Genomic DNA, 72,089 nt, shown 5'->3' on the forward strand with positions numbered 1-72,089 from the left:
AGGTATTGGCAAATGAAACGTTGAAGCAATGGACCAGGAGGTCCAGGCTGGAGGAGAAAGGCAGGATGGGTCCCAGGCCTGAGGTCTCTGTGGGGTCCAAGAATAGGTAGGCAGAAGGAACTGAGAGAAGGAGGAAGGAGACTGGGAAACGTGGTAGGGGTGTGAGGGGCAGAAAGGGGACATGGTGTCATAACATTTCAGAGGTTATGAGGTTATCCCTTTTGGATGTGGACAGATCTTGGAATTGGGAGTTGAGAAGGAGCAGAGATGAAGGTCCAACAAGCTTTGAGCTGTGACTGGAGGGAACAAATGCCTTCTCTTGAGATGAGCCTCAGGCAGTAAAGACCATGCTGTCCCTGGAAGGGGTTCAGCCTCAGTCTTCCTAGATGGTATATGGAGCTGGATTTTTCCCCAAACACAGTTGGCTTGTCCCATGGGACTGAGCTCCTTTATGCCCCCTCCCCTCCATCACAGCTCACTGCCATGCAGCAACAATGGGCAGAGGCTACCTTTGGTCACGTGGAAGACAAGATCACTTAGGGATGCCTCAGAGAAGAGGGTATCCAGTAGAAGGACATCTAGCTACTTTGATGAATCAGGGCAAAGGTGGCATCAGGAACCTAGAATAGGCTGGAACTCAGGAGGAGACCTCGGTTCTAGCTCTTCCTCTGCAGTAGACTGATTTGTGACCTTGTGCCAGTCCCTTCCTTTCTCTGGGCTTAATGTATCCATTAACATGAGGACGAGTTGGACTAAATGACTCTAAGTACCTTTCCAGCTCTAAATTCCTAGGCTCAAATCTAACAAGGGATCAGCTGTGTAAGGAATGGGACCTAATGTCTGGCAAGTTATGAAGGGATTTTAATGGGATCACACGGGGATTATTGAATTTATTTTTGAAGCTTTAAGGTGTGCTGCCGTTTACTCCTCTGCTTGGCTAGGGACAACTGCTGAGTTTCTTCATACCGAAGTTGATCAAGCTGGTTGCATAACAGAGTAGAGGCTGCTAAGAGCCCTAGGCTGGTTGAATACCTATCATATTATTGGGCTCTGAGGCAAAACTGAAACTGGGTTTTCTCCTTCCTTCCCTCCTCCAATCCTGAACTTAAGGAAGAGAATGAGTGTGTCTAAATTAACATTTAGAAGATGGACTAAATAGATACATCAGGAAACCTCATTAATCTTCCAGTAGTCACCCATCAGCTGGCACTGCAGCATAGACTTAGGTCCTCCCATCTCACTCAACACCTTCTCCATGCTGCGGTTGATCATGACCCATCCTGCAGAATGCTTTGGGGGAAATTAAAAAGGGAGTTTAGAAGGCTTCTAGAGTTGCCTACAGGAAACAATATGGATGTCTACTAGCATCTATCCCCCTGCCACTAATGGCCACAAAAGAGAGAGTCAGAGAGGGGAAGGGAAGCATTGAGAGATACCGGGCAATTCCAGCCAGAGCTGTACCACTGTTTGGCTTGGGCAGTGCTTAGCATGATGGGAGGCAGGACAGGGGAAGGGGAATGGAGCAAGTGTCTGATTACCATTTTCCTTATAAGACAGGGCCAGGACTGGGCCAGCTAGTCTAAAAAGTCTACCGACTGAGGTCAAAGTTGTATTCAGAGAGGCCACAACCAGAGCATAAGCCCCAAGACAGCATGCCAGTGGATGAGCTGAGGTTCCAGCATTGCTCAATCAACCCCAAACCCCAAGACCCAAGGAGGACCAAAGGTATAATCAAGGTCAAGAGCCAAGAGTGTGCATTGCAAAAGGATGAAATTGGAGCAAATGCAGGTCAGGAACAAGCAAGGGGGTGCCTCAGAGGCTTGTCATAAACAGCCTTGTGGCATTTATGAGGCATGGGGTACCTAGTTTGTGCATTTCTCCAGTTGGCTTAAATGGCCAGAGCAAAGATGGAGCACCCCTGTCTCCAACACATACATGCTATTCCCTGGTAAGGGTTGGCCCTGGACTTCACTTTATTGGTGAAGGAATCTAATGGGCTCATGGGCGTTCCTGAGGTGGAAGGTGGCTTTTCACAAGCTTTCGCCTGGCCCCGAACCCTTTACTGCACCAGAAACTGGGGCTGAATGTGGTGCTAGTGGAAGTTCAGACTTCCTCCATTCTGCTCTCCAGTTCTCCATCTCAACTAGCTGGGGCTGGACACAGGGCTAGAAGATGGGGAATGTGCTCTAGGCAGGCCAGGTGGAGCAGCGGCAGTAGCAGATAAGTGAATCTTCATAGACGTTGGCAGCTGGAAACAGAATGCCATGGGGTTTGTTTCCTTAGTAACTGTCTCTAGATTTTTGCAGGGGTAAGGGTGATAAAGATGGCCTCTGTATGGAGATTGTCTTCTCTGGTGCTCAGGGATGAGTGTTGGCTTCACATTATTCCTCTGTAAACTCCAGTGGGTCCTATAGAAATTTTTGAAGCTATGCTGCTCATTCAAGTGGCTGAGGGCTGCTGGTGGTGCGCTGAGGGGTGGGGTAGTAGCAGAAGTAAATGCCACCATTGGGGTAGAATGGAGAACAGCAGCCAGTTATACCCATAGATTCAGCAGTGGTGAATCTAAGCTTAGTGTCAGTAAGAAGTGTAACAGCTGAGGTACTCTCTTGCTAGGCTCTGATTATTCCTGGGTTGCGGATGATAGGCTAGAAAGACAGAGGTGGAGAGGGCACTGAACAATACTTTCCAATGTATCATCGCCCAGTCCTGCTGTGGCTTTAGGAGGACACTCACGTCAGTTATGAAGTTCATGGTGATTGTGTCCAGGAGCACTTCCATTGAAAATCAGATTGCGGATCTCTTTGGGAGACTGGTTATGCACTTGAGTTTTGGTGTCTGATTTCTTAGGTTTGAGTCCCAGCTCTGCAACTTACTGCACGACCTTGGGCAAGAAACCTAACACACTTGGTGCCTCCGATTTTTGTAAAATGGGGATAATAATCGCACATATCTTTTAGGACTTCTGTGAAGGTTAAATGTGAGCATTATGTGAAGCACACAGTTCAATGCCTAGACCATAGTAAATGCTCACTCAATAAAGAGAAGCTATTATACTGTGTCTCTTTCAGGTCTGTCTTCACCCCAATGCATGTGTCACAGAGGGACATATATTAGAAGGCATCGGACCAAAAGCAGAGCCATCAAGGGTCCTGGCAATCCATGTTTTTTTAAGGGATATGGTGCCCTGCCAGAGTAGCATTAGGCAGAAGGAGTGCACTTCTCTGTGCACTTTTCTCTTGGGAACCCATAAACAGCCATTTGTATTCTTGGGGACCCCTAGGCTGACTCTTCACTTTTTCCTGGTGCTGCCATGTATGGACATCTGTTCCTTGCTCCTTTTGGATGAATATAACCACCTGCCTGCTGTGGAGGCATCCCCTCTGCTTTCTGGATGGAACCCAGAGGCCTCCTGGTGGGCAATGTGGTTACTTGGTCAGGATGTGGAAGAATGTCTGGAGTCAGGGTTGGCAGGAGGACTCAGAGATCAAGGGCAGTGTCTCAGGCCCTTGGAGTTGTCAGGGTTATGGAATTTCAAGCTCAGACGGCTAGGACTAAGGTGATGTACAGAGGAGAACGGCGGAGGCATAACTGCCTCTGCACTGGGTGTGCACAGCAATGTGGTGGGAGGTTCCGTAACAGGTTCACCCCATCACCAGCAGGGGGCAGCATCTACCCAGATGGCAGGGTAAGTGGGTCAGGGCCAGATCTGAAACTGTCTGCCCAGAGCCCCTGAGCATGCTATGACATGGATTAGAAACAACAGGTGACAGCTGCCCTTAACACTACTAGAAAGAAAGAAGACTCACAGTACAGCTGGGCCTAGGACTGAGGGATTTCCCAGGATGTAGGGCTTTCAGTTTTAAAACCAGAGCAGTCCTGGGCAAACTGGGACAAGTTGGTCACCCTAAGTAGGAACGCAGAGCGGTCTCTCTCTCTCTCTCTCCATTATCATCTGTTCTACCCGGTGCTCTGCCAATTCCACATGGTGTGTGTGTGTGGGGGGGGGGGGTGGTCAGTGAGAGCTATGCTGATTATACAAGAGGTCAAATTATAAAGTGGGAATGCTGGGGAACAAACCAAGGCTTTTAGGCAGAGAAGTAACATTACCAGGTAGATGTTTTATGGCTCCGATATTTTATTATGAAAGAAATTACATATACAGCAAATTTTACAGGTAGCACCCATATGGCCACACCTAGATCCTACAATTAGCATTTTACTGGACTTCTTTTATCACATATCTATTCTTCTATCCATCCACCAATCCACCTAAGTTTTGATGCATTTCAAAATAAATTGTAGACATCACTACACTCTTCCAAGCATTTTTGAGGTTTAGTGGAGTCAGACAGACCCAAATTTGAAGGCACTTGCCTTCTACCAGCTTAAATTTTCTCATCTCTAAGTTGATGACACTGAGTGTTGGTAGGAAGATTTGATTTGTTTACTTTATGAAACACTCAGGTAATGCTTTCTATGTGCAACTCATAAATATTATCTCATTTAATCCTAGTAACAATCCAATGAGGTAAATTCTGTTATTACCCCCATTGTACAGATGAGGTTTCAAGAAGTTAATGAGCTCCCTGAAGGTCACACAGTCAGCAAGTGGCATTGCTGAGAGTTGAATCCAGACTCTCTGACTTTGGTATCCACGCTCTTAGCCACTACACTCTGCTGCCTCCCACAGCGCCCACTAAATTATGGACATCCAGTGAATGGTGACCCTCGCCTTCTTTGTTTTTAAATTTTTCACTGCAACCCCACACAGTAGGTATTATCTCCAGTTTACAGATGAGGAAACTGGAGGTTGGAAAAGTTTGATAACTTGCTCAAGAATGCACTGCTAATAAATAAAGGATTGGGGATTTGAACCCAGGAACGACTCGTTCCTGGGTCAGTGTCATTTCCCTGTACTGCACAGTACAGAAACCACTGAAGTGCACATGAGCCTAGACCACTTATGGGGGATTCTTGTTTAGGGATGGTCTTTCCTCAGCCATAGCAGAAAATAATGTGGCAAAAAGAGGGGCTTCTGCCTAGTTTCCATGAGGGGCCCGTGTCTTTTTACAACTATGAAACAGACTCAGTGGCAAGTGGCAGCAGAGCCTCGGGATCTCATCAAGCTCCAGGAAAGGAACCATGACTCTTAGCTATCAACTTTCCCTCTGAGGGAGGCCCTACATGGGGGCAATCCCTTCCCTATTGTACCCTGTCTCCTCTTTCCTTTTCTCCCCCTCCCTTCTCCTCCCCTTCCCTTCCCTTTCTCTTCCTCCTCCTCCTCCTCCTCCTCCTCCTCATCATCATCATCTTTGGCCTCTCAGGAAGCCAGTCATAATCATTATCATTTTCTTCCTCATAGCTATCATTTACTGAATGCTTCTCAAGTGCTGTTCTAGGCACTTTACATATATTATTAGCTCATTTAATCTTCACAACAATGCCATGAGGAGAGGACTACTACTATTCCTACCTCACATATGAGATATTGGAGCCCCAGAGGGGTTAAGTACCTAACCTAAGGGAACCTGGCCCTGAGCTAACAGCCTTCCCAGAGTTCACCTTGGGAGATGTTGATCATTGCAAAGATGCTGATAATCGCTATGGGAAAGCTGGGGGCATAATAGTAACAGGGAACTGGACTTTAAGAGCAGAATTGCTAAAATTGCCTGGCCTTCCCCTGTGGAGTGAGCACCTATCCTCAGTGTAAAAGCGACCCATCTGGCACAAAGCATGTATACAATTCATCCCCACTGTGTCAAACGTGTAAAGAGAGCCCCAAACCGGGTTATTCCCAGATTGGAAGACCTGGGTTCTAGTTGTGGCTTTGCTCTTAACCTGCTAAATGGCCTTGGGCAAGTCAGTTCCCCTCTCTGGGTCTCATTTATAAAATGTAGTACTACATGCTCTACTAAGGGTACAGGGCTATTAATGTGAGCATTAAATGAGAATGTTGAAGAAGGTGCTTTACAGCATCTTACCAGTATAACAAATAACTTCCCTTACTCTCCTCCTCCTCCTCCTTCATCTCTCTCTCCTTCACCTGCCTCGTCTTCGTCTTTTACTCTATTTTGTTCCTTCTCTTCCTTTCTTTAGTCTCCTCTAACCAGGTCTCAGACTTATCTGAAGAACTGCTCTTAGGCAAAAGAAACACAGGCTTTAAAGGCAGACAGACCTAGCTTTGCCTCCTGGCTTTGCCCCTTCCTAGTTGTCTGTTGGGCAACTATTTTACCCTTTTTGAGCCTCAGTTTTATCATCTGTGAAAATGGGCACGCATAATGCCTTCCTTGTAAGGTTGTTGTTGGATGATGTGGTAGGTTGTCTGCAAATACGACCAACAATTGCCCCCATCTCTGGCATACACGCAGCTCCTCCCATCAAGAGGCGGAGTCTCTTTTCCCCACTCCTTAAATCTGGGCTGGCTCTGTGACTTGCTTTGACCAATAGAGTACAGCAGCAGTTTTGCTGTATGACTTCTGGTCTTATGCCACAAAAGGCCTTGCAGCTTTTGTTTTCACCCTCTGGGAAGACTGCTGCCACATCAAAAAAATGTCTCACTACTCTACTTGGAGAGAGAGGCCCAATGGAGAAAGAAAGGCCCTGGAGAGTAAAATACTACAAAGGGAGGTGGGAGGCCCAGCCAGCCCACAGCTGTTTCAGCCACCACAGCTGAGGTATCAGATATGAGAGAGCACACACCTTGGGTCCTTCAGCCCCAGCCAAGCTGTCTGAGGCAACACCACATGGAATAGAAATAAGCCATTCACAGCAAGTCCTGCTCAAATTGCAGAATCACGAGCAAATAAATGGTGGCTGTTTTAAGCCACTAAGTTTTTGGGTGGTTTGTTTCACAACAGATAGCTGAACCAGAAAAATTAAATGAGATAGTAGCACCCCACCCAGTGGCTGGCAGGTATAGGTACTCAACATTTGATTGTTCCCTTCCCATTCGGAGGTGTTCCCTGGGAAACAGCTGACCTGGCTAGTTGTGCTGCAACTGAATTGACAGATCTGATTTCCAGTGTGCCAAAGCTGCAGAGCAATGACCACTTCTCCTATACTTTACAGGGACCTGCTGAGAGCTATACAGGTTAAGGTGTACTCCAAGTTACACAGCTGAGTGTCCTCCCTTTTTGCCCAGAGTGAGTGTAGGCCACCTTAAAAGCAGGCTTGTAGCTGAACAAAATCTGGGGTGGTAGAGTAATGTCAGCTAAGACAAATAGTGTTTCTTTTGACCGCTCATCCAATCTACCTGGTGCCAGAGGCACAAGGAGTAGAAGTACTTACTATATGCCTGGCATTGAGTGCTTACTATATGCCTGGCATTGCTCACAACAGTGCCAGAAGTAGGTACTGTTATTTTCCCCATTTTTCCAGATGAGGACACTGAAGCACAGAGAAGTTTCTGTCAACTGTTGGGTTTCTGGAAAGCATTGGGACAGTTTAATGTACAGGATATTAATTAGGGAGCCCTTGGGATCAACACTTGCAGAAGAAAAGGGAAGAGAAGGAGGCAGGATTGGACAGAGGGAGCTATTGAACTGCAACTCAGTCTTAATGGAAACCACAGTCCACCCACCCATGGGGAGCTCTGAAACTGGGATGACCCTTCGGAGTTGTTCCCAATTGTATCCTCATAGGGGAACAGGCCTTTACATTCCTGCATCAGTCACTGAATTCCCAGTCCCTGATTTCTAGTTCAGAGTTATTTCACCTACTCCTGTGATCAAGCCATCCCAAAAGGGAGAAAAGCTTAAAAAAGTGATCATGGAGAAAAAGTAGGAAAAAAAAAAAAAGGACTCTGGAACCAGACAAATCTGTGTTCAAATCCTGAAACTTCTCTTACTAGCTGTCTGTTTAACTCTGTACAAGTTATTTAACTTCTCTGAGCTTCAGTTTACATTTTTGGAAAATGGCAATAAGAATACTTAGCTTGAAAAGTTGTTTTGAAAATCAAATACAATCATCTATATAAAGCATCTTACATAGAGACTTGACACAGAGTAGGCACTGAATACATGGAAATTATTATAAAAATAGGGTAAATTATTATGCGGCGGTGTGCCTGGTTTTCTCACTTGTAGGGTGGAGTGAATAAGAGTAAAGAAGAGCTACCCAGAAGGGGAAAGGGCATTACATCTTTTCTGTTACCTGGTACTTGTAGGCACTGAGTCAACATTTACTCCAATGAACAAATGTTTATTTAAAAGGATTTGTACAGACATAACGCTCTTACTTTCAAAGAGCAGAGGAACCTTTTATATATTATGAACACACAGACACTGTGGCAACTTAAAACTACAGCTAAGAAAGTAAGGAAAAATATCCCCCCCTCCCCAGCCAGGAGCTAACACTTTTTCAGTCAGTCAGCCCCCATCCCTGTCCCTTAAGTTTGAGAGCGACTTGACTAGAGATGTGGCTTTGGAGGAGGGAAGAGCTGTAGGGCTTGGGGAGCCTGGTGCCTTTTCTTTTGAGAGGGAAATCCACCTGCACAATCCACAGGAAAAGGGGTGGCCAAAAGCTGACCTGAGCTGAGGCTGCCTTAGAGAAGAGAGACTGGAGTAGAAGTCCCACCTACCTGCATGTGTAAAGTGACTGGCATTCACTTGAATCTCAACCCACTACTCTGACCTCTAAGATATACCATTTGAGTAAGTGCCAGAGTAATGGTTTTGAACAAAAGGCAACACAAATGTCAGCCTGGGGCCTCTCCAGCCTAAGGCAGCCCCGATAGCAGAGCCCTCAGACCAATGACTTAGGCATCGAGTTAGGCAGGACTTGCGGAGTGGGTCTGGCTCCCTGATTTCACTGTGGGGAACATCTGCTACTGATTTTCAAAAGCTAGGTTTTATTATGGGAGAAAAGCCCACAGATTTTAGGATCCCCAGACACATAGCCTGGTACCTGAGAACTTTAGTATATCTGGGAAACTGCCAGGTGGTGGGGTGGTGAGCTCAATAATAACAGCCAGGCCTCCCAAATGAATATGAAAAGGAGAGCTTGTCCAAGCTACCTCCGGGCCTTGAGGAAGAGATGAGGTTGGGGGTGGGGGAGATAAATGCACCAAGCCTATTGAAAAGTCCAGCAAGAAGACTGTTGTCCCTTCAGAGCCTAAGGCAAAAGTACAGGGAGGGGGCACACTGGAGCCTTCACCTGAAACAAGATATGGGCCTCCCCAGGCCCTCAGGCCTTAGGCCCCAGGTCTCAGGCACAAGAGACAGAGAATCACATCTGGGACTTCCGCCCTTCCCTTAGCTCCAAACAAGGGCAGGGGTTGAAATGTGGGTGAGAGAGAAGGGATCTTCAGACACAACTGTCATTAGCACCTGAACCACATCTCTTCCTAAACCAGAAACTCCAAGAGCAAAAAGAAATAAGAGCAAAGTGAGAGAGGGGTTGTGCTTCCATCACATTAAATAGGAGACTTTGTAGAGGTGGGGAAGGGTTGTTTCACATGGAGACATCAATCACTCTGGCCAAGGGGAGGGGTTATGAGCAGCAGAGCTCTAAGTGTTCTCCCTCTTTTCATTCATCCTGCTTCCGTTTTGGCTTTTTGGGGTTCCTGGACCGACTCTTGGCTTTGCACAGAGGGCATATAGGTGCATTCCGGTGAATTTGTTGATGACATGACAAGCAGGCCTGGTGAGGGGCACAAGACAAAGCAAGTTAGTGGTCAGATTCTTCTAGGCCATGGTTCATCTTTCCCAGGGGCCCCCACAAGCAATTGCGATTTCCCAACAGGAAGAAGCAAGACCCAAGTAGCGAGTCCCAAGTAGCGAGATCTGTGCTGGATGTAAGGGATGCAAAGGATATAAGGGAGTGAGAGTCAAAGAGGGGTATTGAGGAAAAATATCCAAAATTTGGCAATAAGGCAAAATGTGAATTGCATATTCATTAAGCATTATACTGGAGCATGGTCTAACAGGCTCACTCAAGGATTATTTAATTCTCTAGGACAGGTATCAATAAACTTTTTCTGTAAAGGCCAAGATAGTAAACATTTTGGACTTTCTTTTCAGGTCATATGATTTTAGCTGCAACTACTCAGCTCTAACTGCCTTACATAAAAGAAGCTATAGACAATACATAAACAAGCAGGCATGTGTGTGGGCCAATAAAACTTTATTTACAAAAACGGGGAGCAGGTCACACTTGGCCTATGGGTTCTGGTTTGCTGACCCTTGCTCTAGGAGAATGTCTCTTTGTTTGACTATTTACTACTTATTTAAAAAATTGAAGTATAGTTGATTTAAAATGTTGTGGTAGCTTCTGGTATACAGCAAAACGGTATAGATGATAGATAGATAGATAGGTAGATAGATAGATATTCTTTTCTGTTATGGTTTATTACAGGATATTGAATATAGTTCCCTGTGCTATACAGTAGGACCTTGTTGTTTATCTATTTTATACACAGTAGTCTGTATCTGCTAATCCCAAAAGCCTAATTTACCCCTGTCCCACCCCCTTTCCCCTTTGGTAACCATAAGTTTGTTTTCTATGTCTGTGAGTCTGTTTCTGTTTTGTAAATAAGTTCATTTGTATCATATTTTATATTTCACATATAAATGATATCATATGGTATTTGTCTTTCTCGGTCTGACTTACTTCACTTAGTATGATAATCTCTAGGTCCATCCATGTTGCTGCAAATGGCATTATTTCATTCTTTTTTATGGCTGAGTAGTATTCCATTGTATATATGTACCACATCATCTTTATCCGTTCATCTGTCGATGGACATTTAGGTTGCTTCCATGTCTTGGCTATTGTAAATAGTACTGCTATGAACATTGGGGTGCATGTATCTTTTTGAATTAGAGTTTTCCCTGGATATATGCCTAGGAGTGGGATTGCAGGATCATATGGTAACTCAAATTTTAGTCTTTTAAGGAACTTCCATACTGTTCTCCATAGTGACTGCACCAATTTACGTTCCCGCTAACAGTGTAGGAGGGTTCCCTTTTCTCCACACCCTCTCCAGCATTTGTTATTTGTAGAATTTTTAATGATGGCCATTCTGATCGGTGTGAGGTGATACATCATTGTAGTTTTGATTTGCATTTCTCCAACAATTAGTGTTGCTGAGCATCTGTTCATGTGCCTATTGGCCATCTGTATGTCTTCTTTGGAGAAATGTCTATTGAGGTCCTCTGCCCATTCTTTGATGGGATTGTTTGTTTTTGTGTTATTGAGTTGTATGAGCTGTGTTTATATTTTGGGAATTAAGTCCTTGTTGGTCGCATCATTTGCAAATATTTCCTCCCATTCCGTAGGTTGGCTTTTCATTTTTGTTTATGGTTTCCTTTGCTGTGCAAAAGCTTATAAGTTTGAATAGGTCCCATTTGTTTACTTTTGCTTTTATTTCTATTGCCTTGGGAGACTGACCCAAGAAAACACTGGTACAATTTATGTCAGGGAATGTTTTGCCTGTGTTCTCTTCTAGGAGTTGTATGGTATCATGTCTTACATTTAAGTCTTTAAGCCGTTTTGAGCTTACTTTTGAGTATGGTGTGAGGGAGTGTTCTAACTTCATTGATTTACATGCAGCTGTCCAGCTTTCCCAATACCACTTGCTGAAGAGACTGTCTTGTCTCCATTGTATATTCTTGCCTCCTTTGTCGAAGATTAATTGAACGTAGGTGAGTGGGTTTATTTCTGGGCTCTCTATTCTGTTCCACTGACTATAAATACTTTTCCATTAAATAGTATACTATTTGACTATTTACTATTGATCAGGGCCCAGATGCTGTGACTTAATGTTGATAAGGCACAAATGGTTTTTGCCCAGTAGAGATGCAAATTATTTTTGTTCCAAAGAAAAGGTAATCACAAAGATTACAGTTTTATTTTCCTGTAGGACATTAACCAGTTCTGGATTTAACATTGCAAACTTATTTCGGCATTCCTTTCCTTTCCTGACCTGACTATATAATTATCTGTTCCTCTAATGCTTCTGGAACCAGCTTTGTAATGCTGCTGGCTCCCTCGTTAATGACACACGTTCACTATATATTTGTCCGAGTCACGTTTCTAACTTTCTGAAAATTATACTTTAGCAGAGCCTGCCAATCTCCCTGCATTCTAACCCCTCTGGGAATATGAGGCAACAAGACCAGTGGCTCTACTACAGCACACATACACACCACCCCTTCCTCTGTGTCCCAAGCGAAGGCTGTTTTAGGAAGACCCCAAATAAGTAAGGCCAAAGCCCCAGACCCAACCTTCCATGGGGCTGCTTGAGGATACCTTGCTTCCTCCACAGTCCATACCCAGCTCACTCACCTTCATAGGTGGGGGCTGCTGCCTGAAGGTGGCTGTCTGCCGAGTGTCCTGCTTCCTAGCCACTTGGAGTTGTTGGGCGGCAGCGGCTGCGGCGGCCAAGGATTCAGGGATTGGGGGCTCCTGAGGCTCCGTCTGCCACTCTGCTTTCTGCTTCTCAAAGTAACTTTGGAGATGAGAGACATTAGCTGGATCATTCTGAAAGCAAGGAGAACCTTGCCCCTCTTAAGGACTCCATGCTACAGAATGAAGGGGGTTGGGCTGTGGCTCACTGTAGGAAGTTCCTGCACCCTCTCCAGCACAAGGCTCTTCTCCCTGGGTGCAAGGCCCACTGTGTGTTGGGAAGGGTACTCCTCCTGCTCCTTGGCTCTGACAGGCCCAGAAAAATAAAAAAAGTCCCAAGGCTAGCCAAGTCCTCAAAGGGCATTTGTCTACCCTCCATCCCATGTTCCTCTGCAGTATTCCTATTAAGTGTCCTCAGGCCTCTGCTGGCATACCTCTAGGAATAAGAAGCTCACCACTTCCACAGGCAGCCTGCTCTACCTTAAGGAAGTATGTTCCCTTCTATTCCTTCTACTGAACTGAGCTCTGTGTCTCTGTAAAGTAAGCCTAGTTCCTAACTCTGGGTCTTGAGATAAAGTTCCAGGCTAGCCCCTGGAGGCCATGAAAGCTCACCCTTCTGTGTTTTCAAGGTTTCTGGACACCCTTTCTAGACCTTGACTTGGGAAGTGACCTCTTAAGAGTCACAGATGCATACACACACAATGAGTCATAGACATAGTCTTGTATTGTCAAAATTGCACAAAGAACTTTAAAAGCCATCTAGTAATTCTAGTCTAATCATCTAACAGCCCAACACAGAGACTTACCCAAGGTCATGCAATGAGTCAGCCACTGACAGGCCTGGGGCTAGGACTGGGTACCCTGACTTTCAGACCAGGCTTCATGTGTGTATATATACGTGTGTGTGTGTGTGTGTGTGTGTGTGTTTGGTGTATGTTGCAGGGACAGGAGGCAGGCAGCTTACTCCAAGGAGAGCTTCTCCTCCTCTTCACAGAGGTCAGGGAGCCTCTGCAGGCCCAGAGTCATGCGCAGGGCATCCACATGTTCCTTCAGCGGCTTATACTCATCATGTAGCCGCCGGGTAGACTCTAGCAGCTTGTTTAGGTCATTCTCAGACTGTTTGATGGTGTTTTCCATCTGGAACACAGAGTGAGGTAAGCACAGAGAAAAGACTCCAAGATTCTCAGCGAGGCTGTACAGCTGAGTGGATAATAGCACAGGCTCCAGAACCAAACCAATCTATGATCAAGTCCTCAATCCACTATGTATTCTATGTGACTCTTGTCAAGCCTCAGTTTTTTCATCTGTATAATGGTGATAACAATCATACCTACCTCATATAATCTTGGTGAAGATTCAACGATTGAATTCATATAAGCACTCAGTACAGGGGCTAACACAGAGTAAAGGCTCAATTAGTGGTAGTTATTATTCAAATATAGCATCTTAGAGCTGGAATGGCCCTTAGAGCTCATGTAGTGCACCCCACCACCATTTTACAGATCAGAGAATTGAGACTCAGAGAGAAGAAGTAACTTCCTCAGAGAAATGCTTCCTAGGAGCAAAGTCTACATAAAGACTCAGGGCTTCTGCCTCCCAGGCCAGTGGCTTTTCTCCTAGATCAGTGGTTCCCAAAATGCAGTTACCAGATCAGCAGCATCAGCATCAACTGGGAACTCATTAGGAATGTAAATTCTCAGGTACCACCCCAGATACAAGCAATCAGAAATTCTGGGGTGAAGTCCAACAACCTGTGTTTTAACAGGCCCTCTAGGTGACTCATGAGGCATGTTCAAGTTGGAGATCCACTGGCCCAGATTTTCAGCCCCTCTGTGACTAATACCTTGTTTATTTCTCTATCCTTAGTTAGCTGGCAGCAGAACTGCCAACTCCTCATGAGACCCTGATATCCTGTGATCTTGTGACACAGAAAATCCCAGGTAACTACTGTCCAAATTGCATTCATATTTCCTTTAAGACCCTAGGCCTGGCAATATCAGGAAGTATATATTGCCACAGAAATGAGTTTCCCAAGAATAGAAACTTAGCTCCTTCAAACGTGATTTAAAAAAAAAAAATCTCATTATCATAGGCTCTAAGGGTTGGAAAGGGCCTTACAGGTCAGCACCTCCAACCTCCCTCCTGGTGAAGGAATCACCAATACTGTAGCCCAGACAGGTGATCATTCAGACTCTGCTTTAATAACTCTAAAAAGTGGGGGACTTATCACCATAGCAGGCAGTTCATTCCCCACATTCCAAGGGTCTCCAAAAGAGAGACTGTAATGAGGGAGCCCCAGTTTGGTAGGCTGGCAGAGATGGTTTGTTTGGCTTAGTTGGAAGCTTTGGAGCCCTAAATTTAAGTTAGATCCCCAAGGCATCTGCCTGCTCTGTTTTTCCCCAAGGCTAGCTCTCAACTCCTAGACTCCCAGAATGAGAGCACATCAGTGCTGAATGAGACCTCAGAGGTGACTGAATCCCTCTCATGGCACAGAGAAGGAAAATGAGGCCCCGAGAGAAGAAGGAACTTGTCCAGTGATATACAGTCGATCAGTGACAGAGCCAGGGCTGGATCTCAGAACTCCTGGATTCTTCCATTTCACCATAGCCTGATGCCTACTCCCCCAAGTTGGCCACAGCCACGTCTCAAGGAGACTCCACAGCACTCACTACTGCCTATTCCTCCTCAAAGGGCCCAGAAATAGGCTTCAGGCAGCCATCCACATACCACATTGATATCAGCGTGGATCAGTCGGAGTTCCTCCACATGGGCCATCTTCTCCTGTAGCAGGAGGTCCATCTCCTGCTTGTATTCCTTCAGGTGCCTCTCCTCTGATTCAAGGGCCTCAAACTCAGCCTTCAAACGGGTCTTGATCTTTTCCATCTGCAGGGTCTTGTTCCTGCCATTCCCCAAAATGAGGAAACAGACCAGCAGGAGAAGGCAGGAAAAGGGAAATGGAGTACAGAGTTAGAGAAATGGAGTACAGAGTTAGGCCCTGAGCCAGGGCTATCTTGTTAAGCCATCTTTCTAAGCTTCCCTCTCTTCAGGCAGAGGCAGCCTGAAGCCATCCCCACAAAGGCAGGAGATTCTTTCTTCTAAGATAAAAGCTCAGTGGGTCTCGAATGGGGATGATTTTGTTCCTTGATGGAGCATTTGCAAACGTGGGGCAGGTTTTAGCTGTTAGATTGATTCAAGGGAGAGCACTACTGGCATTTAGTGGATATGGGCCAGAAATGCTAAACAGCCTCTCAATGCACAGGAAAGTCCCACATCACAAATAACTCCCACCCAAGATGCCAACCATGACCTCTTGAGAAACTCTAGAGCCGCACTATCCAATAAATTTTCTACAATGATGGAAATTTTCTGTATCTATGCTTTCTAATACAGTAGCCACTAGGCACATGAAGCTACTGAGCATTCAAAATATGGCTAGTGCAACCGAGGAACTGAATTTTGAATTTTATTTAATTTTAATCAATTGATTAAAATTAAGTTTAAACAGCCACATGGGGATAATGGCTCTCATATTGGACCGCACAGCTCTATAGGGTCCCCTCATCAGTTCCAGAAGAGGTAGGAGACGGGAAGAACTGCAGCTCATTTCTTTTCCTAGAAAAAATAAAACCTATTTCTGGTTGTTAAATCCCAATTGCATACCCTCTGGCTCAGTAATCCCACACCTAGCAATTTATTCTAAAGAAATAAGTCAGGGAAGCAAAAAGTTAATACACAGGGATATGCTTTCTGGTCTATGGGCAAAATTGGAATATTTGGCAGCCGCTAAAAGGAATCATTATGAAGACTTGTGACATGGAAAATGTTGAAGATACTCCATGAAAAGGTATATACACTAGGATTGCAATTTCAAAATACACATGCATGTGACTAAACAAAAGGAATTGGCAAGAGTACAGTTTCAAGGATCTTTGAGACCACTGAAGCCTGCCTAAGTGAAAGAGCCACAAAACTTTGGAAGGAAGCCCCTCTAGGGCACACTGTTGCCCTCCCACTCACTCTCTACTCTCTGGTTCTCAGGTTCTGTCTAGCCATCATCCGTTACTCAGATTAGGCATCTCCTTTATTCTGCCTCAGTAGCTGGCTTTCTCCTCTGCCCCAGCCCATCCCATGGTTACTCTTGCTCCACACCCTGGCCTCTGGCCCCTGACCTCAGCCTGCTTCTGTGTTCATTCTCTCTCCTTTCTTCAGCATTGCCTGTGGCTCCTGCCTCAAGAGGTGGCCCTCAATGGCACAGAACCACAGAAAGAATTATGTTAGGTGGGTAGGATGACAGGAGAAATTTTTCTTTCAATATTCAAAAATTTCTTTTCAAGTTATTATATTGCTTTTACCTTAGAAAAGGTTAAAAGGATGGGTGTTATTATCCCATCTGTAAAGAAGGAAATTGGGAGTTCAGGATGGTAAGTTGCAGTAAATGGGATGCTGGGATTTGAACCCAGGGCTCTCTAACACCACCCACTACTCCACACTGCCTGACTGGGGTTACCCAGGCTAAGGGGCATAAACATATTGAGGGTTCTCGGTATACCTGTTCAACTGCCTTGCAGAGGGATGATAGTGATTTGTACTGGTCAGTTAATCCACTACTTAGAGCCCCCTCCCATCTAGACTTCTATTCTCTTCCTCTAGATTGCATACAGAGCAGTCTAGACTTCACCTATCCCTACCCCAATTTACAGATGGGAAAACTGAGATTCAGAGTGATATAGTGTCTCACCCTGATTCATACAGCCAGATTGTGGCAGTGCTAGGCCTAGAACCCATTTCTGCAGGCAGAGCCATAATTTGAAAGGAACATGGGCTTTAGATTCAGACGTGGGTATAATTCCTGGTTCTGCCCCTGACTAGCTATTTGCCCTTGGACAATAAGAATAACAACTATATTTATAGTTTAATTATATTCATTGAGCACCGATTATGCACCAATTATAGAAGGCTTAAAGATACATTCATTCAACAAATACTTATGGAACATCTATCATGTGCCAGCCACTGTACTAGGTGCTAGAGATAGAGCAGAGAACAGGACAGCCTGTGGACAGGAATCTTCATCTAATGAGGAAAATAGACCCTGAACACATGTAAAACTAAGTGATAAGTAATATGGATGAAATGCAGAATGCAATGGAAAGACACACCAAAGGGTTCTAACATAGTCTGAGGGACACTGTAGTCAAGGGGGCTGTCACAGGAAGCTCCCCTGAGAAACTGAGAATGTGACATCTAAGCTAAGACCTGGAGAATGGGTCGGAGGTAGATGGTGGGTAGCAGATAGACATAGAGGAGAGCAGTCCAGGCAGAGAGAATACTATTTGCAATGGCCCTAGAACAGAAAAGAATATTGCACATTAGAGGAACTGAAAAAAGGTCAGTGTGGCTGGAACATCTACTGCAAGAGGTGTGTGTGTGTGTGCGTGTGCGTGTGCGTGTGCGTGTGCGTGTGTGTGTGTGTGTGTGTGTGTGTGTGTGTGTGTGTGTGGTGTGGTGGGGGCTGTCTGAGATGAAACTAGGGAAGTTGCCAGAACACAGCCTGGAGATTGAGACGAGGAGCGAGTACTTTTATCTTCAGGAGAAGGGGGAATCATTGTAGAACTTTAAGCAGCAGGAGAGTGACATAATCTGATTATCTCTTTTCACTTTTCTCAGCCCTGGTCTCCTCATCAGTAACACAGGAATAATAATAGCACTTACCTTACAGGTTCTTTGCTGAGGGCTAAATGAGCTAAGACATGTAAAGTCCCCAAGCAGAGTATGTGGCACGTGGTGAGCAGTCAACAAATGATAGTACCTATCCCTCCCCACACTGCCCAACTCTTCTGCTATGGTTATCTCCTTTACCACAGTGGTTTAAACTTTGTTATAAAGAGCCTACAATGGGTAGGATGTGTGTATAATGTGTGTGTGTGTGTGTGTGTGCACATGCATGTGTGCACATGTACTAGCTTGAGTAGCAAGGTATATTACCACTTATTAAGACTATAATAATAATCATTAACATAAGTCACCTCGTAATGTCAGTATGAATAATGGCATTTTATAGGGCTGGCCCAAGCCTTCCTAATTTGTAATCAATTCAGTTAAGATGCTAGCGACTACTACTAAATGAAATCAGGGGTGAGAGATCTCTCTCACTGACACTTCATAGAAATCAACATAGTACATCTTTCCCTGCTTGGATGAGTGCCTTTTATCTAATGCTCCGTCCTCCATCCATGTCCAATTCTGCTTATAGACAACCCCATGTTGTCAGGCAGGGGACACTGCAATCCCAGATTAAATCAAAATAAACCAAAGGTTTTCACCTGGTGGGGTCACAGTTAAAGTGCTGCCTGGAACTGGAAAATCAAAGGCACAAAGGCTTCCTCAAAAGCACCGTGGTATTTCCTCTCCTTCGGGAGGAGGACTGTCACCAGCAAAATGGCAGCTTTATCCTTTGGGTATGAGGGCCAGGGTAGCCACAATCCAAGGTGTTTTGGAGCCTTTTTCTATTGTCCACTGTGGCAAGAAATGGCAAGGACTAGGGACCCTGACTAAGGGGCAGAAGGGCTAAGACTCCTCGTTATGAGAGGGAAGCGGAGTTATGAAGATGGAGTCCAGAAATAGCCTCTATTTACTGCTATTTCTAAAGTCAGCTTCTCGGGGGCTGGCGGGGAGCCCGGCCCATGCTTTAGTGGAGGGACAGCGGTGTCACTGCAGCCTTTGATGGTACCACTGTTACCTCTCAGCAGTGGTTTACCAAGGGCCGGGCAGTGAGAGCAGTCCACCCCAGGTGCGGAAAATAAAGAGGTGCATTGTGTGCAGAGAATTAAAAAAAATTAATAGAACCAACTAAAGTTGGTCTGCTCTTTATTATCACCATGCACTGACAATTCTAAACAATGTCCACTGAAGGACATCTGGGCTGATTCCAGTTTTCGGCGATTATGAATAAAGCTGCTATGAATATCCAACTACGAGTTTTAGTGTGACCGTAAGTTTTCATTTCTCTAGGATAAATGACCAAGACTGCAATTGCTGGTTTGTATGGTAATTGCATGCTTAGTTTTTTGAGAAACTGCCAAACTGTTTTCCAGAGCGGCTGTACCATTTCACATGCCCGCCAACAATGTATGAGTGATCTAGTTCCTCTATGTGGCCAGCCATTTTGCTTGAACTGTTTTAAAAGGTATATGGAGATACCTCAAAGTGATCTTAATTTGCACTTCCCTAGTGGCTAGTGATACTGAACATCTTCTCATGTACTTATCCTTTTCCAAAAAATGTCTGTGCATGTCTTTGGCCCATTGGACTGTTTGTTTTCTCAGGGTTGAGTTTTGAGAATTCTTTATGTGTCCTAGATATGAGTGCTTTGTCAGATATGAGGTTTGCAAATATTTTCTCCCATTTATTAGCTTGTCTTTTCATCCTCTTAACCAGGTCCTTAGCAGAACATTTAAAACTTTTTTTTTTATGAAGTCCAATCTATATATATATTTTATGGATAATGCTCTGGTGTCATGTCTAAGAGTCTTCACTAAGCTCTAGGGTCTGCAAATTTTCTCCTATGTTATCTTCAGAAAGTTTTATAGTTACATTTATGTCTACAATCCACTCTGAGTTAACTTTGGTACAAAGTTCGAGGTTTAGGTTGAGATTCTTTTTTTTTTTTTTTTTTTTTTTTTTTTTTTTTTTTGCTTATGGATATGCAATTGCTTCAGTACCGTTTGTTATAAAGACTGTCCTTCCTTTGTTGGATTACTTTTGCACCTCTGTCAAAAATCAGTTGGCCATACTTGTGTGGGTCAATTTCTGGATTCTCAATTTTGTTCCAATTACCTATGTGTCTGTCCCTTTGTCAATATCACGCAATCTTAATCACTGTAGCTATATAATAAGTTTTGAAATCAGGAAGAGCGATTTCTCCCATTTATTTTTATATCTCAAAATTCTTTTGGCCATTCTAGTTCTTTTGCCTTGCCATATAAATTTTAGAATAATTTTGTCTATATCTACCAAAAATCTTTCTGGCATTTTGATGGGAATTTTATTAAATTTGTACATCAATTTGGGAGGATTGGCATCTTTACTATATTGACTCATCTTCCAAACCCTGGATACAGTGTCTCTCTCTATTTAGATCTCCTTTGATTTGTTTTATTAGCATTGTGTAGTTTTCAGCATAAAAGTCCTATACATCTTTTGTTAAATCTTTGTTACACTTAGGTATTTCATGTTTCTGAGTGCTTGTAAGTGGTTTCATGTTTTGTAATTGTAGTTTCCACATGCATATTGCTATTTTTTTTTAATGCTGATCTTACATTCTGCAATCTTGCTGACCCACGTATTAGATGTAGGAGTTTTCTGGTTTTTTGTTTTGTTTTTGACTTATCAGGATTTCCTACATAGACAAATCATGTTATCTGCAAACAAAAACAATTTTATTTCTTCCTTTCCATCTTGTACGCCTTTTATTTACTTTCTTGCCTAATTGTCCTGCCTAAAACCTCTAGTGCTATATGGACTAGCAGTGCTGAGAGTGGACATCCTTGCCTTGTTTGTGATCTACGTAGGACAGCATTCATTCTTTGACAAGTAAGTGTATTGTTAGCTAGCTGAAGGGTATTTGTAGATGTACTTTATCAAGTTGAGAAAGTCCCCCCACCCCCATTCCTAGTTTTTTAAAGAGATTTTATCATAAATATGTGCTGACTTTTGTCAAGTGCTTTATCTGTATTGATTGACATAATCATGAGATTTCTCTTCTTTAGCCTTTTGATATGATAAATAACATTAATTGATTTTTGAATAACAAACTAACCTTGCATCTCTGGAATAAACCCCTCTTGGTCATGGTGTCAATTTTTTTTTAATATATTGCTGAATTCTATTTGCTAATACTTTGATCACGATTTTTACATCTATAATCATGAAGGATATTAATTTATAATTTTCTTGTATTGTCTTTGCCTGAAATTGTTTCAGGGTATTAAGGGCTTCATAAAATAAATGGAGATGTGTTCTTTCCACTTCTGCTTTTTGGAGAGACTGTTAAGAAATGGGGTTAATTCTCTTTAACCATTTGGTAAAATTCTCCAGTGAAACCAAATGGGCATGGAGGTTCTGGTTTTGGGGGTTGCTACTTTACAAGTTTAATTTTCTAAATAGTTTCAGGGTTATTCAAATTATCTATTTTATATCGGGTGAGTTGTGGTAGTGTTTTTTGAGAATCGGCCCATTTCATGTAACTTGTAATGAGTAGAATTGTTCGTAGTATTCCTTTGCTATTCTTTTGAAGTCTGTGGGGTTGGTAGTGACATTTTCTGTTTCATTCCTGATGTCTGTAATTTGTGTCTTCTCTCTTTTTTCTTTGGTAGTGTTGCTAGAGGTTTTTCAATTTTATATATTTTTTCAAATATTCAGCTTTCTGTTTCATTGATTTCTCTACTTTTCTTTCTGTTTTTAATCGTCAATATCTGCTCTTATCTGTATTATTTCCTGTTTTCTGCTTGCCTCGGTTTTATTTTGCTCTTCTTTTCTAGTTTCTTGAGGTAGGAGCTTAGATTATTAATTAGAGGCATTTCCTCTGTTCTAAAGTAGGCATTGGTGCTACAAATTTCCCTCTCACCACTGCTTTTGCGTCATCCCATTTTGATATGTTCAATTTTCATTTTGATATGTTTCATTTTCATTTTCACTCAGTTCAATGTATTTTTATTTCCCTTGAGACTTCATCTTTGAAACATGCGTTATTTTAGAATTTTTTTATTATTATTATCCTTTTTCCTGGTATTTTTTTCTGACTTCTTGATTTCTAGTTTGACTTTATTAATGTCAGAGAACACACTGTATTTCCTGTCTTTTAAATTTGTTAAGAATTTTTTTTTTTTGTATCCCAGAATATGGTCTATCTATATTGGTATATGTTCCATGGACACTTGAAAAGTATGTGTATCCTGTTGTTGGGTGGAATGTTCTATAAATGTTAATTAGATCCTGTCATTGGTGGTGTTGTGGAGCTCTATACCCTTGCTGATTTTCTGTCTAGTTCTATCAAATGATAGACGTATGTTAAAGACCCCAGCTATAATTGTGGCTTTGTCTATTTCTTCCTTTGGTTCTGTCAGATTTGCCTCTCATATTTTACAGTTCTGTTGTTGGTGTATACCCATTTAGGACTGCCAGGTCTTCTTGGCAGACTGACACTTTTGTCATTATCTAATGTACCTCTCTGTACCTAGTAATTTTCTTTGTTCTGAAGTCTACTTTGTCTGATATTAATATATCCATTCCTGCTTTCCTTGGATTAATGTTTCCATGGTATATCTTCTTTCATTCTTTCAACATACCTATATCTTTATATTTGAAGTGAGATTCTTGTAGACAGCACATAGACAGGTCATATTTTTTAATCATCTTGGCTGATCAGTATTTGGATTGCAGTATTTAGGCCATTTATATCCAGTGTACTTATTGACAAGTTAGGACTTAAGTGTATCATTTAATTTTTGTTTACTATTTGATCTCTCTCTTATTTGATTCTCTGTTGTTTCCTTTTTGCTGCCTTCCTATCTTTAATTGAATGTTTTTTGGAATTACATTTTACCTATACTGTTTTTAAGTGTATCTCTTTCTATAGTTTTTTCAGTGGTTGCTCTAGGTATTATATTTCATAATTTATCATAGTCTTCTCTGTCATCTTTTTATTAGGGTGAGTGAAGAGTAGAAACATTACCTCCCTTTATGCCCCCTTTACCCTCCACCATTTATAATATAACTATCTGAAATATTTCTCCTACGTAAGAGTTATGTTTGTAGAGAACCATAGTACTGCTTCCACCATCAGAAATGATTTAGAAAACTAAACAGGAGAAGGAAAATGTACTGTATTTTAATTATATTTTTACTCTTTCTCTTGGTTTTTCTTCCTTCCTGATATTCCATGTTGTCTTCTTTTAGGAAAGATTCCTTTAGCTATTATTATTTTAGGGTAGATCTGCTGGTGACAGATTCTCTTAGTTTTCTTCATCTGAGAATGTCTTAATTTATTCCTCATTCTTGATGGATATTTTTGCTACATGTAGTATTTGCAGTTGATAGTTCTCTTCTTTCAGGACTTGAAAAATCTTGTGCCACTTCCTTCTGGCTTCTATATTTTCTGATGAGAAATTCACTGTCATTCAAACTATTTTCACCTATAGGTAAGGTGTAATTTCTCTTTGACTAGTTTAAGACATTCTTTGTCCCTAGTTTTCAGACATTAACCATGATGTGTCTTGGTGTGGATTTCTATGAGTCTATCCTCTTTGAATCAGTTGGTGTATATCTCTTGACAAATCTGGGGAGTCTTCAGCCATTATTTCAAATATTTTTTAGTTTCACCCTCTTTTTTCTCTGTAGACAAGGCCTCTCTGTTGTGTAATTCCTCCTCCTTCCTTTCTTATGCCTTCCTTCCCTTTTATCCCCATTTCCTACACCATTTACGCCCCACACAGGCAACCATTCAAAACTACTAAATGTCTATTTATTGTGTTGCATGTGTTCTTCTAAACGGTAAATTATTGATGTATATCAAGGAGAGAAAAGGAGAGGAAGAAGGAGAGGGAGAGGGAAAGAGAATGAGAGAGAGAGAGAGAGAGAGAGAGTGTTATGGACTGAATCATGTCCCTCCAAAATTCATATGTTGAAGCCCTAATCCCCAATGTGAGTGTGTTTAGAGGGGGGCCTTTAGAGAGGTAATTAAGGTTAAATGAGGTCATAAATGTGGGACCCTAATCCAGTTGGACTGGTGCCCTTTGAAGAAGAAGAAGACACACCAGAGGTTGCCTTCTCTCTGTCTCTACAGGTACAGAGGAAAGGCCATGTGAAGACATAGCAAGAAGGCAGCTGACTATAAGCCAGGAAGAGAGCCCTCACAAGGAAGCAAATTTTCTTGCACTTTGACCATGGACTTCTAGCCTCCAGAACTGTGAGAAAATAAATGTCTGTTGTTTAAGCCACCCAGTCTGTGGTATTTTGTTGTGGAAGACTGAGCAGATTAACACAGATTTTGGTACCATGAAGTGGGGTACTACTTTAATAAAAACCTAAAAATGTGGAAGTGGATTTGGAACTAGATGAGGAGTAGAGGCTGGGAGAGTTTTCAGGCGCATGCTAGAAAAAGCCTATATTGCATTGAAGTGACTGTTGGTAGAAACATGGACACTAACGATGCTTCCGGTGAGGTCTCAAAGAGAAAAGAGGAACATGTCATTAGAAACTGGAGAACAGGTGATCCTTATTATAAAGTGGCAAAGAATTTGGCTGAATTTTGTTCTAGTGTTCTGTGGAAGGTAGAGCCCGTGAGCAACGAAATTAGATATTTAGCTGAGGAGATTTTTAAGCAAAGTGTTGAATGTGAAGCTCAGCTGCTTATAGTAAAATGCAAGAGGAGAGAGAGAAATCAAAAGAATCATTAAGCAAGATGAACCAGAACTTGAAGATTGGAAAAATTCTCGTTCTATCCATATTGCAAAAAATATAAAGCATCTTCCGGAGAGAACACCAAGGATGTGGCTAGAAAACCACTCCTTGAGGAGATTACTCATGATTTTAATTAGGTATCTCAGCAGAAGTCAGGAACAGAGATGGGATTATACAAGCACAGTCACTGTCAGCATGGACCAAGGGGAGCAGATAGAGGATGAAATAAAGGAAAGTTTTTGGAATCTACAAGGCAGGACAATAGAGTTACTTAGCTGCAAACATGCTTCATCCTTCAAGTAAAGGAAAGAATGACACCAAAGGTGATTAAGAGATCATCAGGGCTGCCATTCCCACCATTGGGTCTAGACCTAACCGGCTCTGGGGGCAAGGCTGTTGCCTCCTCAGTTTCAGTGGGCCAGGCTGCCTCTGACTAGTGCCTCAGGAGAAAGGCAACAGCAAAGGGCTGTGAGGGAGGGGGTGATACTGCCCAAAGCATCCAGCCAAAGATTATTCTCCAGCCTGAAAAATCTAATGAAACTTGCCTTGCTACGTTTTGCACTTTCTTGGGATCGATCATCCCTCTCTTCTTTCTGATTTCTCCCTTTTCAAAAGGGAACGTCTATCCTATGCTTGTCCTACTATTATACTTGGGAAGCAGATCATTTGTCTGGTTTCACAGCTGGAGAGGAATTTTGCCCTTTGGATGAATCATACCTTAAGTCTCATCCAAACCTAAATTAGGTGATATTTAGACGAGACTTTTGACTGGGCATAGGTTCTGGAGTGCATTAAGACATTTGGGGCTGTTGGGAAGGGATGAATGAATTTTGCATGTGAGAAAGACATGCATTTGGTGGGAGGCATAGGGAGGAATGTTATGGAATGCATTGAGTCCCTTAATATACATATGTTCAAGCCCTAACCCCCAAAGTACTTCCAAGTACTTTGAGGGAACTTTTAGGGAGGTATAAGGTTAATCTCCAAAATATTTGGAGAGAGAATTTTAGGGAGGTGTAAGGTTAAATGAGGTCATCACAGTAGAGCCTTAATCTGGTTGTATTGACGTCCTTATAAGTAGAGGAAGGGACGCATGAGCTCTTTCTGTCTCCACACAAGACCAGAGGAATGGCCAAATGAGGACACAGGGAGGAAGCAGCCATCTACAAGACAGGAAGAGAGCCCTTACCAGAAATCAAAATTTCTGGTATCTATATCATGAATCTCCAGCCTCCAGAACTGTGAGAAAGTAAATGTCTGTTATTTAAGCCACCCAGAATGTGTTATTGCTTTGTGGCAGACTAAGCTGACTAATATGCGCGCGCCTGGGCGCGCGCGCCTGGGCGCACGCGTGCGTGCACACACACACACACACACACACACGCACACACACGGTATAGACTAATGATAACATATAGTTTTCATATGGCACTCTGATGTTAAGATCCAGGATTCCTTGCTTCTAAGTGTGGTCATCCACCACAGTTTACCTGTCCACCCTTCCAAGGATAAACTCTCACTTTGCTTCTATCTCCCCCCTCCACAAACAATACTTTGATGAATATTCTTGTGTCTGTCTGAGTAAATTTAGGGGGCTATATCCCAGGAGTGGGAAATCTGGCGCACAGGTAACGTGTATTCTTATTTCAAGTAAGAAGTGCCAATTTGCTGTGCAGGATGGCTACACCAGTTCACACTCCCACCAGTAGTGCATGAGGGCACCTGTTCTCTGTGCTTGTACTCAGAAAGGAGGAGCAATGGGGAAGCTTAGGGGATGCCCCAACTGGAGACCTGTAACAGAATGCACCCTGAGCTGGTCTCATTTCTCTCTTAAACAACCTCTGCCTGACTCACCTAGCAGCTCTATCTTACCACCATCAAGATCTGATTAAGAGCTTTGCCTCGTTATTGCTGCTCTGCCCACCCCCATGACCCATCCCTGATCTCTGGGGGTTAAATAGAATTTTATCTGAAGGTCTCTGTATGTATTTGGGCATTTTCAGTGAAGCCAAACCCTTGGCACAGACAGCAGCCAACTGATTCACATACAGCAAGTGGTACTCACAGACCAATGTGGGTAGGACCTGAGCACATGTGACTCTCCAGGCTGGGAGGGACCTTCGAAGGCATCTATCATCCCTTTGCCAACCACTGCTTAAGTGCTTTCTATAATATCACTTCCAAGTGTTCAATTAGGCCTTCCGTGAACAACTTAGTCACAGAGCTCTCACTATTTCTCTAGACAAACCGTTCCTTCTATAGGCAGCTCCAACAATTTGAAAACCCTAGGGTCACAGAGAACACAGATCAGATGCTCCTTGTCCCCGCCCCAAATTCATTCTCCTCCCCCTCCATAATAATAGAACCTCTGATTTTCATCTGGGCATGTGACACCTGGACTAAGGGCTGTATTTCCCTCTCTCCTTTGCAGCTGTTTGTGGCCACGTGGCAATGTTCTGGCCAGTGGGATGAAAACACATGTGATATGTGCAACGTCTAGGCTGTGACCCTAAATGGAAGGAGTGTGCCATTCACTTCTACTTTGCCCTCTTCCCACTGCCTAACATGTATACACAACATCAAGCCATCTTCAACCCTGTAGATGAAGGCTACACCCTGCACATGGTGAAGCAACAATATAAAAAGAGCCTGAGTCCCCAACATGGAATAACCACACAAACCACAGGTCGCTTGTTCCCAGACTGATAATGTGAGAGAGAAATGAACTTCTGTCTTGTTTTAACCACTGTTAATTTGGAACAAAGTTGGATTAGCTTTACCAATAAACATCCCAGTTAACTGGCTACTGTATTTACTTGAATCTAAAATGCCATTGGACATAGGGTACACATTATCTTATGGGCTACTAAGAGAAAAATACTACCTATTATATTATGACAAAATGTTTTCTTTTAATTTAAATGTTCATTTAATAGTTGTTGAAAGAGCTCTGGTAGACTGATTTAAGACACTATTTTAATCAGACTTTTCTAGTCTGAGTCATTTCTCATACACAATAACTTTTTATTTCAAGGGAAAACCATGATGAAATATTTTTGAAGATACTTTAAGTGGCAATTAAAGTCAACACATACAGTGATAATCATGCACATAATTCAATTGAAGGGATGATAATATGAACAGCCATGGCCAAGTTCGCATGTGCTCATGCATGAACAATAACACAATTCCCTCTTGGCCAATGGCAGTTGTAAGGTAGAATTGTATTTAAGACACATCCTGACTTTAGATTTTTAAAATATAAAATATGTGTGTATTAAATGGTGAAATCTGGTCCTTTAAAACCAAATTTGGGGAATAACCTTCACTTCCACTCTAGTCAAAATAGAGTAACGGGGACCAGATTTACCCACCTGTGCAAAATAACTAAAAGCAAAACAAACAAAAACACCAAGACAAAATATATGAAAAAAACGGTGCCCAAATCATTGGACTTCAGGCAAGTAAGGTCAGTGATCTCTGAGAGATGGAAAAGCTTAGATGAGCCTGAAGATTGCCCCATCCTACTGCCTAGAGAAATATTCTAGACTGCAAGACAGGGACGGGGAACTCAGACAGAGGCTGGTCATCTCCCTCAATTGAGGAAATGGAACTATGAGTCTGGAGAAGCCAAGGAACCTGGAGTTCACAGGAAAGAGTTTTGGAGAGAGGAGACCTGTGTAGAGAGAGAATGCTTACAATTTTCAGAGGCTCCCCCTCAAGTACTCACTGAAATATTGATCAGCACATGTGTGTAAGGAAACTAACTACCTGAAGCCAAGGAAAGAACCACCTCAAAGGATTAGAGGAAACAGTGATCAGAGCCCACAAAGGGCTGAGAATAGTGACTGTTCCAAACAACCAAGGTAGAAAATATTCACAATTTGTATAGCATTAGAGTACAAAGACAAGTTCTGCATCACTAATGAGGAAAATGAGCTCTACACTAAATGCTGCTATGGTCCCACTTAGCTAAGCTGAAAAGCAAGGCCCAGAAGGATAAAACAGATTCCAAGTGTCTTAATGACATGCCATAAGAAAGCTCAAGGATATTTATAGGAATGCAAAAATCTGCAGTCAACAAGGTAAATTTGAAAATGTCTGGCATCCAACCATATCTTGCCAGGTGTGCAATTTGAAGCAGGAAAAATGCAATCCACAATGTTGAGAATAAAAATCAAAACTGACCAAGAAATGACACAGTTGATAGAATTAGTAGCCAAGGATACAAATAGTTATTATAAATGCATTTCATATGTTCAGAAAGCTTGTGGAAATACTGGCCACATTAAGTACAGTTGTGGGAGAAATGAAAAATACCCAAATAAAATATCTAGAGATGAAAACTACAATGTCTGAGGTGAAAACTACATTAGTCAATTTAGACAATAAAGGAGAAAAGATTAATGAACATGAAGACATACCAATAGAAATTTCCCAAATGAAATATACAGAGAAAAATGGTCAAAAAAATAAACAGCATCAGCAAACTGTGGGACAACTTCAAGTGGCTAAAAGTACATGTAACTGGAGATGAGGAAGGAGGGAGAAAAGAAAAATATTTGAAAAATTAATAACTGAAAATGTTTCAAATTTGATGAAAACTATACATGCACTGATCCAAAATGTTCAACAAATCTCAAGCATGGGAAGCAGGAAGAAAACTACACCAAGTCATATCACAATGAAATTGCTCAAAACCAATGATAAAGAGAAAATCTTAACAGCAGCCCAAGGAAAAAAGGCATGCTACCCATGAGGAACGAAGTAGGATAGAATCAAGATGACAGTGGCATATTATTTTTAAAGTACTGGGAAAAAGAAAAAAAGAAAAAAACCTCTGCCAATATAGAATTCTTTACACATTGAAAATAACTTTTAAAAACAAAGGTGAAATAAAGACTTTCTGAGACATAGAAAAGTTGGGATGCTATATCACCAGCAAACCTGCTCTATGATAAATGTTAAAGTATGCTCTTCAAGCAGAAGGAAAATAATAGCAGAGGAATACAGAGCATTGAACATGGAAAAATATAATGACTTTTTCTTGTTATTTAATTTCATTAAAAAGATAACCAACGGTTTAAACCAAGAAGTGCATCAATGTAATAGCACAGAGCGCAGAAAGGGAGAAATAAAAATACAGTGCTGTAAGTTTCTTATACTATATCTGCAGTAGTATGAGATCACTTGAAGATAAACTGTGACAAGTAAAGATGTATATCATAGACTCTAAAGCAACTACTAAAATAATAAAAAACCAGAATAATAGCTAATAAGTCAGAAAAACAGATCAAATGGGACCATAAAATATACTTAATCCAAAAGAAGGCATAAAGGGAGGGGAAAGGGAACAAAAAACCAGATGAGATAAATGGAAAACAACAAGGTGGTAGATCTCAACCTAACCATATCAACAAGCACATTAAATATAAATGGTCTAAACACCCTCAATTAAAAAGCAGATTGCCAGATTGGAAAAAACAAGCAAACAAACAAACAAACCAAACTGTGGACTGCCTATAAGAATCCCACTTTAAATATAAGGGAACAAGTAAAGGTGAGAAGATACACCATGCTAACACTATTCAAAAGAAAGCTGTCTAAATGCAGTTTGGTATCTTGGAAATCCTATCAAAATCTCAGCAGGCACTTTTGTAGAAATTGATAAGTGAAACCTAAAATTCATATAGAACTGCAAAGGGCCTAGAGTAGCCAAAACAACTCTCAAGAAGAATAGCAAAGTTGGAGAACTTACATTGCCTGTTTTCAAGAATTATTTTAAAGCTGCAGTAATCAAAATAGTGAAGTATAGGCATAAAGATACACAAATAGACCTATGGAGCAGAACAGAGAGTCCCGTAATAAACCCACAAATATATGGAAAGCTGATTTTTTACGGTGATACAAAGGCAATGCTGTGGAGAAAGAATGGCTTTTTCACCAAAAGATCCTGAAACAACTGGATATCTACGTGCAAAAACAAACAAACAAGAAAAAGGCTTCAACCTATACTTTGCATCATACACAGAAATTAGGTGAAAATGGATTATAGGCCTACATGTAAAACCTAAAATTTCTGGAAGAAAATCTTTGTGACTTTGGCTTAGGCAAGGTTTTTCCTTATGTTATACAAAAATCACAATCCATATAAAAAAGAATACTGATGAGTAAGACTTCTTTATCAACATTAAAAACTTCTGCAATTTAAAAGACACTCTTAAGAGAATGAAAAGACAAATTGCAAACTGGGAGAACATCTTTGCAAAGCATGTATCTGATGAAGGCCTTGTATCCTGAATACATAAGGAACACTCAAAATTCACAATAAGTAAATATATAACCCAACTGAAAAATGAGCAAAAGGTTTGAATAGACACTTCACCAAAGAAGATAGATGGGTGGCAAATAAATGCATGAAGAAGATGTTCAACAGGATTAGAAATTGAAACCTTCATACTCTGCTTCTGGGGATGGAAATTGGCACAACCAATTTGGAGAACAGTTTTGCATTATTTTTAAAAGTTATACACATGCTTGTCATATGACCCAGAAATTTCACTCTAGGAATCTAACCAGGAGAAATGAAAACATATTTCCACACAAAGACTTATATGTAAATGTTCAGAGCAGCATTTATAAGAGCCAAAAGGTGGAAACAACCCCAATGTTCATGTGGTGAGTGAATAAACAAAATGCAGTATATCCATACAATGGAATACTGTTTGCCAATAAAAAGGAAAGAAATACTGATATATGGTACAATGTGTATGAGCCTAAAAACAATGTGCTAAGTTATGTGCAATGTCCTGAAAAGGCAAATCTAGAGAGACAGAAAGTATATTACTGGTTGCCTAGGCCTGTGTGTGGGAACAGAGATGGACTGATACTGGGCATAAGGGCTCTTTTGGGGATGCTGGGGATGCTCTAAAATTGTATTGTGGTGATAGTTGCACAACTCTGTACATTTACTAAGAGTCATTGAATTGTACAGTAAGTCCCCTACATATGAAAAAGTTCCATTTCAAGAGCACGTTCGTAAGTTCAATCTGTTCGTAAGTCCAACAAAGTTAGCCTAGGTACCCACCTAACACAATTGGCTATATAGTAAAGTACTGTAATAGGTTTATAATACTGTTCACACAAATAATACATAGAAAACAGACACAAAAAATAAACATTTTAAATCTTACAGTACAGTACCTTGAAAAGTACAGTAGTACAGTACAATGTTTGGTGCTTCTTAGCAGTATCAGCTGCATCACTGCTGCTTTTATGCTTCTGGACATCCTGGGCTTGAAATAAAGATACTTACTACTGTGCTCTATACAGTACTGTACAGTAAAGTACACAAAAGTACAACCACTTGTAGAAGATGCACCCACATAACAATGCACGCCAGACACATGAACTAATGTACATGATTGGACATGTGAACACAGGTTTGCATCTTTGAAAGTTCGCAACGTGTAGGGAACTTACTGTATACCTAAAATGGATGGTTTCTATGGTATGTAAATCACAACTCAATAAAGCTGTTAAAAATATATCCTCCATTGTCTTCTTACTGTACCCAGAATTAAATCTAAACACACAAATTCTAAGCTCTTTGTACCCCTCTGCTCCTGTTTTCCCAGGAAAATGAGTGATTCGTCAAAAGGCTTGTGTAGAAAAAACAGATTTTAAATGGATTTGGACAAATGAGGTACCCGGGAGGAATGGGAAGTGGGTTAATGTACCCTTGTGGTTGATTGCCTACACCATGCTGTTCAAGCTTAGGATCTAATGCCCAGCCTTCCATGCTCTATCCAGCAGCTGGGTAGTTTGGGCTAAGATTAAATGTAAGTAAAAGGTCGTTCCTTTCACAGATCTACAGAGTGGGCATTATGCCAGCCACTGCTTAAATGCACACACACATAATAGCTTCCTTCTCTTTTCATTTTCTATCAATCATGCAGACAAAAATAAATGTATTAAGCAAGTGCCACTTACCCAACAGTGTGCTGGATCCTGGGGGTGACTGAAGAGAAGACCCCTTCCTTCAAGTAAAATTATTGATTGTGGTCCAATATAGAAAATAGATCAAATCATAACTATTATGGTTCAAGTGGAAGTGGGTACCAGAGTCTTTATTCTCTCCTCAAATGCAACCCTGCCTGACTCTACCAGAATAGCCCTTGATACACCTCCCTGCAACTCCCAGGGCTCCTCAGAACATTACTTCAAAGCCACCAATAAAATCTATCCTCTTCATTTCAGAGATGAAGAAACAAATGTCCAGAATGGGAAAGGAACTAGCCCAAGAGCATGCAGCTATGGTCCTCTGGGTCCTCTACATGTACAGACTTTCACATGAAGCAATTTGAAATCTGGATAATTATATATATATAAGAGCCTTCTAGAAACTGACACTATACCATATTTCTGTCTGTAAACACCATGTCATCTATCACACCGCTTTGGCTCAACAATTACATTTGGAGTGACAATTATGAATGCAAATAAGTGGTAAGTCCAGGGTACTGACTGTAATCTCAGTAGTCTCAGAGAAAGAAAGATATTATCATGGGTGGGGGGCTTTAATTCATTCAGTTAAGATTTACTAAAAGTGTATAAGTTCCAGGAACTGGGAAGGAATTGGGTGTTAAGAAAGGATTTATTTAATAAAAATAGCTATCTATCTATCTATCTATCTATCTATCTATCTATCTATCTATCTATCTATCTATTTTTGGTGTCTACTATGTTCCAGCAACTGTGCTAGGCTCCTGATATGCTATCTAATTTAATCTTCATCATGACCACATAAATAGGTATGTTTAGCTTCATTTTTACAGATGAAGAATTTGAGGCTGTGAGAAAAAAAGTGACCTGCCCAACATCACAAAGCCAGGAAGTGCAGAATCCAGTGTGCTGAACCTGATGACCTTTCCACCATACCAAGGAACTTTCCTCATATATGATGTATTTCAAGCCATGGAAAACAAGCCAATGGGGTGAATCTTGCCCTGGATCAGTCAGTCACCAATTTTAAGGGTGAAATAGGGCACATCATGGAACCTCTTGGAAGCTTGGAAATTCTATCTACCTGAGAAGTAAGACTCAGTGTAGCCCTGCACAGAGTTGTTGGATGACTCCATAATATGGAATCTGTGGAATGTTTGGCCCTACAAGTGAGGAAAGCATCCAAGTCATTAAAGACCTGATTTTATATGGAAAATTTCCTAATGAAATCCTCCCAAGAGGCTAAGGCGCAGCTGGTATGGCCACGGAATCCCAGGAAATCCACAGAATACTTCCTTAGGATTTCCCACAATCACTGGGGCTACAGTCTTACTTAAATCTTGAATGAAGATTCCTGACCTCCCTAGGCCACAGCCTCTCCAGACAGAGTCCTGGGCCAAGACAAAAATATTCAGCTGGCTAACTTCTTTCCAATGGCTCTTTGCTGACTAATGTGGAGAAGGAAGGGTAGAGAGCAGGAGAAGTTCTAGGGCAATGGATCATCTATTCCTGGGACAAACTTGGCAGGCTCATCTGTCACCCAGCTTAAGGGGTGACTTAGCCCCAACACTCACTCAACAAGCAGAGTAGGAAAGCTGGGACCTGTAGGACTTGAGGATGGGCAGACCAAGTGAAGACACTGGCTAGCAGAGATGGATGGAAAACTGCCCAGATTTGTTGATGAGCTAAGGGAATGGTGGGAAGTGGACCGATCCAGAATATATTATATAGGCATAATCCGCCAGGTCTTACTAATGCAGTGGTTTTTCCAAGTGTGTTCCCTGGACCGGCAGCAACAGCATTGCCTGGGAACTTGTTAGAAATGCAAATTCTCAGGCCTTCCGAATAAGAGACTCTGGAGATGGGACCCAGCAATCTAGGTTTCAACCGCCCACCAGGTGGAGCCTAATGCACGCCCAAGTTTGACAACCACTGTGCTAGTGTTTTGGATACATGGAGTCATAGAGGGAAGAATGAAGAATGATTCCAGATTTGGGGATGAGGGTGGCATTTACTACTGATGCGGGAGACTAGGAAAGGAGACTGGGGGTGGGGATGTGGGTAAAGTTGAGAGTTCTGTTGGGGTCTGTTTAAGATGCCAGTGATATATCCAGTGGGGTTGGTTAAGTGGGAAGTTGGATATGTGAGTACAGAACTCAGGGGAGAGATCAGAGCTATTCACCTTGATTCTAAGATCCTTGAGAACAGATCTAATTCATCTTAGACTCTGAGAATATCCCAGCCCTGTGTATGGCCCAGAACAGGTGTTTGGTAAATGTAACTGAATGAAAAAAATAGGAGCCGGCTTTTCCTTCCTACTCTAGTCTGATGAGAACACTGCCTAAGTACCAAGTGTTCTTCCATTTAATATCTATTTGTGCATCTGGAAAAGCAGCTACTGTTGGAAAAGAAGTTTTCTTTGAACAGTTCACCTTGAAGACTTTCTTATAGCTTAGCATCAAATGTCAACTCCCTTGCATTCTCTCTCCTGTAGTCAGAATTGGCTTGACTTGCCCATCCCTAAGTCCCAGAGTTGCCAGTTGTTCTGTGACTTGTTGTTGAGTGAGCATTGGGGCCAAAACTGACTTAGTTTTCAAGCGAGGTGATAGTGGAGCCTGCTGAAGCTGCTACAACAATGACAGAGGGAAGGAAGGAAGGAAGGAAGGAAGGAAGGAAGGAAGGAAGGAAGGAAGGAAGGAAGGAAGGAAGGCAGACTCATGTCAATTCAAAACTTTACCGTAAGGCAGAATAACTTCAGTGCTATAATAAATCTCCCTGTGGGATCCCAAAGGGGTAAGTGATTCATTTGGACTAGGGAATTTGAGGTTTTGAACAAGAGGTGGTGTTTGCTCTGGGTCTTCCTTGAAGAATAAGTAGGATTTACAGGCTTGGAATAAGGGAAGGGCATTAAGAATGAGGGATCTGCCAGCTACATGTAAAAGAATCAAATTAGAACACTCCTTAACACCATACACATAAATAAACTCAAAATGGATTAAAGACCTAAATATAAGACCCGACAGTATAAAACTCCTAGAGGAAAACATAGGAAGAACACTCTCTGACATAAATCACAGCAAGATCTTTTTTGCCCACCTCCTAGAGTAATGAAAATAAAAACAAACATTAAAAAATGGGACCTAATGAAACTTAAAAGCCTTTGCACAGCAAAGGAAACCATAAACATAACAAAAAGACAACCTTCAGAATGGGAGAAAATATTTGCAAATTAAGCAACGGACAAGGGATTAATCTCCCAAATATACAAACAGCTCATGTAGCTCAATACCAGAAAAACAAACAACCCAATCAAAAAATGGGTGGAAGACCTAAATAGGCATTTCTCCAAAGAATACATACAGATGGCCAAGAGGCACATGAAAAGATGCTCAACATCACTAATTATTAGAGAAATGCAAATCAAAACTACAGTGAGGTATCACCTCATGCCGGTCAGAATGGCCATCATCAAAAAATCTACAAACAATAAATGCTGGAGAGGGTGTGGAGAAAAGGGAACCCTCTTGCACTGTTGGTGGGAATGTAAATTGATACAGCCACTATGGAGAACAGTATGGAGGTTCCTTAAAAAACTAAAAATAGAATTACCATATGACACAGCAATCCCACTACTGGGCTTATACCCTGAGAAAATCATAATTCAAAAAGACACATGCACCCCAATGTTCATTGCAATACTATTTACAATAGCCAGGTCATGGAAGCAACCTAAATGTCCATTGATAGATGAATGGATAAAGAAAATGTGGTACATATATACAATGGAATATTACTCAGACATAAAAAGGAATGAAATGGGGTCATTTGTAGAGATGTGGATGGACCTAGAGACTGTCATACAGAGTGAAGTATTGTTTTGGCCAAAAAGTTCGTTTGGGTTTTTCCATAACATCTTACAGAAAAACCTGAATGAACTTTTTGGCTAACCCAATAAGTCAGAAAGAGAAAAACAAATATCGTATATTAATGCATATATGTGGAATCTACAAAAATGGTACCGATGAACCTGTTTGCAAGGAAGCAATAGAGACACAGACGTAGAGAACAAATGTATGAACACCAAGGGGGGAAAGAGGACGTGGGATGAATTGGGAGATTGGGATTGACATATACACTAATATGTATAAAATAGATAACTAATGAGAACTATTGTATAGCACAGGGAACTTTACTCAGTGCTCTGTGGTGACCTAAATGGGAAGGAAACCCAAAAAAGAGGAGATATATGTATATTTATAGCTGATTCACTTTGCTGTACAGCAGAAACTGATGCAACATTGTAAAGCAACTATACCCCAATTAAAAAAAAAAAAAGAATGAAGGACCCACATTAGCAAAGGCCTGGAAGAATGGAAATATATAAAACAGTGAGGAACTTCTGTGTGGATAAAGAATAAGGTGAATGAAAATGAGAGGTAGTAGATAAGATTGGAAAGTCTGTCTGGGACAGAGTTGTGGGGGAGAGGGGCATGAATGCCATGGCAACAATTATAGGCAAATGTCTATGGACATACAGTAGGAAATGACTTACAATGAGAAATGAATCTTATATTGTGACCCAATACACACAAACACAGATAGAAAACTGAAACAAAAGTTCCCACAGAGAATACCTACCATTTCTTATGCAACGTATGCTGATATTTTCTATCTTATTTTGTATAAATTTTTTTTTTTTACAAATCCTACTAGCAGCTAATTCATTTCATGACCTACTAATGGTTCACGATCTGTGTTTTGAAAAATACTGCTACAGGCAATGGGAAGTCAGTGAATGTGTTTGAGGAATAACATAGTAACCCCAGTGCTTTAGGAAGGTAGTTCTCATAGCAGTGTGGATGGAATTAAAAATAGGGGGCAGACTGAAAATAGGAAAGCAATTCTATAGGTAGAAAGTGATACAATATTATAATTATCCAGGTTGGTCATGATGAAGGCCTAAAACAGGACAGTGAGTGTGGAGGTTGAGAGTGGGGCATGAATATGAGCCAGATGTTGAAGGTGGGACTTGTTAACTGATCAAAGGTGAGTTATAAAAAAGCAAGGGTAATCAGCATCAATATCCAGGTTTCAATCTGAGGTAACTGTGCAGAGAATGATGGCATTAAACAAGTGGTTTAGTGGGAGGAGCTGGATTGGGGCAGGAAGAGACAAAGTCTTAAGAGTTGATTGACTTCAGCTGTGTCTGTGGAACAACCAGGCAGACAAGCCCAGTAGACTGTGGGATATATCAGGCTGAAGCTTGGAAGGAAGTTAGGGGGTAGAGACTGGAGATATGAAGATAATATTTGAAGCTGTAGGAGTATAAGAGGTAACTCAGGAGAATGTGTAGAGAGGGAAAAAGAGAAGACTTAAGAAAAAGACTTAAGAGGATCTACTTAATGCTACAATATTTACTTCCAAAATGAGTTTTTCCTTTCTTAAGTGAGTAAAGTTTATTGTGTATGGATATGTGTGCACCGGGGCATGGATGAGTGCAATGTGTATGTATGAATGGCATGTGCATGTTAAGGAAATATTAGTATGCATTTGGGGAGCTGGTGAAGGGCTCTGGTTGCTCTAGCAGTGGCTACACTCACTTTCTTTGCCTCATGGCTTCTTCTCCTTTCCTTCCCTCTTTTCCATCTCTCCTCTTTTGTTCCATTCTTTCCTTCCCCTTTCCACATATCCACATGCTCCTTCATCACCACTTGAAAGCCCAAGAAATTGATGGGCAAAATAGACCAGTGTGGGACTTGGGGCCCAAGGTCTGCAGCATAGTGTTGGAGTGTGGTTGGGGTTAGGAGGAAAGACAGGGCTGTGAGCATGTGGTCAGAGTCAGAAGTGGGGAATGGTTTGTGGTGGGAGAATCCATTCCTGAGACATTTTCCACTTCAAATTCTGCCATCAGTGTGTATGTACATGAATGTGTGTGACTATGAATGTGTATATTTCTGTGCCTGTGCCTGGGGGTGTGTCTGACTCTTAGCTTGACTTAATCAGGTTTTCGGGTGATATTATCCTCATCACTGCTACTTCAGTGCAGAAGTAAAATTATTTTTTTAACAGAAATAGGCTGCTTTGTTTATACCTTTGAGGGATTTAGGATTAGAGCAGTTGAAGAACTGTGAATAATGGTTAATTAGATTATCAGCATTTGTTGAAATGCATATGCCATGTGAATAGGAGGATACATTCTCTCTTCCTTTCCTAGCTGTGTGACCATAGATAGGTTACCTAACCTCCCTGAGCCTTAGTAGCCTTTTCTGTAAAATGGGGATAATAATTCCTACCACAGATTTCCATTAGCAAGAGTTGAATATTAAATGAGCTAAGAGCTTTGAAATCAGTAGGTGTTCAACCAATGTTAGTTCCTTTCTCCAGTTCCTTCTACCCCTTCCTTCTCTCCACCTCTCATACATGTTTTACTGGTCCACATGTGAAAATCGAGTTGTATTTGTAATACTTTCCCTATTTTCAGTTCTTAAACCAAGTGATATAACCTTTGCATATTACTGTAAAATTATCAAAAGAAGGCTAATTTAAATCACTTTTGGTGCATACACATCTAGAATTATGTCTTCTTCGTGGATTGACCCTTTCTCATATAGTTCAGTCATGTTTTTAAATCGACTGTCATTTCATTGGTGTATTTAGACCATTTATATTCAACATAATTATTGATATGTTAAGGCTAAGTGTGTCATTTTATTTTTTGTTACCTGTTTTTTCTCTCTGATTAGTTTTTCTCTTTTCTTTGCCCTGCCTTCCTGTGGGTGACTTGAACATTTTTTTCAAATTTCATTTTGATGTATCTATAATTTTTTTAAACTAAAGCATAGTTGATATGCAATATTATATTAGGTTCAAATGTACAGCATAGTGATTCAATATTTTTATAGATTATACTCCATTTGAAGTTATTATAAAATATTGGCACTATTTCCCTGTGTTTTATAATCCTTGTATCTTATTTATTTTATATATAGTATTTTGTTTCTCTTAATCCCCTACCCCTTATCTTGCCCCTCACCCACTTTCCTCTCCCTGCTGGTAACCACTAGTTTGTTCTCTATATCTGTGAGTCTGTTTCTGTATTTTGCTATGTTCATTCATTTGTTTTATTTTTTAGATTCCACATATAAATGACAACATACAGAATTTATCTCCTCAAAAAACTAAAAATAGAACTACCATATGATCCAGTAATTCTACTCCTGTGCATATAATCCAAAGAAAATGAAAACACTAATTCAAAAAGTTACATGAACCCCAGTGTTCATAGCAGCATAATTTACAATAGCCAAGATATGGAAGAATCCTTAGTGTCCATCAACAGATAAATGGATAAGTAAGATGGAAATTTACCTCCCTTTTACATTCTTTTATACTCCCTGTTTATGATATAAATGTCTTAACTATTTCCTCTACATACATTCAGAACCACATGAGACAGTGTAATAAATTTTGATCCAATCATCAAACAGGATTCATACAACTCAAGAGGAAAAGAAATTCTGTTGTATGTACCCATGTTTTTGCCTACTGTGCTCTTTCTTCCAAGGTTCCTCCTTTTATTGTTTCTTTTCTGTTTTAAGACTTACTTTTTTCATTCTTATAGGGTAGACCTTCTACTGATAAATTCCCTGTTTCCTTTCATCTGAGAATGTCTTGATTATCCCTTTATTCCTGAAGGATATTACCACTGCACATAGGATTCTGGGTTGACGATTCTTTTCCTTCAGCACTTGAAAAATGTTGTGCTACTTCCTGCTAGGGCCTCATCAGTTTCTGATGAGGAATCTGCTGACTTTCTATTTTTTTTTCCCTGAAGGTACAGGTAAGATGTTGTTCCTCTTTGGCTGTTTCCTACATCTTTTCTCTGCTTCTGTTTTCAGAAGGTTGACTCTGATGTGTCTTGGTATGAATTTCTTTGGGTCTTTTTTGATGGTGTTTGCTTAGCTACTTGGATCTGGAAGTTTATGCCCTTTGCTCAGTTTGGGAAGTTTTAAGCCACTACTTCTTCAGGTACTTCCGGTCCTGCCTTATTTCTCCTCTCTTTCTGAGATTCTGTTGACATGACTGTTAGATCTTTTGTTATAGTCTCACAAGTCTGGAGGCTCTGGCTCTGCTCAATTCCTTCTTTTCTTTTCTTTTCTTTCTTTTTTTTTCTTTTTACATTTAATTTCCCTCTGTTGTTTACACTGGGTTATTTCTATTGTTTTATGTTTAAGTTGTCTGATTCTTTCCTCTGTCTTCTCCATCTTGCTGTTGATCCCATCCATTGAGTTTTTAGATATTTTTTTCCAGTTTTCAAACTTCCATTTGGTTCTTCTTTGTGTTTTATATTTCTTTTTGAGACTTTCTATTTAAATGCTGAGATTTTCTATTGTATCATTTGTTGCAAGTGTGTTGTGGTTGCTCCCTGAAGCATTTTTATGATGGCTGCTTTAAAATCCTTGTCAGATAATTCCAACCTCTGTGCCCTCTCAACCCTGGCATCTGTTTACTTCCTCTTGCCACTGAAACTGATAATCTTGGTATGGCAAGTAATTTTTTTCAATTAAATTTGGACACTCTGGATCTCTCTTAACACTTTTGTCTTTGCAGGCCTCCTCTGATGTGCTACTTTTGCAGGGAAGGGGGGCAGTATAAGTCCAGGTTCTCCACTGGGTCTCTGATTGACATCCAGATTGGGGAGAGGCTCTTTGTTATTGCTGGTTGAGGGTGAGAGTTCTGGCCTCTCTTAGGCCTCTTAGGATCCCATCCCAGCTAGTAGTGGTAGGAATGCCAGGTTTACCACTGGTGAGGGTCGAAGTCATGGCCCCCCATTTGGTCTCTACTAGAAAGGGTCACTTTTCCTTGTTCCCAACTGTTCCTTCCTTTGGGGTTGGGTAGGGATTCCTTTAAAGTCTGGTAAAAATAAGTCTAGGCTCTTCACTTGCAGGCATGTTTCTTATTAGCTGCACTGTTATTATGACAGCTGACTTTTTCCTGCACCAAGATGTCTCACTCCCTATATCCTGATTCTTTTGCAGAAAATAAATTGCAATATACACCCTGTCTACCCTTTCCTAGGCCCTGAAGGGATAGAATGGGAAGACCAGAGCCTCTGCACACAAATTGACTGGGTTCTTGTCAAAATCTGGCATTTTCAAACTGTTTGGCTCTGGAAAAATTACTTAAATTTTCTGAGCCTCTATTTTCCCAGTTGTAAAGGAAGTGTAGGAAGTTCTCAGGATTGCCGAATGCGCAATAGTAGGTCAAGCGGCTTGGCACAGCAGGGGCTCAATAAATAATAGTTCCTTCCTTTTACTCTCCAGCAGAAGTAGAAATATAACCCCTGCAAAGGACAAAAAAGCCAAGGTGCTTCCCCACCACCACCGTCATGTGTGAGTCTCACCAAAGGCATTCACTCCAAGAGTTAAATCTCTTGGTCAAAGTCTTATTTCTTAAAGGGACTTGATATCCTCCCCCATTTTTCTTCAGGTTCCTGGAAAATACTAAAGGGAACGGCCCAACCCAGGGCACCCTCAGAAGGAGGGTGGAAGCCGAGGCAGAGGCGGGTCGGTGGGGGGCAGGGGGTCCTGGCAGAGAAGAGCGGGTGAAGGAAGGCCTGGTATTGGCCCAGGCAGTCCACTCAACTGGCGTTATTGTGCTCTGAGCAAGGACAGTATCATCGCCTAGCCAATGCCACTCCTGGAGAAAAGGGGTAGGGGATGCAGGCAACACGCACTTTGCGTCCCGCCCATTAGCCCATCACCTCTGGGGCCTGAGAGCAATTGTTGCAGGCGGCAACTGCCTCCCCAGTCTCCATCACTCCCATCCCCCTTCCCAAGCACCGGGTAGAAGAGGAAGAAAGTGGTGAGTGAAAGCAAAAAATACATAAGAGCGAGTGCTCTCTGTCCTCCCTGTCCTGGCCTGCAGGGATTCCTCCGCATCCCCAGTCTGCAGCCCCGGGCAGCCGCCACCAGCCCCGATGTGTTAGACTCTGCTCTCAAAAGGCTCGCCCGAGCTCGAGGTCCTGAAGTTGAACAGAAGACTGAAAAAAAAAAATCTAGACACCTAAAGAGCAAGGAGCCAAATACACCTTGGAGCCTACAAACACTTTGAAAAATAATGGGTCCAAGAATGCCATTCCCCCAACTCCCACACAAGAAGCATAAAGCTGTCTTGGGACCAACACCCACACCCCCCGCCCCCCCCAACACAAACACACTTACACCGTGTGTCTGCATCTGGCTTTCTCAGACACATCTGGCAAAAGATCCCTCTCGGTCGGTCTGTTTCTCTGTCTGCCTCTCTCTCTCTCTCTGCTAGTCTCAGTTCCGATTCTCCCCTGCCTCATTCCCATCCTTGAATTCCGTGGTGAATGGGATCCTTTTCAGTCCCCCTCCGCAAGTAGCCCAACAATAGACACTTTCCGTAGCTAGCAGCCCTCTCCCGCAGTGAGGGATTTGGGTAGCTTCGGAGGGGACTGGGAGGGCGCTGCAAAGTTCCACTTACCTGATCTCTTTAATGCTTTCCAATTTGCACATGATTTCTTGTTCATCTGCCATGCTTTTCACTCTCACTTTCACGTCCTGAGAAAGGTACAAACACACAAGCCCAGGGATACAATAGACACAATGTAACCACCTCCTCCCGGCATGGGGCTCTGAGCCTGTGCGGTAGGGACATGGAGAAGGCATGGGAGCTGTAGTCCGCAGCTCTAGGACCAGCCAGGCAGCCCGGAGGCCTGCAGGACTACAACTCCCAGAAGGCCAAGCGAGACATTCCTGTTTCTCTTCCTGCAGCTGCACTTTAAGTCAATTTGTCACAGATAATTGTGTCAAAGGTTGTGAGGAGTACAAGGGAATAGTGATATTCGTTTGGCCCGTGAGAGCGAGAGGTTGAGTGTTCTGGCAGCTGTCTGGGAACTCGTGGCTTTGGCATTCAGATGGGGTGGAGAAGAGGTGGAAGGGCGGAGGGAGCAGCTGCTAAGGCTGAAGGATGGGGAGGGGTTGACCACGTTCCTTCCAGCCCTCCATCCATTCTAGTTACCGAGTTCAAACTTTGACAGTCAACGAAGGAGGTACTGGGGGAGGCACTGGGTGAAACAAAGATAAATAAAAGCAAGTCCTTGCCTTTGAGGAGCAGGAGAGAATGAAAAGTAACCCATTAATTACAGTGCATTGTGCTGTCATAATACAGAAATGGATAAAGTGTAATCTGAGCAGAGAAGATGTAAATAGGTCTCAAAATATAACTGAGAATTTTCCAGTCCACTGGGGAGGACTGACTTTCCAGGACAGGGCACAACACATATAGAAAGGAAAGGACAAGTGGGCCAAGGTGTCTGGAACATAAGGTTCATATATGGAGTGGGGAGGTGGGAAAGAGAAATGGGAGGTGTACCTAGAAAAGCTAGGCTGGAACCAGATTGTGAAAGACCTTTAACTTAATCCAAAATAGAGTTTGGATTTAATAGTATAGGCACACATTCATCCAATACACATTTATTAAGTGTGCTAAATAATGCCAAGTTATTTTATGTTTCAAAGCACGGGAGTGATAAGGTTGGAAGGATGTCTTAGGGAGGTGACTCTAGAGGCAAAGTGGAGAATGACTGGGAGGAGATGAGAGCATGTAAGAAGAGGTAATTGCTCAGAGAGAATGGAGAGGCCCAGAGAGCTGGGTTTTGGACACATGGAGGACTTTGACTCACTCCCAACTAAAAGTAAGCTGGAGCTCTCTCTGATTGATCTTGCCCTTTCTTTTTCTAGGCCTCAGTTTCCTAATCTGAAAAATAGACCTACTTAGCCCCACCTCAAAGGCCCATTGTAAGTACACAGTGAGATCGTTCCCAGATATTGCTAAATACAGGGCTTGATATTTTGGGGAGTGGGACAATAGTAGAACATGAGTCTCATGACATTCTGGATATCCACACTGATTTTAAGAGTTTTCTAGGGAAGGAACGGAAACCCTTCTCTTCTTTGGATCCCAGACATAATAACTTTCACAACCAGGAATTTCTCCATGGTGTCCAGCCTAACAGTTTCCTTGTGGTCTTGAAGATCCTTGTCTTGTAGTGTCACTAGCAGGCATTTGAATACTATTGAGTTGGTTGGTCAGAAAGACTGTGGGTCTGAGCTACTCTACCTTAGAGTCCAGAGCCAAGAATTTGCTGCAGCCCTACTCTATAAGAGGAGGGGGAAGGGAACAAATCCATGTAAGTGCCTGGCATGTATCAGCTACTGTGCTGAGAGCTGTATGTACAGTCCCTCATTTCATTCTCTCAATCTCTGTGAAGGGGATAAGTAGATTTATCTGTTTCTACAGGGAAGAAAACTGACTCTGGAAAACTGGCTTGGCCAAGGCCACAAAGTAAGTTACAAAGCTAGAGCCTGGGCTCAGATTGGACCAAGGGACTTGGGAATATCTATGAAAAAATATGAAGAACAAAAGTAAAATGGCATCTTAAATGTATATATTTATGTCAAAATATCACTTTATAAGTTAACTCTTGTTTGAAGAGAAATGGAAGGTGTGCATGGGGATGTGGAGGGAAAAATTTAGGAATGGCCTCTGAGGTTTTAAAACTAATTTCTCTTCTTCTGCCATTCACTTCCTCTTAGAATCTTTACCTCATGCTGTGTTCACACGTCTGGTAAGGGTCTAGAGATAGCTTTGTATCTGTTTCAATTAAATGTGTTAATAGATTTACAATATGATTTTCAAAGTAATTTGGCAAATGTCTTTCAAGCCTCACCAAAACCCTATTTCACAGATGAGGAACCAGGCCAAGAGAGTCAATGGACTTATCCAAGGTAACCCAGCCTGTCTGATGCAGAAATAGAACCCTTCACTCAGAGACTTGTGCTCTTCCCATAACCCCACACTACCTGTATCAAGCTGCTGCTACCCCAATGGAATCCAAACTCCTCTGTTACTTGAGCCAGACATTACACCCAATAAAGGGAGCCTGCAGAGGGCCAAGTGCGTTCCATGCTCCCAATTCAAGGACATTAAAGGGAGATGACAGTTAATCTAGGTGAAGGGGACCTGGAAGCATCTGGAACTTGGAATAAGTTTTGTGCTATTTGTAACAGTTAAAGTATCCAATTAAGAAAAGGGTCCATAAGCCTTGTAGCTTTCATGGATTTGTCTTGGCTTCTTGACATCTTTAATAACAGGTGTCTCACCTGCACCTTGCTGAGTTGTAAGAAATCAGGCTAGCAGTGAGAGGAAGGTAAATGTTACAGGTAAAGAGAGGGGAATAGAAAGAAACCATACCTTCTGCTCTTGCTCCTGAAGCAGTACTTCAAACAGTATCTTCAAGCCAAGCTGGTAGCCATATAGTAAGAAGTGTTCAATGAATCTCGATTGATCGGAAAGCTGTAACAGATGAGAGAATATTTTGGAGTTGTGCTAGCACTGAGTTATAATGTGTTATTTTATTAGAAAAAGTTCATTGATTTGAGGTGGGTGGTGGGAATAAAATAGCTCAGTCCTATCAGGATCAATATTCTCCTTATTACTAAGAAACAGGTAAGGAGGCAGGATATGTTGGGATGAATACAATTAAAGTGTAAAGAGTTAGCAAAGGGAAAGTGAGCCAGTTTCTTCTTAACTTGATACTTTCAGGGAACAGACCAAGATTTAAAGAGTGGAGGCCAGAATGTTTGAATTCATACATCTTTCCCTCTGTTTCAATAAAGAACTGAACTAAGATAGGAGGCAGAGATGCAACAACAGCTTTCAATCTGAAGTGCCTTTCAAAAAGTGATGACAAAAAAAAAATTGCAGAGGGAGGAATACACCCAAGCTCATTTTATAAGGCCACCATCACGCTGACACCAAAACCAGACAAAGATGTCACAAAAAAAAGAAAATTACAGGCCAATATCAGTGATAAACATAGACACAAAAATCTTCAACAACATACTAGCAAACAGAATCCAACAACACATTAAAAGGATAATACACCATGATCAAGTGGGATTTATCTCATGGATGCAAGGATTCTTCAATATACGCAAATCAATCAATGTGACACACCATATTAAGAAACTGAAGGATAAAAGCCATATGAAAATCTCAATAGATGCAGAAAAAGCTTTCAAAAAAATTCAACACCCATTTATGATAAAAACTCTCCAGAGAATGGACATAGAGGAAACCTACCTCAACATAATAAAGGCCATATATGACAAACCCACAGAAAACGTCATTCTCAATGGTGAAAAACTGAAACCATTTCCTCTAAGATCAGGAACAAGACAAGGATGTCCACTCTTGCCACTATTATTCAACATAGTTTTGGAAGTCCTAGCCATGGCAATCAGAGAAGAAAAAGAAATAAAAGGAATCTAAATTGGAATAGAAGACATAAAACTGTCACTGTTTGCAGATGATATGATACTATATATAGAAAATCCTAAGGTGCCACCAGGAAACTACTAGAGCTAATCAATGAATTTAGTAAAGTTGCAGGACACAAAATTAATACACAGAAATCTCTTGCATTCCTATACAATAACAATGAAAGATCTGAAAGAAAAATTAAGGAAACAATCCCATTTACCATCACAACAAAAAGAATAAAATACCTAGGAATAAACCTACCTAAGGAGACAAGAGACCTGTATGCAGAAAATTATAAGACACTGATGAAAGAAATTAAAGATGATACCAGCAGGTGGAGAGATATACCATGTTCTTGGATTGGAAGAATCAATGTTGTGAAAATGAGTATACTACCCAAAGCAATCTACAGATTCAATGCAATCCCTATCAAATTACCAATGGCATTTTTCACAGAATTAGAACAAGAAAATTTACAATTTATATGGAAACACAAAAGACCCTGAATAACCAAAGCAATCTTGAGAAAGAAAAACAGAGCAGGAGGAATCAGGCTCCCTGAATTCAGAGTATACTACAAAGCTACAGTAATCAAGACAGTATGGTACTGGCACAAAAACAGAAATATAGATCAATGGAACAACAGGATCAAAAGCGCAGAGATAAACCCACGCACCTATGGTCACCTAACCTATGACAAAGGAGGCAAGAATATACAATGGAGAAAAGACAGCCTCTTCAATAAGAGGTGCTGGGAAAACTGTACAGCTACATGTAAAAGAATGAAATTAGAACACTCCCTAACACCATACACAAAAATAAACTCAAAATGGATTTGAGACCTAAATGTAAGGCTGGATACTATACAACTCTTACAGGAAAACATAGGCAGAACACTCTATGACATAAATCACAGCAAGATCCTTTTTGACCCACTTCCTAAAGTAATGAAAATAAAAATAAACAAATGGGACCTAATTAAACTTAAAAGCTGTTGCACAGCAAAGGAAACCATAAAGAAAAGGAAAAGACAACCGTCAGAATGGGAGAAAATATTTGAAAATGAAACAATGGGCAAGGGATTAATCTCCAAAATATACAAACAGCTCATTCAACTCAATATCAAAAAAACAAACAACCCAATCCAAAAATGGGCAGAAGACCTAAATAGACATTTTTCCAAGGAAGACATACAGATAGCCAACAAATACATGAAAAGATGCTCAACATCACTAATTATTGGAGAAATGCAAATCAAAACTACAATGAGGTATCACCTCACACCGGTCAGAATGGCCATCAACAAACAATCTACAAAGAATAAATGCTGGAGAGGGTGTGGAGAAAAGGGAACCCTCTTGCACTGTTGGTGGGAATGTAAATTGATACAGCCACTATGGAGAACAGTATGGAAGTTCCTCAAAAAACTAAAAATGGATCTACCATATGACCCAGCAATCCCACTCCTGGGCATATACCCAGAGGAAACCATAATTCAAAAAGACACATGCACCCCAATATTAATTGCAGTACTATTTACAATAGCCAGGACATGGAAGCAACTGAAATGTCCATCAACAGAGAAATGGATACAGAAGATGTGGTACATATATACAATGGAATCTTACTCAGCCATAAAAAAGGAACGAAATAGTCCCATTTGCAGAGACATGGAGGGACCTAGAGACTGTCACACAAAGTGAAGTAAGTCAGAAAGAGAAAAGCAAATATTGTATAATATCGCTTATATGTGGAATCTAGAAAAATGGTACAGATGAACTCATTTGCAAAGCAGAAATAGAAACACAGTTGTAGAGAACAAACTTATGGTTACCAAGGGGTAAGGGGGGAGGTGGGATGAATTGGGAGATCGGGATTGACATATATACATTATTATATATAAAATAGGTAACTAGTGAGAACCTAATGTACAGCACTGGAACTCTACTCAATGTTCTGTCGTGACCTAAATGGGAAGGAAATCTAAAAAAGAGGGAATATATATATATACATATAATTGATTCACTTTGCAGAACAGCAGAAAGTAAGACAACATTGTAAAGCAGCTATACTCCAATAAAAATTAATTTAAAAAATGCTGCAAAATACTAAATTTCTCAAGTCATGTTTCTTAATCAGCATTTCTAAGAGAAAAATGAGCCAAAGTTTTTGAGTCATTCAGCCAAGAAATATTTATTGTGTACCTTTTGTGTCAGGCACTATGCTAGGCAGCAGAGATCCCATAGTAGATATGACAGACATAGGCCCTTCCCTCACCAAGTTTGTAGTTAAAGAGACCAGTTATTACAAAGATCACACACACATAAATATACAACTATACCCAGCAATTAAGGATTGCAAGAAGTCTGGGTTCTGTGAGCACACAAAATAGGAGAACCAACTTAGTCCTAGCAAGTAGGGAACAGTCAGGGCAAGCTTCCTGAAGGAAGAGTCGTGAGGGGAAACTAGACAGGAAAGGAGGGAAGGAGCAGGAGGCATCAGGATTCATTCATTCAGTCAGCCATTAAATACTTCTTAGGCACCTGCTACATGCCAGACACTCTTCTAGGCACTAGAGATATAGTGCTTTGCATGTATTAATTCAGTTTAATCCTTGCAACGACCCTATGAAGTGTTACTATTACTGTCCCCATGTTACAGAAGAGGAAGCTGAGACATAGAAAATTTAAGTAACTTTCCCAGGGTCACTCAGCTAATAAGTGGCAGAACTGGGATTTGAATTTAGACAGTCCGACTCCAGAAGCCATGTTCTTAACCACTATGTTCTATTGCTCCCCTCATGAAGTTTAGTTTCTAGTGGGAGATGCCAGACAATAATCATGGAAAAGAAAAAAAAACAAATAAATATAATTTTAGGTAGAGATAAGGCCAATAAATAAACTAAAAGAAGATAATGGAGACAAGGGCACCCTCTTACACTGTTGGTGGGAATGCAAACTGGTACAGCCACTATGGAGAACAGCATGGAGGTTCCTTAAAAAACTGAAAATAGAGCTACCATATGATCCTGCAATCCCACTCGTGGCCATATATCTAGAGAGAACCGTAATTTGAAAAGATACATGCACCCCAATGTTCATTGCAGCACTATTTACAATAGCCAAGACATGGAAGCAACCCAAATAACCATCAACAGAGGAATGGATAAAGAAGATGTAGTACATATATACAGTGGAATATTACTCCAGCAGCAACATGGATGGACCTAGAGATTCTCATACTGAGTGAAGTAAGTCAGACACAGAAAGACAAATATATGGTATCACTTATATGTGGAATCTAAAAGTAGGCACAAATGAACTTATCTACAAAGCCAAAATTGAGTTGCAGATGTATAAAATAAACTTATGGTTACCAGGGGGTAAGGGAAGGGGGAGGGATAAATTGGAAGATTGGAATTGACACATACACACTGCTATATATAAAAGAGATAACTAGTAAGGACCTACTGTATAGCACAGGGAACTCTATTCAATACTCTGTAATGGCCTATATGGGAAAAGAATCTAAAAAAGAGTGGATATATGTATTTGTATAACAGATTCACTTTGCTGTACACCTGAAACTAACACGACATTGTAAATGAATTACACCCCATAATAATTTTAAAAAATAAATAAAATTTTAAAAAGGAAGATAATGGAATACAGTGGTGGCAGAAGAAGAAATTTTTAAGTTAGGATGTCAGAGAAGGATTTTCTTCAGGGATGACATTAGATTAGAGACCTGAGAAGGAGTCAGCCATGCAATGATCTGGAGAAAGAGTATTCCAGACAGAGGGAATAGCCCGTGCAATGGTCCTAAAGCAAGAAGATACTTAGCCTGTGAAAGAAAGTAGGCAGAGCTCTGGCTGATTGAGGGGAACAGTAGTAGACTGAAGAAGGCAGAGACAAACAGTATCTTGTAAATCATGGTGAGGAGTTTGGATTTTATTCTATTTATAATAGGCAGCCATTGAGTGTTTTAAGTAAGGGAGTAACATCATCTAGTTTTTAAAGATCACTCTGACTGCTCTGAAAATAGATTGTATTGGGACAATAATGGCAGCAGGAAAACCAGCCAGGAGATTATTGCAGTTATCCAGGAAATAGATGATGGTGACTTGGATTGGAGTATAACTGTGGATATAAAGAAAAATAGACTGATGGGAAACATATTATTGGATGCATAACTGATATGATTAGCTCACGGATGGGATGAGGAAGTACGGAGAGAAAGATAGGGGCATCTAAAATGACTTCTGGATTTTTAGCCTGGGTAATAGGGTAGTGCCATTCACTGAGACAGGAAAGACTGGAAGATAACCATAGGATGTTAGAATTGGAGGGGCCCCACATGTGGCACATGGAAAAACTGAAGAGCAGAAATTGTAATTGACCTGCCTCGGGCCAACCAGTGAGTTAGGGGCAGAGATAGGTAATCCCATTTTCACTCTTCCAGAAACTTGCACGTCCTTCATCCCTTCAATTAATCTGGCCTATTAATTCATATAATGGGGGGGGGGAGTAATTGAAGCCTTAACCAAGATTCCCCTAGTAGATGGGAATCGTGGGTAATTAGCATATAATTTGCATCTGCCTACATGGATTGTGCTAGGTATTTTCAGGCAATGTTTCAGCTGAGATTTTTGCTATTTTTGATGGCTTTGTGTCACTGAACTTTCTCACTCCTCTATCCTTTCTCAACTACCCAAAGTCACTGACCTAGATCCTCCACATGTAAAGCGCAAGGTATAAAGAAGAGCTGGTAGAGTAGGGGAGCCCCACTCCAAGTCTGTAAACCCTACTGTGAAAAACCCTATTAGAAAAGTAGCCTAGTATACATCTACTGAATTTTCTTAATAAACATTACCAGCTTCCTCTAGAACGCAAGGGAGGAGAAGAAACACTGGCTGCAAAGTCCAGGACCTTGGATTCACATCCCAACTCTGACACTGCCTTAGTCTTACCATCTTTACAACAATAAGATAGAAGTCTCTAATGTCCCCTGGAACTTAAAATAAAATACCTAAAACAGAGGATACATGCTTAAAGCCTCATTTTCTAAGCCCAACAAGATGTAAGCCTAAGGCCCTCTCTGGTTTATTTCACTATGTCATCCATCCTCCCAACCCCCAGTAGATGTGAGTCATTTAGCCCATCTACCCTTGTCCTTTCCTATTTATCCTCTTCTAAATGATGTAGTCATTCTCTCATTTCCTTGAACTTTATTCCTTATATGTTTGTCCCCACAGCACTTGCATTCTGATCAGGAGAGGTGAGAAATCATGTGAACAACTACTTTTGTTGTATTTGTTTCTTAAATAAATTTATGCAGGTTTTCTAAATCTGTGCTGATCAGCTTCCATGAAGAGGTAGACTAAGAAAGCAGGAGAGCTATGTTGAGGGACTGGCTGCACCACTAAACAGCTAAGCCTTCTCTGGGTCTGTTCCTCATTTATAAAATAACATCACACTAAATGATGAACTCTAGGGACTTCTGTAGTGCTGACATTCTTGAGATTCTATTTTTTACCAGATATGCTTTTAAAAATTCATCAACTTACTGGAAACATTTGCCACCAATCCTTTCCTCATTCATTTCTCATTTACTCAGAATCACTCAAATGGGAGGAAGAGGAGGCAGGTGACCTGGATCCTCTGTCCAGCTTTGCCATTAACTCCCTGTGTGGCCGTGTGCAGGTCTGTTCCTTTCTCTGGGCTTTTGTTCCCACATTTCTAACACAAAGGGATTGGACTAGTTGGTCTGGTACTCTAGCTCAGTCATTTTGGGATTCTATGATGCTGTAAATAGTATCCTTTAGGACTGCTGGGCAGCAAAAGGAGCTGGTTAATTATCTTTGTAATTTTTCTGACTCCTTGGATAATTCCCTTCCACCAAAAAATAAGCTGGTAATGGTCAGAAGGATTTGCCAAGACATGTGTTCACCTGTGTGTGAGTATGTTTACTGTTCACCAAATGCTTTCATCTGTGTTTCATTTTTGTTGCAATCTGTCCTAGTTCTCATTGGCATCTATGGTAGCAGAGCAGCAGGCTAGCTACTGGGCTCTGTCTGTATTGTTGCCAGAGGAGATGGTCACAGCCATGTTTCCAGAGTGATGTCATGATGAAATGGGGTTTCCTCCCTTGACTATCAAGCCACAGCACTGCCCTTATCGCCTTCTTCTCTGAGTGCGCTTTTCCTTCTTTAGTTCCTTTTCTTTCTCCTGACTTCAAAATAGAAGTAATCACCAAGGTACTGACATCAAAACTTTTTTTCTTCTGCTTTCTCCCTCAGGGAACTGACAGTACCCCTTCCATCATCCTTCAACTCTTACCTCTTTGAGGATGACCAAACTGTATGTCTTGCTTCCAATAATCTTCAGATCCTCATTTTAACTGCTTTCTTTATATTGCCAGGACTGGGTATGCATCTGGGTTTCCAGAAGGGCTGAATCCTGCCAGGGTCCCCTCATACCTTTCCCAGTCTGGAACACCCTGAAACCACCTATAGGTCCCTACTCCCCCTCATAGAGATGTTTAAGTATTAGATGAAAAGAGATAACGTGTGAAAAAGCACCTAGCACAAGGGCTGAAATATAGTAGGAATTCATGTTAATACCTTTCACCTTCCTCTCCACTCCCCCTAATTCTCAGTCATTTTGTGCCCCCAAATTTGGAAAGAATTCAGTGAACAGAAACAGGATCAGAGCATGAAAAATGATAAGTTGTTTAGATTTATGCTCAAGAAGACAATGATAGAGGTTTTATTTAGATATCTCAAAGTGGACATTGCAACTTATGATGTGAAGTTTGGAGTTTGTCTCCCCTGAGTCCACGGCAAAAACAGCTTTAATTATAGTAGAGGTTTAGAGGGATGATAAGTTGTAAAGCCACAGTGACATATGGAAAATATGGAGAGATTCAACTATATAAAGATCAAAACTGTACAATGAAAAGTGACACTCATAAAATAAAAATGAAAACAGACTGGGAAAATAAAAATAACTCCTAGGTCTTGGTGTTACCTCACCTAGGGGTTGGTTGCATTATAAACAGTGGGCCAAATCTTAAGTCAAATAAATGAATCACAATAAATGAAACATCAGGCATCAGCAAGTAAATAGTTAGGGAGGTGAGTGGGAAGGCAAATGTCCCTTCCCTGAGCCTTCAAAATCCCCTTGCATAGACTCCATATAATTGCCTAGCTTGGCTGCCCCAGATATTCCTTCATTTCTTAGCACTGGTGGAAGTATGCAGAATAGCGAGGCACCCAGACTCCGCAGTCAAGCTGCCTGGGTTCATGTCTGGGCTCTGATATTTTTAGCGGTTTGACAGATGGACAAATCATTTCCCTTCTCTGAGTTTTAGTCTTCTCATCTGGAAAATGGAGATGGTGATAATTATAACTACCTCTTAGGGTTGCAATGAGAATTAGATTGAATTAATATTTGGAACTGGCTTAAAATTAGATCCAGTTCCTGGCATAATAAGCACTATAGAAATACTTGCTATTATTATTAAGATGGATATTCTTCAATAAACTTTCTTGTCACCTCCTTGTTTTCCACTATTAGCAGCCTAGCGCTCCCCACCAGGCAGGTTCCAGTATCCTCTAAAACTTAAGAATTAAAAGAAAAAATTGGCTTATCTGCTTAGGAATGGAAATACCAATTAAGTGTGCTGTTGATATGGTCACCAGTCTGTCATAAAATTGAGGATACAAAAAATTTAAACCTCGGTATTATTTAGAAATGGGAAAATAATATTCCCATTCCTATAAAATTGTCATAATTTTACTATACACATTGATTACTGGATCTACTATTCATATTAATTAATTTCATATAAATCCTACATATAGCACATTTGCACATAAAAATATATCTCAACTATATCATAAATCAGATACAAATTAAGATATTAGCTCTATTGAACACTATTTAAACATTTAATTTAAAAAATTTTGCTTTCTTAAAATTTAGATATCTCAGTTGGGGAATGATTTGGATGATTTGGGTTTCTTGGGGAAAAAAGGAATTCAAGGAACAAAGGAATTCAAGAAATGATTTCTTCTTGATCCAATATTTCACTTCGACATATGTTTACTTTTATTATTATTATTATTATTTTTTACATATGCACTCTTTTTATTCAAATGTTACAGTTGAGGAAACAGACTCACAGAGGGTAGGTTACACCCAAGGTCACACATCTAGGAAATGGCTAAGCCAGGGTTTAAAACCCTGACTGATTCCAAAGCATATGTTCTTTCCACAAAGAAGAGCAGTGTAGTTTCTTCTAGTTCCTACCCCATAAAATTGGGAGTGAGTATTGACAACAGGCTTGCTCCACCAGAAACATATTCCCAGCAGAACCACCTTCGGCTGGAAATAAATGTTGTCAGCATCGTCAAGCCTGAGAAAATAATCTTGGCACATCCAGCAGCCTTCTTACAGACGTCCTCTTCTTGAGGGAAACTGATCTGTGCCAAAATATTACACAACTGGGTACACATATCTGTTCTTTTGTTTGTTTGTTTATTATAGTTTTCAAAAATCTTTGAAAATAACATGTACCTGAACATTTAACATCTGGATTAAAAACTATATAATCATAAAACTTGGTCTTACTGCATATTGAAGGCAAAAGGATAAGATTACACAGTAGGCAAGTATTTGTGAGGGATATACAATGATAAGACATTTATGGTATAAAACACACAATGTCTAATGAAACACAGATTTTAGTTATAACATCACTACGTATTTAAGTGTGTATAGATCAAATAACAACTGTTAGAACCAAGTATAGTAGTATGATTTTTCCTGTAATCAATTAATTTTATTTTGAAAGACATATAAAAAGGAATAATAAGTTTATGATGTAAAAGTTTTCTTAAATGCTTGTGGGAATTGAACACATTAGATGTCTAAATAAAAGGAAACAACAACTAGACAACTGGACATGAGGAGGCCCAATTTCCTTGTTTACTACCAACCAGCTGTGTGACTTAACAGAGTCACCTAAAGAAATTACCATTCGTGGAGCATAGATGATGTACAGAATGCTTTACAACTGCCTTGAATTTTTACAGTAGCTTTATGAAATAAGAATTATCCCAATGTTACAGATAAGACACTGAGATTCATTAACTATTCAAGGTCACACCATAAGTAAATGGTAGACCCATGTTTTGAACTGGAGTCTAACTTGTAAGCTGATACACTCTTTTCATGACTTGATGCCTACATTTCTCAGGATCGTTTTTTTTTTTTTTTTTTTTTTTTGAGCAGCCAATCCTTTTTATTTTTCTTACTGTCTGGTAAACGCGCATCTGATCCCAAACCAATTTGTTGAGTATCTATTACAAAAGTGAACTCAGACCATATTTCTTAAGTACTCATCAGACATTCATGGGCACCCATATATGTTTTTCTCCAGATAAATATAGGCAACCTTAGTCATCCCTGAGCATTTTTCTTTTCTTTTTTTTTAAATTTTTCTTATTTTTTTTTAATTTTAATTTTTTTCACACACACACACTGTATTTTATTTTTACAAGAGAAAAATAAACTGACACCAAGCATTGTAAATGGATGACCACAACAAAAGCAACAATGATTGCAATTACCAAACACAAAACACACTCATACTATGTCATAATATTGACATTCAGTCCAGTAATCCTCCACTGTAACAGCTCCTTTACTTTGCAGTGAAAATTGATTTGTATATTTTTTGCCTCTGAGTCCTTCCTTGTGGGATTTTTTTTTTTATTCAAACAGAAAGTCACAAAAATTATAATCATCCTCATCAGTTCACTCAGCCCCATGTAATTAATTTTTTTTCATCTTGATCTCTTGTTAGCACTTTTATGAATTCATCAGTTTTCCATTAGAGTTCTGAAAATGCTTATTCATTCAGTTCAGCAGTAGTCAGTTACCAGAAACCTGTACTTGTCAGAGTCTTTTCCATGAATTCCTTGAAGATGAAACCCTTTTATAGGAACATTTTTGCAAAAGCATCAGAGTACACCCAGAACTGTCTGTAAATGACAAAAGACTTAAAAATGGTTAAAGATTTGATGAAAGTTCATAATAATGCAATTGACAAGGAAATTTAGTTATTGCTGAGATATACATTTTAAAGTAAAAACTAGAATTATGACTTATAACATTATACCAGAACATATAAGATTTTTAGAAATTTCATGTAATGTCTGAAACATTTATATTAACATATTTCCATAAAAATAACCCAAAGAAAGTTTAGTATTAGTTGTTTTTGTTTGTTTGCTTGTTTGTTTTTTATACTGCAGGTTCTTATTAGTCATCAATTTTATATACATCAGTGTATACATGTCAATCCCAATCGCCCAATTCAGCACACCACCATCCCCAACCCACCATGGTTTTCCCCCCTTGGTGTCCATACATTTGTTCTCTACATCTGTGTCTCAACTTCTGCCCTGCAAACTGGTTCATCTGTACCATTTTGCTAGGTTCCACATACATGCGTTAATATACGATATTTGTTTTTCTCTTTCTGACTTACGTCACTCTGTATGAAAGTCTCTAGATCAATCCACGTCAGAACAAATGACTCAATTTCATTCTTTTTATGGCTGAGTAATATTCCATTGCATATATGTACCACAACTTCTTTATCCATTCGTCGGTCGATGGGCATTTAGGTTGCTTCCATGACCTGGCTATTGTAAATAGTGCTGCGATGAATATTGGGGTGCATGTATCTTTTTGAATTATGGTTTTCTCTGGGTATATGCCCAGTAGTGAGATAGCTGGATCATATTGTAATTCTATTTTTAGATTTTAAGGAACCTCCATACTGTTCTCCATAGTGGCTATATCAATTTACATTCCCACCAACAGTGCAAGAGGGTTCCCTTTTCTCCACACCCTCTCCAGCATTTATTCTTTGTAGATTGTTTGTTGATGGCCATTCTGACCGGTGTGAGGTGATACCTCATTGTAGTTTTGATTTGCATTTCTCTAATAATTAGTGATGTTGAGCAGCTTTTCATGTGCTTCTTAGCCATCTGTATGTCTGCTTTGGAGAAATGCTCATTTAGGTCTTCTGCCCAGTTTTGGATTGGGGTGTTTGTTTCTTTAATATTGAGCTGAATGAGCTGTTTATATATTTTGGAGATTAATCCTTTGTCCGTTGATTCGTTTGCAAATATTTTCTCCCATTCTGAGGGTTGTCTTTTCATCTTGTTTATGGTTTCCTTTGCTGTGCAAAAGCTTTGAAGTTTCATTAGGTCCCATTTGTTTATTTTTGTTTTTATTTGTATTACTCTAGGAGGTGGATCAAAAAAGATCTTGCTGTGATTTATGTCAAAGAGTGTTCTTCCTATGTTTTCCTCTAAGAGTTGTATAGTGTCCAGTCTTACATTTAGGTCTCAAATCCATTTTGAGTTTATTTTTGTGTATGGTGTTAGGGAGTGTTCTAATTTCATTCTTTTACATGTAGCTGTCCAGTTTTCCCAGCACCACTTATTGAAGAGACTGTCTTTTCTCCATTGTATATCTTTGCCTCCTTTGTCATAGATTAGTTGACCATAGGTGCGTGGGTTTATCTCTGGGCTTTCTATCTTGTTCCATTGATCTATGTTTCTGTTTTTGTGCCAGTACCGTATTGTCTCGATTACTGTAGCTTTGTAGTATAGTCTGAAGTCAGGGAGTCTGATTCCTCCAGCTCCGTTTTTTTTCCCTCAAGACTGCTTTGGCTATTCGAGGTCTTTTGTGTCTCCATACAAATTTTAAGATGATTTGTTCTAGTTCCATAAAAAATGCCATTGGTAATTTGATAGGGATTGCATTGAATCTGTAGATTGCTTTCAGTAGTATAGTCATTTTCACAATATTGATTCTTCCAATCTAAGAACATGGTATGTCTCTCCATCTTTTGGTATCATCTTTAATTTCTTTCATCAGTGTCTTATAGTTTTCTGCATACAGATCTTTTGTCTCCCTAGGTAGGTTTATTCCTAGGTATTTTATTCTTTTTGTTGCAATGGTATATGGGAGTGTTTCCTTAATTTCTCTTTCAGATTTTTCATCATTAGTGTATAGGAATGCAAGAGATTTCTGTGCATTAACTTTGTATCCTGCAACTTTACCAAATTCATTGATTAGCTCTAGTAGTTTGCTGGTGGCATCTTTAGGATTCTCTATGTATAGTATCATGTCATCTGCAAACAGTTACACTTTTACTTCTTCTTTTCCTATTTGTATTCCTTTTATTTCTTTTTCTTCTCTGAGTGCCGTGGCTAGGATTTCCAAAACTATGTTGAATAATAGTGGTGAGAGGGGACATCCTTGTCTCATTCCTGATCTTAAAGGAAATGTTTTCAGTTTTTCACCATTGAGAATGATGTTTGCTGTGGGTTTGTTGTATATAGCCTTTATTATGTTGAGGTAGGTTCCGTCTATACCCGCTTTATGGAGAGTTTTTATCATAAATGGGTGTTGAATTGTGTCAAAAGCTTTTTCTGCATCTATTGAGATGATCATATGGTTTTTATTCTTCAATTTGTTAATATGGTGTATCGCATTGATTGATTTGTGTATATTGAAGAATCCTTGCATCCCTGGGATAAATCCCACTTGATCGTGGTGTTATCATCCTTTTAATGTGTTGTTGGATTCTGTCTGCTAGTATTTTGTTGAGGATGTTTCCATCTATATTCTTCAGTGATATTGGTCTGTAATTTTCTTTTTTTGTAGTATCTTTGTCCGGTTTTGGTATCAGGGTGATGGTGGCCTCATAGAATGAGTTTGGGAGTGTTCCTTCTTCTGAAATTTTTTGGAAGAGTTTGAGAAGGATGGGTGTTAGCTCTTCTCTAAATGTTTGATGGAATTCACATGTGAAGCCTTCTGGTCCTGGACTTTTGTTTGTTGGAAGATTTTAAATCACAGTTTCAATTTCATTACTTGTGATTGGTCTGTTCATATTTTCTGTTTTTTCCTGGTTCAGTCTTGGAAGGTTATACCTTTCTAAGAATTTGTCTTTTTCTTCCAGGTTGTCCATTTTATTGGCATAGAGTTGCTTGTAGTAGTCTCTTAGAATGCTTTGTATTTCTGCAGTGTCTGTTGTAACTTCTCCTTTTTCATTTCTAATTTTATTGATTTGAGTCCTCTCTCTCTTTTTCTTGATGAGACTGGCTAATGGTTTATCAGTTTTGTTTATCTTCTTAAAGAACCAGCTTTTAGTGTTATTGATCTTTGCTATTGTTTTCTTTGTTTCTATTTCATTTATTTCTGCTCTGACCTTTATGATTTCTTTCCTTCTGCTAACTTTGCGTTTTGTTTTTCTTCTTTCTCTTGTTCCTTTAGGTGTAAGGTTAGATTGTTAACTTGAGATTTTTCTTGTTTCTTTAGGTAGGCTTGTATAGCTATGAACTTCCCTCTTAGAACTGCTTTTGCTGCATCCCATAGGTTTTGGATCGTCGTGTTTTCATTGTCATTTGGCTCTAGGTATTCTTTGTTTTCCTCTTTGATTTCTTCAGTGACCTCTTGGTTATTTAGTCACGTATTGTTTAGCCTCCATGTGTTTGTGGTTTTTACGTTTTTTTCCCTGTAATTCATTTCTAATCTCATAGCATTGTGGTCAAAAAAGATGCTTGATATGATTTCAATTTTCTTAAATTTACTGAGCTTGATTTGTGACCCAAGATGTGATCTATCCTGGAGAATGTTCCGTGCGCACTTGAGAAGAAAGTTTAATCTGCTGTCTTTGGATGGAATGTCCTATAAATATCAATTAAATCGATCTGGTCTATTGTGTCATTTAAAGCTTCTGTTTCCTTATTTATTTTCATTTTGGTTGATCTGTCCATTGGTGTAAGTGAGGTGTTAAAGTCCCCCATTATTACTGTGTTACTGTCGATTTCCTCTTTTATAGCTGTTAGCAGTTGCCTTATGTATTGAGGTGCTCCTATGTTGGGTGCATAAATATTTATAATTGGTATATCTTCTTCTTGGATTGATCCCTTGATCATTATGTAGTGTCCTTCCTTCTCTCTTGTAACATTCTTTATTTTAAAGTCTATTTTATCTGAAATGAGTATAGCTACTCCAGCTTTCTTTTGATTTCCATTTGCAAAGAATATCTTTTTCCATCTCCTCACTCTCAGTCTGTATGTGTCCTTAGGTCTGAACTGGGTCTCTTGTAGACAGCATATATATGGGTCTTGTTTTTGTATCCATTCAGCAAGCCTGTGTCTTTTGGTTGGAGCATTTAATCCATTCACGTTTAAGGTAACTATCGATATGTATGTTCCTATGACCATTTTCTTAATTGTTTTGGGTTTGTTTTTGTAGGTCCTTTTCTTCTCTTGTGTTTCCCACTTAGAGAAGTTCCTTTAGCATTTGTTGTAGAGCTGGTTTGGTGGTGCTGAATTCTCTTAGCTTTTGCTTGTCTGTAAAGCTTTTGATTTCTCCATCAAATCTGAATGAGATCCTTGCTGGGTCGAGTAATCTTGGTTGTAGGTTCTTCCCTTTCATCACTTTAAGTATATCATGCCACTCTTTTCTGGCTTGTAGAGTTTCTCCTGAGAAATCAGCTGTTAACCTTATGGGAGTTCCCTTGTATGTTGTCATTTTTCCCTTGCTGCTTTCAATAATTTTTCTTTGTCTTTAATTTTTGCCAATTTGATTACTATGTGTCTTGGCGTGTTTCTCCTTGGGTTTATCCTGTATGGGACTCGCTGCGCTTCCTGGACTTGGATGGCTATTTCCTTTCCCATGTTAGGGAACTTTTTGACTATAATCTCTTCAAATATTTTCTCAGGTCATTTCTCTCTTCTCCATCTGGGACCCCTATAATGCGAATGTTGTTGCATTTAATGTTGTCCCAGAGGTCTCTTAGGCTGTCCTCATTTCTTTTCATTCTTTTTTCTTTAGTCTGTTCCGCAGCAGTGAATTCGACCATTCTGTCTTCCAGGTTACTTATCCATTCTTCTGCCTCAGTTTTTCTGCTATTGATTCTTTCTAGTGTAGTTTTCATTTCAGTTATTGTATTGTTCATCTCTGTTTGTTTGTTCTTTAATTCTTCTAGGTCTTTGTTAAACATTTCTTGCATCTTCTCGATCTTTGCCTCCATTCTTTTTCTGAGGTCCTGAATCATTTTCACTATCATTATTCTGAATTCTTTTTCTGGAAGGTTGCCTATCTCCATTTCATTTAGTTGTTTTTCTGGGGTTTTATCTTGTTCCTTCATCTGGTACATAGCCCTCTGCCTTTTCATCTTTTCTATCTTTCTGTGAATGTGGTTTTTGTTCCACAGGCTGCAGGATTGTAGTTCTTCTTGCTTCTGCTGTCTGCCCTCTGGTGGATGAAGCTATCTAAGAAGCTTGATGGGAGGGACTGGTGGTGGGTAGAGCTAACTGTTGCTCTGGTGGGCAGAGCTCAGTAAAACTTTAATCCACTTGACTGTTGATGGGTGGGGCTGGGTTCCCTCCCTTTTGGTTGTTTGGCCTGAGGCAACCCAACACTGGAGCCTACCTGGGCTCTTTGGTGGGGCTAAAGACAGACTCTGGGAGGGCTCACGCAAAGGAGTAGTTCCCAGAACTTGTGCTGCCAGTGTCCTTGTCCCCGCAGCAAAACAGAGCCACCCCCCACCTCTGCAGGAGACCCTCCAACACTAGCAGGTAGGTCTGGTTCAGTTTCCCCCGGGGTCACTGCTCCTTCCCCTGGGTCCCGATGCACACACTACTTTGTGTGTGCCCTCCAAGAGTGGAGTCTCTGTTTCCCCCAGTCCTGTCGAAGTCCTGCAATCAATTCCCACTAGGCTTCAAAGTGTGATTCTCTAGCAATTCCTCCTCCCTTTGCCCGACCCCCAGGTTGGGAAGCCTGATGTGGGGCTCAGAACCTCCACTCCAGTGAGTGGACTTCTGTGGTATAAGTGTTCGCCAGTCTGTGAGTCACCCACCCAGCAGTTTTGGAATTTGATTTTACTGTGATTGTGCCCCTCCTACCATCTCATAGTGGCTTCTCTTTTGTCTTTGGATGTGGGGTATCTTTTTTGGTGAGTTCCAGTGTCTTCCTGTCGATGATTGTCCAGCAGCTAGTTGTGATTCTGGTGTTCTCGCAAGAGGGAGTGAGAGCACATCCTTCTACTCCACCATCTTGTTTTTGACATATGTTCATTGAATAACCTCTCTCTTTTGAGTGCTATTCTAAAGGTTGGAAGTCCAAAGAAATAAGCACAGTTCCTGCTTTCAGAGATTTCATAGCCTAATTGGAGATGGGCTGGTAAATAAATAATAGCAGTGCATTTTGAGTATAATAATATCAATAGCAATACATTGTGAGTATAATAATAATAAATAACAGCAATAAATGAGAGGTGAATAGCATGCTCTGTGACTGCATAGAAAAGACTAAGGAGCTCCACATGGGAGGATCAAAAATGGTTTCCCAGCAAGGTATTATCAGAGCTGGGTCTGTTGCAGGTACCATTGGAAAGCTTGAATGAGTTTTCCTGTGGCAAGCAAAAGCATGCAGCTTCCTATAGCCCACGCCCTTCCAAACCAACACATCTTGTGTAAAGACTGACCCAACATTTCTCCTCTTGACGCTCCTACTTTCTCAGCTTATTTAATGCTACAAAGGCTGGTGAATATAAGTGCTGGAAAGGCCTCTTAGAAGTCAGCTAGATCAATGGTTTTCAAACTGGGTTTGACAGAGCCCTAAAATTTCAAAGTGAAGGGGAGTCACCCCCATTCCTGCTTAGTTGAAGCTCAACTGGTATCATTTTCATATTTGGGGTTTTCATGGAAGATATCTTTCAACATAGTGTTCTGTTGTTTTAAAAATATGTGAAAACCAGTAAGTTAGTCCTACTTGTACTTATTTTAAAGATAGGGAAACTGAGGATTAGATCAAGAAGGACTTGGCCAAAGACCAAAGAAATGCATCAAGAAAGCAAGTGCTATTAAGACAAACCTGCTTATCCTTTACTTGTCAAAGACAGCTTTAACAAAGTGTATTTTTAGTCTATGACTCATCCAGTCCCAAGCTAGAAGCCCTGCCTGCCCTATTTCAAGACATGTCCTGGTATGGCCTTATTAGCAGTGGAAGGCTAGGTAAGATTGGAGGGGGTCAGAATCCAGGGCCAAGCATTCCCCCTATTCCCCTGCTACCATCTATTCGCATTGGAATTAGTGAGTGCCTGGGGAAGACTCAGGCCCCAGGTAGAAGGCTGGACTAGATACATTAACTGACAAGCCACAGACCAGAGAGTCAGTTGGAGTGTGACGTGAATTAACAGGAGTATCCCAACAGGTAGGAGATGCAGAGCTAGAAGGTCCAAGGCAGTCCATGTTTAGAAGACCCCAGGAGGCAGCTGGCTCCAATATGGTATGTCCATATAGACAAGGGCTCCAGCCAACAGACTTCAGTTAATCTCTGAGATGGAAGAATGGAGGAAGGTAGATGGACTGTCCAGTGAGATAAAACCAGGTCTCTATTTTAGAGGGTTTGGTGACCTGGACAGCAAATGAAGACATAGGGAACAAGGCGGGAGCCTAATGATCAGAACTGGGACAAAATGTCAATTCTCCCCAAATTGATATATAGATTTAATGCAATTGATATCAAAATCCAGAAAGATCTTTGGTAGATAGAGACAAGGTAATTCTAAAGTTGTTATGGAAAGGCAAAGGAACTGGAATAGCTAAAAGCAATTTTGAAAGAGAAGAATAAAGTGAGAGTAATCACCATAACCTATTTCAACATTTATTAGATAACTACAATGATCAGAAATGTGTGGTATTGGTAGGGAGATGGACACATAGATCAATAGGATAGAATACAGAGCTCAGAAATAGACCCACACAAATATGCCCAATAGATTTTTGGCAAAGGTACAAATGCAATTCAATGGAGGAAGGATGGTCTTTTCAATAAATGATGCTGGAGTTAAGTGGATATCCATTGGCAAAAAATGAATCTTGACTTAAACCTCACATCTTATGCAAAAAATTAACTCTAAATTGATAATGGACTCAAATTAAAACATAAAACTATATCAATTTTAGGGAAAAAAAACAGAAAATCTTTGGGATCTAGGGCTAAGCAAATAAATCTTAGGTTCACACCAAAAGCATATCCATAAAAGGAGAAATTGATAAAGTAGACTTTAGTAAAATTTAAAACTTTTTCTCTGTGAAAGAAGATGAAAAGGCAAGCTATAGACTGTAAGCAAAGATTTTAAAAACACATCTTCAACGAAAGACTAGTATCTAGAATATATGAAGAACCCTCAGACTTCAACAGCAAAAACAAACATTCCAATTAGAAAATGGGTAAAAGATATGAAGAAACATTTCGCAGAAGAGCATATACAAATGGCAACCAAATACATGAAAAGATTTTCAACATCATTAGCCATTTGGGAAGCACAAATTAAGACCACAATGAGATATTATGACACACCTATCATAAAGACTAAAATTTTTTTTAAATGGTGACAATGTCAAATGCTGGCAATGATACAGAGAAACTGGATCATGCATATATTGTTTGTGAGCATGTAAAATGGTACAGTCATTCTGAAAAACAATTCGGAAGTTTCTTTTTAAAAAAGAAACATGCAACTACCATATGACCCAGTAACTGCACATTTGGTCACTTACTCCAGAAAAGTGAAAAGTTTATATCAAACTTGTACGCTTGTACATTTATAGCAGTTTTATTTGTAATAGTCAAAAACTGGAAACAAACCAGATGTTCTTCAACACAATGTTTAAACAAGCTGTGATACATCTATACCATGGAATACTACAAATCAATAAAAACATATTTATGTTGAGTGAAAAAAAGCCAGTCCCCAATGGTTACATACTATATGATTCTATTTATGTAACATTCTTGAAATGACAAAATTATAGAAATAGAGAACAAATTAATGGTTGCCAAGGTTAAGGGAGGGGATGATGGTGAGAGAGAAGTGGGTTTAGCTATAAAAGGGCAACGTGAGGGATCCTTGCAGTGGTGGAAATATTCTGTATCTTGACTCTATCATTGTCAATATCCTCTTTTTTGATATTTTACTATAGTTTTGCAAGAGGTTACCATCGGGGAAAACAGGATAAAGGGTACACAGGATCTACTTGTATTATTTTTTACAACTGCATGTGAATCTAAAAATAAAAAGATTAAGAAAAAACTTATTGTTTATCTTGATTACTGTGCTTTGTGCCCCAGGCAAATACCTCATGCATCTCACCATAATCCCCAGTCTTTCTCCTTCTATTTTGTATCTCAAGTCTCTAGCATAGACCAACCCCTCAGTGAATTCAGGCTAGACAGGTGGAGAGTGAATAACTTCCCCTCAGATAAGTTATACCTAGTCAGGCTATCTTCACAGGCAGAAACAACATGCATTGTTGCCTCCTCTCCACATTTGTTTTTTTCCCCCTTGGCATTAAAGACCAACTTTCAACATTGTTGAGGCGATCTAGATTCAGTTTGTGAACCCAAATATATCAGTAATCTTCCATCTTTTCCAGAGGCATTGTAGGGCATACACTTCAGTGGAAAGGAGCCAAGACCAGGTATTGAAAACCTTAGCATCTAACGCAGGCTCAGCAACTCACTAGCTTTGGGACCTTGGACAAATCACTTTACCTCTTGAAACCTCACATTCCTCATCTGCCAAGTGGGAATAACAACACCTCTCTGTCAAAAGAGCTTTGTAACCTGGAAAATGCAGTGTATCTAAAAGACATATGAAGATCCATTTTTTACCCCCCTATCTCCATGAGGTAAAACAATATAAGAGTGAAGGTGTGGGGAGAAGGGGCAAGGATATGTAATGGTGATTGTATATGACCCCATTTGGGGGTGGCAGTGTTATATTGGCACAGTTCTTTCCACTGGACCTTGAAGACATCCCAGGGATCAATACTGGTTGAGGATAGGACTTCTTAGTGGTGGAGAGGCTCATATTTATTTCCATTTTTGAGGGCTCTTAGAATATTAAAAAGTGGAAAAATTGGCATTTCCTCAAAAAGTTACCATATGACCCACCAATTCTACTCCTAGGTATATACCCAAGAGAAATGAAAACATAGGTCCCCATAAAAACTTGTACATGAATGTTCATAGCAGCATTATTCATGAGAGTCCAAAAGGTGGAAACAAGCCCAAAAGTCCATCAATGGATGAATGGATAACCAACATGTAGTCTATCTTACAATGAAATATTTTTAATCCATAAAAAGTAATGAAATATCATATGCAAAAACATGAATGAAACTTGAAAGCATTATGTGAAATGAAAGAAACCAGACAGAAAACGCCACAAGTTGTATGATCCCATTCATGTTAAATATTCAAAATAGGCAAGTCTATAGACAGGAAGTAGATTAGTGGTTGCCAGGGGCTGGGAAGGGTGAGGAATAAAGAGTGACTTTTTAATGGCAATGGGGTATCTTTTGGTGGTTATGAACATGTTCTAGAATTAGATAGTGGTAATGGTTGCACATTATGAATGTAATAAAAGCCACTGAACTATACACTTAAAAAGTAATTGTACATTTCTAAAAGGGTGAAATTTATGGTATGTGAGTTATATCTTGATTTTAAAAAGGAAAAAGTATCAAATCATGTTTTACCTCATTGACAATATGTAAACTCATCTGGAGATAATGCCAAAAGTCTCAATTTAAGACCTTACATGAATGTAACATTCAGGCCTTCTTGTTCCCCTTCTCCCCTGGGCCCCACATTTTGATAGGCTATGATTGAGGATCCCTCAATCTATGCCATCCACATGTCTGTTAAAATTGTAGCTGAATTCACGGGCATTCCCTGGCGGTCCAGTTGTTAGGACTTCATGCTCTCACTACCAGACTGGACCCCGGGTTCGATCCCTGGTCAGGGAACTAAAATCCCATAAACTGCATGGCACGGCCAAAATATAATTGTAGCTGAATTCACTAATGCTCCCATTCATGCCCATATCTGTCCATTTCTGAGCACACTGACAAGACATATAATAAATTCTGCCCACTGCCTTGTGGGAAATTTATTCACATTCTTAAATTTGGGGTTTGGTATCCCTTCACAATAGCTGACCTCCCTAAACCTCCTTTCTCCCAAGCATACACAGGACTCAGTGGTCTCAGGGACCAGACCTGGTCATGTAGGTGATGTCATTTCCTAACCCTTCAACTTGCCTGCTCTGCCCGACTTGTGCTCAAAATTGCAGGGCTAGATTCTGATATTTTCCCATTTTGGTGTTGATGGTTACAGTGGTTGATGGTTAATGGTTACTGCCAAATTCCACTCCCTCTTTTCCTCTCACAGACACAAATCACTACCATGGCTCATCATTCTCCACCCTGCTTTCACTGCCTGCCAATGCCTTTATTTGGGACAGATCTGACCCCCACATCTCCTGGCCACTGATTGTGTCTTGGAGCAGAATCTTTCAGAGTCCCAGGTGCTACCTCCCTGCTGATTCCTGAGTATTTTACAAGAGTCTGGATCCTTGCCTGCCTGACCCACCCACTACAAGGCTTAATTTAGTGCTGCCACTTCAGGAATTGGGCCTGGTCCTGAACCATTTAACTGTGCTCTCCTTAGCCAACCTCTGCAAACAGGGCTATTGCAAACCCCTAGATAGGGTTACCGGATTTAGCAAACAAAGTACAGGACACCCAGTCAAACTCAAATTTCCTATAAACAACAAATACTTCTTTAGGATGTCCCAGGCAACGTTTCAGACAGACTAATTTTCGATTGCTTATCTGAGATTCACATTTAACTGGGCATGTTGTATTTTATTTGGCTGACCTGCCCCCATGGGAGTTGACATTCACACTGTGGTGTGTGCTTTACCTGTATTCTTTTATGCCATCCTCACAGAAGTTATTAGTTCAACTCCCATTTTACAGATGAGGAATATCAGCTACAAATGGGTGAAATTAATTTACCTAAAGCCATTTACTAAAAGGCAAAGCCATGATCCTACTAATATTTATTTTCATGTTTCTAAGATAATTATTTCCTATTATAAGGGGTCTATATCAGAATTTTTAAACTTTTGTTTCCATTTAAAAAATTAAATCAATTTTTTATGTTGCTAGTTATAGAAACACAACTTCATTTTTTTTGCATGATGATTTATCATTGAATAATACTTATTGAGTACTAACTATATCCTAGGCTCTAGGTTAACCCTTTACATATATTAATTAGTTTGATTCTCACAGCAACTCTATGAATTAAGCATTACTGTTATTCTCATTTTAAAGCTGCAGAAACAGAGTCAGAGAGAGGTAATGTAACCAGTCACCTAGTTAATAAGTGACATGGCTAGGATCAAACCTAGGTAACCTGGCTGGAAAGCTCATGTGTTATGCAATATTCTATATAAATATATATACATATGTTAAACAAAACTTCAGTTTATTATATCTGTGTTCAAATTGGGGTGTTCTTAGGGAATCCAACTTTAAGAAAGTCAACTTTAAGAAACCTTGCAGTGTTTTGTATTGCTGATTTGTTGCAGTTACCTTCATCGTTTTCATGGTTGAAAGGCAGGTTCAGGAACTCATTTCAAAATCATGAATTATTAACTGTGATATGCTTTTTGTGATCTACTTGGCTTTTTTTCCACTGAAGAAATGATATAGTGTTAAGGCAATAGGATTGCAACAGATACTTAAGGTGAATTCCTTCCCAGTTTTAAGGTGGCCAAGTAATGAGTGAAAATATTGGAATCTTAATCACATTCCCTTCTTTATATCTCACCTCTTTCCACAAAAATAATTTCTTACAATTTATACACACATTGAAAAAAAAAAGAAAAAGTGAAAGAGGAAATAGGAACAAATGGGAAATAAATTCACAAAATAAGATAAAGCCAGAAGTAGGGATAAAAAATAAATTCTTTTTTTCTCATTTTTTGGTGCACATTTTAATTATATTTCATCTGTTTTTTAAAGAAAAAAATTAAGGCAGTATCTGAAACCAATTTTTGCTGCAGAAGTATTTAAACCTCATAAAGATTAAATAACTGAAACATTTGAAGTGCTAAGCATTTAAATAATCAGCCTAAACATACCTGTTTAAAAGATGTGGGGTCTTGGGCTGAATACCCTGGGTCAGTGTGCGGAATTTCAGATCTAAAATATCTTATTTCCTAAAACACATTTCCTAAAATACAGTTTGTTATATTTAGAAAACAACATTGGAAGCACCTTAAAATAGCAAAATTAAATCCATTGTGAATTACTGTAACCATAATACAATACAAATATAAAGTGGCATATACAAGATCCAAAAATGAGAGAACTAATCAATAAAAGGGATAGGAATTTCAGCTGACAAAAACAAATGGCAGTTTTTAAAATTTAGAAATACTATTTTGTAATGAATCCTAGATATTTATTCACATCTGCATTAGTTTGCTAGGGATACCATAACAACATCACAGACTGGGTGGCTTAAACAACAGAAATTCATTTTTTCACAGTTCTGGAGGCTAGAAGTCCAAGATCATAGTGTTGACACGTTTGGTTTCTTTTGAGGCCTCTTTCCTTGGCTTGCAGAGGGTCACCTTCTCGTTGTGTCCTCTCAAGGTCTTTCTTCTGTGCCTACACAGCCCTGTTGACTCTTCCTCTTCCTATAAGGACACTAGTCGAATTGGATTAACCCCTCCCCACCTCCCTACCCAACATTCGCCACATTTTAACTTGATCACCATTTTAAAGAAATTATCTCCAAATATGGTTACTATCTGAGGTACTAGAGCTTGGGATTTCAACATATGAACTTTGGGGGAACACAACTCAGCCCATAACAACATCCTTTTCTGTGACTGTGAATCTTGTTGTGAGTGCCTGCTGTTTTCCAGGCCCCATTCTAGGTGTTGGGGCAAAGCAGTAAAGCTTATTATCTGGGTCTCACAATGGATGTAAGAAAGCAGCAAGGCCCCCAAATTAGAGGAAAACTCTTACAGTATTAAATTTGCAAATGCTGTTATTCCCAAATCCCTGTCATTTTTACTAAGGACTAGAGAATCCCTCTCCCCTTAATTCTTTGGAAGAATTAACCACGGGTAAATAAAGAAATCCCTGTTGCTACTCAGTCCAGAGTCTAGAGCATGCTGTATGGAGTTGAGCACATGAGAGAAGTTTAATTGGCAAAGAACACCCATACTTAGCAGCATCTTTCACATTGTGACAGTTGTTTGTGGGCTCATATTTGGAACCACTGTGTTTTCTCTGCCGACAAGGTCTTGCTTCATGTGTGGGGTGTGTCTCCTCTAATTGTGGTCATGTGGGCCTCTTGCCACTTGGAGTTAGCTGCTCGAGAAGATGGCTACCTCTCTCTTTTTCTAACATCTTTATTGGAGTATAATTGCTTTACAATGGTGTGTTAGTTTCTGCTTTATAACAAAGTGAATCAGCTATACATATACATATATTCCCATATTTCCCCCCTCTTGTGTCTCCCTCCCATCCTCCCTAGCCCACCCCTCTAGGTGGTCACAAAGCACCAAGCTGATCTCACTGTGCTATGAGGCTGCTTCCCACTAGCTATCTATTTTACATTTGGTAGTGTATATATGTCCATGCCACTCTCTCACTTCATCCCAGCTGAGCCTTCCCACTCCCCGTGTTCTCAAGTCCATCCTCTACGCCTGTGTCTTTATTCCTGTACTGCACCTAGGTTCTTCAGAGCAACTTTTTTTTCCCCCATATATATGTGTTAGGAAACAGTATTTGTTTTTCTCTTTCTGAATACTTCACTCTGTATGACAGACTCTAGCTCCATCCACCTCACTACAAATAACTCAGTTTTCCTTCTTTTAATGGCTAATATTCCATTGTATATATGTGCCACATCTTCTTTACTTATTCATCTGTTGATGGACACTTAGGTTGCTTC

At 40.3% G+C, this 72,089-nt stretch overlaps 1 protein-coding gene across 3 annotated transcripts; it reads right to left on the reverse strand.

Annotated features, from left to right (window-relative positions):
• Positions 1–8,221: 8,221 nt before the first annotated feature.
• On the reverse strand, positions 8,222–43,471 carry ZC4H2 (zinc finger C4H2-type containing). Of its 3 annotated transcripts, XM_061178548.1 has the most exons (7): positions 43,315–43,456; positions 32,797–32,843; positions 32,008–32,099; positions 15,073–15,244; positions 13,310–13,482; positions 12,286–12,448; positions 8,222–9,639 (listed from the first exon to the last, which is right to left on the reverse strand). In XM_061178548.1, the coding sequence occupies exons 1-7, from the start codon at positions 43,358–43,360 to the stop codon at positions 9,526–9,528; spliced, it is 807 nt and encodes a 268-aa protein (XP_061034531.1). In that variant the 5' UTR covers positions 43,361–43,456; the 3' UTR covers positions 8,222–9,525. The 3 variants fall into 3 exon arrangements, with proteins under 3 accessions (XP_061034531.1, XP_061034532.1, XP_061034533.1); XM_061178549.1 differs by lacking the exons at positions 32,008–32,099; positions 32,797–32,843 and having other exon boundaries at positions 43,315–43,471; XM_061178550.1 differs by lacking the exons at positions 12,286–12,448; positions 32,008–32,099; positions 32,797–32,843.
• Positions 43,472–72,089: the final 28,618 nt, after the last annotated feature.

The sequence above is a fragment of the Eubalaena glacialis genome, chromosome X (genome assembly GCF_028564815.1).
Source record: "Eubalaena glacialis isolate mEubGla1 chromosome X, mEubGla1.1.hap2.+ XY, whole genome shotgun sequence".
NCBI classification, from domain to species: Eukaryota; Metazoa; Chordata; class Mammalia; order Artiodactyla; family Balaenidae; genus Eubalaena; species Eubalaena glacialis.

Bases quoted from the DNA above. Each gene is read 5' to 3' on its own strand.
- ZC4H2 (XM_061178548.1), bottom strand. From the start codon at position 43,360: ATGAACAAGAAATCATGTGCAAATTGGAAAGCATTAAAGAGATCAG. The intron at 32,100-32,796 runs GTAAGTGGCACT...CTTTATTTCAAG, and splicing joins AGGATCCAGCACACTGTTGG to CCCAGGATGTCCAGAAGCAT. The intron at 12,449-13,309 runs GTAAGCTGCCTG...TCATCTCCAAAG, and splicing joins GAGGAGAAGCTCTCCTTGGA to TTACTTTGAGAAGCAGAAAG.